General features: G+C 40.0%; 1 protein-coding gene across 1 annotated transcript; it reads left to right on the top strand.

Moving 5' to 3' along the window:
* Positions 1–21,094: 21,094 nt before the first annotated feature.
* On the top strand, positions 21,095–63,696 carry PKP2 (plakophilin 2). The gene is made up of 13 exons (XM_027711594.2): positions 21,095–21,348; positions 28,393–28,505; positions 30,914–31,608; positions 37,355–37,493; positions 40,416–40,623; positions 45,741–45,918; positions 53,173–53,290; positions 54,787–54,948; positions 55,799–55,972; positions 56,540–56,693; positions 58,443–58,632; positions 59,567–59,654; positions 61,146–63,696. The coding sequence occupies exons 1-13, from the start codon at positions 21,135–21,137 to the stop codon at positions 61,212–61,214; spliced, it is 2,502 nt and encodes an 833-aa protein (XP_027567395.2). The 5' UTR covers positions 21,095–21,134; the 3' UTR covers positions 61,215–63,696.
* Positions 63,697–72,089: the final 8,393 nt, after the last annotated feature.

Genomic DNA, 72,089 nt, shown 5'->3' with positions numbered 1-72,089 from the left:
CCAGTAGATGATCATCCTCACATTATTCTTTCACTGGATACCACTGAGATTCCACTGAGTGATAAAAGTGGCAGCATCGGCTTTGTATCAGTGATTCTTGGCACAGGCCCTGTGAAAACCAAATGGATTTGTGATGGCATCATTTCCTTACTTATCCAGAGGGGTGGGGAGGATTTCACTGCATTTTGGCCTGGAGAGGAGGTGGTGGTTCTTTGCTAGTGTTTTGGTTTCCAGACCCTCAGCAGTCCCCAGAACCCGGTGGGTCCCACACAGGCATTTTCAACTCGAGGCTGTCCTTGAGAAAGGACACCAAAGTGAAGTCCCTCCCAGCTGTATACGGCAAACTTCACTGTGCAAAGCTGTTCTGGCCCCCTTGCCTCTTTCCTGGTACAAAAGGTTATGGCCTGGGTGCAACCTCAGTCTGTTATTTTAGTAGAAATTATGTTTTGGCAAAGCGTGCAACACCCACGTGGCTTTGCCGCATTGCTGCCCCACCTGAGCTCTGGCATCACTGCCAAGTCTCCTCAGCACTGGGCATACACTGAAGTATTCCCTGCACATACACACACCCATGCAAGCTGTATTGCTCTGTGAGCACCTTCCAATCCTAAAATGTACTCACCTGGGGGATTCTCCTTCTGTCAAGGACTGAAGCAGGTATTTCTGCTGCCTCATGGACATCCCAAAACAGCACTTCCAAGTGTGCAGTGTGAGGATGCCCCATTCTCAATACTCCCAGCTGGAAGAGTGTTGTGTGAGGATGACCAGTCCAGGGATTCTTTTTCCCTTTACTTCATATTAGCCTGCATCTTGCTGGTGGAGCAGAGGGTTACTTGTGCTCCAATAGGAGATCACTCTCGGAAAATAAAACCCATAGTGAAATGAAGGACAGGAGTCGTTCAGTAATATGACGAAAGATCATATTCAGACTGTCTTGGTACAAACCTCAGGAAGGCTTGATAAAATGAAAGGAAAATGTCTGACCACACTGTATTCATTTACTTACAAATGAGTGCTAGGCCAATCTGGAAGTTGCACTTTTGAGCCAGGGAGATTTGTTCAGCTCTGCTCTTCTTACTGAGGTGAGGATAAGTGCATTTGAGAAAATTTACCAATCTTGGTATTAGCTAACACTCTGAGGCAATGTGAAGCTGGATTCATTTTATCATTGAAATTTTATATTTTTATTTTTTCTAATTACTCATGATAGTGACATAATTAGGTGCTTTTAAGATCAGGACCCCTGTTATCACAGAAATGGTGTGGTAGATGGAACTGAAGTACAAGATAGTCCAACATCACAATTTTATTATCTGTCTTAACCAGGGTTTAGAGGATTTTGGCTCCAAAGAGAGAAGTGTAAATAAAACTGTGATGGTCCATTGCATTTTTAGTATCTGCTGAGGCTGAAAATAAAGGTCACTTCTAATGATTTGTGAAAATTACACTGGTCAATTAAATATTGGCCTTGTGGCCTCGTCTTATCTCACACAAACAGCCTAATACAACAGAGTAATAAATTCCAGTCCCTGAGAGTCCACTTGGACTTTAACTGATGTTATAAATTCCTCAAATTGTTGGCCCTAGACAGTTTCGATTTCCCCCTTCTCTTGCCTCATGAAAGTCACCACAGCTTGGAGGACACAAAGATCTCCAACTCTTGGCTGAGCATCTATAACAACGAAAGTGAAGGTCCTTTCCTCAGCCTTGGCCATCTCCTGGCTTTACCTCAGATATAGGATGGAACTTCTGCTGTATCCTTTTCGGAATGTCTATGATAGAAGAGCTGTGACTGACTTTTGAACCTCAGCAATATCTATATCACCTTTCTTAACTCTGTTTTATCTTTTTTTACCATACCCTTGGATAGCAAATGACAATATTTGATATTAAGCCTTTCAGAGAAAAAGAGAAGATTAAAAAGAGTTGTACAGAGGGATGATGACCCATGATCATATACCACTTCTTCTGGAGTACTTTTTGTGTCATGTTTGCTATACAGACCAGTACTCACTTGAAAAGCTGTTTTCCTTTGCTTTGGAGTTCATTGGGTTTTCTTCTATATGACACATGTTGAATTATACTTTTGACATAAGCATTTGCAACTCTAGTGACATCAGTTATCCACCTGGCAGTCTTAACACAGGATCATAGAATGGCTTGGGTTGGAAGGGATCTTAAAGCTTATCTAGGTCCAAGTGCCCTGTCAGGGACACCCTCCTACTAGACCAGATTGCTTAGAGCCCCATCCAACCTGACTTTCCAGGTTGGGATGTCCACAGCTTCTCTGGGCAACCTGTTACAGTGCCTCACCACCAGTAAAGAATTTCTTACTAATATCTAATTTAAACCCATGCTCTTTCAGTTTAAAGCCATCACCCCTTGTCCTATCACTCTCTGACCTTGTAAAAAGACCCTCTCCAGCTCTCTTGTAGCACCTTTAGGTACAGAAAGATGCTCAGAGGTCTCCCCAGAGCCTTCTCTTCTCCAGGCAGAACAATCCCAGCTCTCTCTGCCTGTCATCATAGGAGAGGTGCTCTAGTCCTCTGATCAACTTGGTGGCTCACAGGACTCATTCAAACAGGTCCATGTTTTCCTCCCTCTCCCCACAAGTTCATCCAGAATCCTCCTTTGAACTCCTTCTAATTTTAATCTTTTATTTTTTAACTACAGTTTTGTTGACAACCACAGCACTACACATATGAGTTAAACTCTGTAACAGCTAATTGAGATTTTCGAATTGCACGTTTTTGGATTGTATGCTTCAGTTCTTTTTTACTTGACAATTATGAAGTTAATTAAATAATTCTGAACATAATTAAAATTATAACTAGGCAACATATGAATTGATATTAGCTTGTACATCCCATATAATACTTGTAAAATGCCTTTTTATTTGTCAGTTGTAGGGCAGTTAGTGTATTTTCATTATCAGATGATAGCTTAATAATCTTTAAGCATGAGATGGAATTGGTGTTTAAATCAGTCTTATGTTTTGGGTTGTTTTTTAATACAGTACAATTTTGCTTTCTCAACAAAAAATTTCCTGTGTAGGTTTGAAATACTTAAACCAAATAAAAACCAAAAAACGATACAAAGATGGCTTCAGAAAGACCTAATTTAACCTAGGAAATGAGATTTAGAGTTAATTCCACACACACACCAAAAAAATAAAAAGGCGCATGGTAGGAAAAACCTAATGTTATGAATGGTTAATGTTTGAAATGGTTTCTTTAGAATTTTACACATGTGAGAATACAGAATTGTAGCTCCATTTTATATTTCACTCTCAAAATAATGTTGCAAGATTACAAAGAAATACTATGGGCCAGTTTTTATCCATAAGAATATTTTTGTGATTTATACTTTCTAGTTGATGGCCAAGGGAGATACTGAGAAAATCCCCTTGGCACTCGGTTACCTTCAGCTGTCATGGAAAATACACACAGAATGTTCATACTCAGCATTTTTTGGCAAAGCCATTTAATTCTTCAGTTCCAATTTCTTCATATTGTAGTTTCTTTTCCTTCTTTCCAATTTTATTAGGAGAATAAAAATGTACTTGCAAGATTAATGTCACGGCATTAAAGTCTTATTTCCAAAAGAAGCTGGAGTTTATTGCGGAGATTGTCCAATCCTTCATTTAAGTCGGTTTGAAAATTCAGTTTAATGCAGTCAGGTTCACATAAAGTTCCTTCAGTGTATTTGCTGATCATAATCTGAAGTTCTTATCATATCAATAGGCATTTAAACAACAGTATTTTGGTATAATCCTTCACTGCCCTATGATGTTTCTGTTTCCATTGTTTGCTTTCTTGCCTCTTACAGCTGAAGAGTATCTCTGCCCTTATTTGTTTACTCTGCCTCTTTCCACTGCAAATTTTCCTGTAAGTTATTTATTACCAGATTTGTGTTGGTCAGTCGAGAACTGCGTGTCTTATATTCTATATGTGTCTTAATTCTGACATTTTCTTAACTCAAAATCCTTGAATTTATACCCTTGGTGTTCTTTTCCAGTAGTCCTCTTAATTAAAGCTGAAAGCTTTAATCTATATTGTCTGTCAATGATTTGAGAACTTTTATGCTAGGTACTATTCCCAAGGAAGGAACCTTTCAGTGATGTTAACTGGCTCATGTGATTAGATATAGCAATTTCAGGTCCCCTCTCCCCTGATAGATTCACAGCAATGTCTCTAAAGAGAGGAGAAGCAAAATCCAGTCAGCACTGTCTCCAGTCCTAATACTGTGTGCACTCTTGCCTTATTCAGCAGTTAGCCCTCAACAAACAAAAAAACAGACACTAGAAGATGACAAGTATTTTTATGTTCACAGAGCTGGGTTGCCTCCTCCTCCTCTCCCTCTGCACTTTCTCCTTGATTGTCTCTTTGTCTTTTGGCTGGCCCATCTAAGCCAGTCACAGCACTGCTCTCACATCTTTTCCGCCCAGCGTGACTAGTCTCCTGTTGCTCCTTTCCTTCAGCAGATGGCATATGCATGGCTAATAAACACTAACACGTGTGCCTAACCAGCCATTCCTCACAGTTCTTGTTGCTCTGCTGCTCCCTTTGATGCTTCTCTTCCTGCTGGTCTTCCTCCTACACAATAAAGCCACTAAAATCACTGCATCCTGGCCTTGTGGATTAAGCAGACCTCCAAAGATGGAAGAGTCACATGAAAACCATGCAATATTCTTGTGAACTGCATTGTACACAGAAAGAAGAAAATAATTAAACACTCAATAACCTGCAAGAACTTGCTTTGCTACGTTGCTTTTCTGGGAAGTTCAGGGGAATGTCATCCTGCTGTAGACTTTGTACAGACTAGAGAGGGGTAAAATCTGATAAAAGCCAGCTAGTCAGTAACTCCCAGGGAAGAAATCTCGTGTTTCATAAAGATCTAAGAGAGTGGGGAAAATCGCTCCGGCACCGAGCAGCAGCACAGGAAGAACAAAGAACAACAGACCAGACAGTCATAGGGAAGATCTGTGTATATAACACTTACCAGCACAGATTTGAAATCTCTGTGCAATGGTTTAGCCTCATTCTTCTTACATGTGCTTGACAATAATGCAGTATTTCCTCTGTTTTCCAGGGCTTCAGTGACTCCTAACCTGAACTGATTTGAAGAAAGAATGACCCCATACCTTGATATCATTTTAACCTGCTGCCAGCACTATAACACAAGCAGATACTTGGTAAGGATAATATTGGTAATCTCTATATATTCTTATATATCTTTATGATCTAGTGTTTACATCAAATAGATGCCTACTTGAGGAGCAGCCCTGCCAGAAAGGACTTGGAGGTCTGGTGGATGAGAGGCTGGACATGACCCAGCAAGCCAATTGTATCCTGTGCTGCATCCAAAGCAGTGTGGCCAGCAGGTCAAGGAAGGTGATTCTCCCCCTCTACTCCACTCTTGTGAGACCCCACCTGGAATACCACACCCAGCTCGGGGGCCTCCAGCATAAGAAGGATGTGAGCCTGTTGGAGCAAGTCCACAGGAAGGCCACAAAGATGGTCAGAGGGATGGAGCACCTCTCCTCTGAAGACAGGCTGAGAGAGTTGGGATTGTTTAGCCTGGAGAAGAAAGGCTTCATGGAGGCTTCATTGTGGTCTTTCAGTTCTTAACAGGAGCTTGTATAAAAGATTGGAGACAGATGTTTTAGCAGGCTCTGTGGCAATAGGACAAGGGGTAATGGTTTTAAATTAAAAGGGGGTCAATTTAGATTAGATATAAGGGAGAAGATTTTTACAGTGAGTGTGGCAAAACACTGGCACAGGTTGCCCAGAGAGAAAGGTGATGGATTCCTGGAAACATTCAAGATCAGGTTGGAGAGCAACCTGATGTAGTTGAAGATGTTCCCGGATCATTGCAGGGGGGTTGAATTAGATGGCCTTTAAATGTCATTCACAACACAAGTTATTCTATTATTCTATTATTATTTTTAGAGATTTATTCAATTATTTGAATTGGGGTTTTCTATATTTCCCATTAATATTTCATGAAAATCTTTCAGTCTTGAAAAGTACCACTGACTTAGCTCAATTTAGCTTCCCTCTGGCACAATACAGGTTATTTGTGTGAACTGATGCATCTTTAACAGATGCATGCCCAAAGTAGCCCTCCTGTTTTTCTCTGTAGAAGTCATCTACTTTTGTGAGAGATTTTTAAACCATTAATGATTAGGATATCTTGTATGCATCTCGTGGAGTCTAAATTTAAAGCTAAAAGCCCTCCCTGATAGTCATAGTTAAAGCTCACACCTTTCAATCCATTATTTTGTTTGACATGCAAGAATTGTGTTTCAGCTGTGACTTATCACTGCTACATCAGTGTAAATTAAAAAAAAAAAATAAATAAAGAAAAAGAAAAGATGGCATTGCTGCTCAAAATAAATCATGCAGCAATCCTTCCACCTTCAGTGGCCTCTGGATCACACTACCCTGTCATTACTTAATAGCCATCATATTTTATCCTTGTTTCTACCAAAGTGCTGTACTTCTGAAAAAATTCTTTCTAGAGCTCTAAGGTCCTGGATAGCTTGTAATATCTCTGAGTGTAATTATCTTTTTTTATTTCCATGTCATATCAAAAGGATACCACATTCTCTGTGTTCTTAGGCCTAACTCACAGCATATATCAACAGGTAAACCTGCAATTCCTTATAGAAATTGTGTCTGTGTTCATTTGGTTTTAGCAGGAGAGAAGATCCCACAACATAGCCTTCAGTTTCTGAAGAATGTAATAAGATGGATATGAAACATGCAGATTCATTAGCACTTTATGAATCTCCATTTTGGTTTATAGTGTGATAGCTTTAACCCACCCTTCATTCTTTCTTAAAACTTTTACTGCCCTGTGTGACCAAACAGAGATTGTCATTTTGCTTTATTATTTGTCTCATTAAAAAGTTTAGAAGTAGAAATTTGAAAATAAAGTATCCAAATTTTTAATGAGACATTTTATGATATCCCAACCCATGCTGTTTTCAAAACCTTATTTTACACTTTCAGATTTATGTTTATTACAACAGTTTAGTATATTTATGGTCTCATTACTATGCTTATTGTAACATGTAACTTGCCCAAGTTTCCAATCTTTTATTATTTTCCATTAAAAGGACATTAAAAATACAGAGAAGCAATTCAAAGTTCATTAAAGTTTGGATTTGATTGACTCAACACCAAGTTCAAATATTTTCTTGCTGTTACGAATCCATTCATAAATGCCCTATTTTCAGTGTGAATAAATGTTAACACCATTTCCTATCTCTATTTATTATTCTTTCTTCATGCTTTCCTAGATTCTTTCCTCTTAATGAGAACAGAAAATGTCCCTCTCTCCCCATCTCTATGCTGGAAGCAGATTTCACCTTGCTCAAGGTAAGCCATAGCTCCTCCTCTCATTACCTCTCTATCTTTGCTCTTGCCTAACAAACACTATCTGTTTGAAATTAAGAAGCTGACATGAGTCTCAGCTAAAAAGAGGACATCAAAGTAAAACTCTGCCCTTCCAGAATATATGGAACCCCAAAATCCCTTGGTAGTGCCAATGATGTTTATCATTTTTTCTTTTTCCTTTCTGAGGACTACCTCAACAGCTCATGTCTTTAGTTCTCAGTGGGCATCTACTGGGATATCCGTAAATATAGAGAACATTTTTTTGCTTCAATCAGCTTTTTTGATGTGAATTCCACACGGTAATTTGAAAGTTATCCCTTGCTCTTACCTTGGCTCTTACTTTTACTCTGGTAGCCCTGTATCACCTCCTGCACTTTCTTCAGCTGAAGCTTCAGATGTCATGAAACAACAAAGCAATAAATTCCTATTGACTAATCCTTTGGTGATGACTTTTAACCCTCAGCTGCGCTCTACTCAATCTGGTTCACTTCCAACTCATCAAGAGCATGACAGCTGTTGTTGGTATAAAGAATATCCAGTGCTGTCTATGTGTCAGTCCTTCCTTCTGCCATGACTGCCATGTCTGATGATTGCTTATGCTGGTGTCTGTCCCTGCAGCAGAATTCTACTTCAGCAGTAGCAAAAATTTCACCTAGTATTCAATCTACACTTGCATTTTGTTGCTCTTCTGTTTGACTACAGTATTACAGCAGTGCAGCTCCAAATGCCTGAGTGGAATTATATGTAAGTGGGGAAAGAGAGTAAGGTCTTTAATCTGCATATAAAGAAAAACAAAAACCAAAGAGCACAGTGAGTCTCAGAGAACTTAATTGCAATCTTTTCATGTGATTTTGAAGTCAAGTATTATATAAGCACATCTTCCTAGAACTCCATCAAAATTGTCGTGTACCATACTCCAAATAACCTTTTACTAAGTTTGAAAAAGGAAAATAAACAAAACTTTGAGCAATTGTAACTTTAATTGGAGATTCAAGTCAAGGACTAAATCTCAGTGCTTTCTAATTTACTTCTCAGTAGGCTACAAGATTATATAATTTCTGAAAAAGAATAACACTGTGTAGGAAAAGTGGCTGACAAGTGCAGTCACACTTTTCCTCGTGTACAATAACCACTAAGAAGTAATAGTAGCAATTAAAAACCAGCTTTTGAAAAGAACAAAGGCAAGACCTTCTGTTTGACAATTGTTGTTATGTTTGAACAAAATAGTCAGTGTTTGATGCAAAGATTCTTTCTTTTTCTTATCACATTTATTTCACACTGAAGCACATAATAATATATATAGCTATATTTTATAAAAGAGAAAATACTACTTGTCTTCTTGAGAACTTCTCGTTCTGGAAGAGACAAAAATAGGGATAGACTACTCAACTACCTGAACAGCATTATAGCCATTTGATGATTAATACAAGAAAAATGACTCAAAGAATCAAAGAAACTCATAGTTAGAACAAACAAATTGCCAGCAGAAGGGTTAAAGTCCTGAACTGGAGCTCAGGATTCAAGATCTGTATGACTTCAGGTAAAGCGAAGTAGGAGATCTGGAGTTTTCTATTCTCTCCATTTTCTAACTGGCAAGCTCAGATTTGTCATATTTTTCTGCCCTATCTGTTAGACTGAATTATTGTGATTATTTTTAAACTGATGGACTTCAGAGTGTTTCTGAGGTGGACACAGACTGTGACCCGCCCAAATCCCAGCTTGTACAAGGACGTAAGGCACAGTAGCCCCACCTTTTCACTCCCCCTTCTCACACCTTGGCTTTCAGAGGAAAGAAGTGTGGCCACACAAAGATAAACATTATATGGTACAATAATCTTATTTTGTGGCCAAATTCCATATCAAATGATCAGGACACCAGGCAGAAGCCCAAGACTTTTTTGTCCCCCATTCCCTCTGCAAACAGCAATCCACGAAAAGATACAACAATGAGCTCTGTGCTGCTACAGTTTAGGGAATATGTTAACAAAAAGGGGTCAAACTTCTATTCTGGTTTGGATAAAACATGCATTTCCTGGTCCCACATACAACCAATGAATGCACAAATGCTCTTCACCTCATAAATAATTTGTACTTTGTGTTTTTGTCCATGTGGAATTGCAACTGATTAAAACTTCAACGTCCCTAGAAAACTATTTGCAGTCCTATTCCATAGCTATGAGTAGACAAGAAATCCAGAGTTTCTGCCTCTCCAGTGAACTCCCCTGGATATAACAGCATTAGTCTGTGCTTGTCTGTGCATTCCTCTGTGTGTGCTCATACACAAAAAATGAAGAGTCACATCACCCATTACTAATACAGTGTCATACCTCATAGCAGAACACAGCCCAGCACTGAATAGAAGTTCAAAAAGCTCAGAGCAGCTTTCACAGTGAGGTAGGAGAGGAAGCTGAGGGAAAAAAAAGCAATCCTAGAAAGCTGATACAACACAAGAGATCTGTATTAATAGCACTCAACTTTCTTGATCTGAAATATTGCCAGGATCTTGTTTCAGATCTGTGGAATACAGCATAAAAGACAGCCTTTTTTCAACTGTGTTCCTATGATGGAGAAAAGAGGAGCTAAATTACTCAGTCCATGAGGGAATAAACACTGATAGATCCCAGTAGTGAGAGGAAAGCTAATGGAAAGTAACTCATGCATGTTTTCCAACTGACTGCAGTTTCTATACACACAAATTTTCATCTACTTTTTCATATAAAATGCATAAAATTGGATGTATGCATTTTACATGTATGTTTGGCTATATATATTTTTATGAAACTACTTAATTTCCTTCCCATACTGTGCATTCTTTTATATTTGGTATCCCACGAGAAGAGGGCAAGGTCTGTCTCATCTGAGCTACTGGTCTTTGAGTTGTACTGAACTCTTTGGAGAGAGAGAGAAAGACAGGGAAAAAAGGCATGAAGCAGTAACAGGGACTGAGAGACCCTCAAGAAAATAATGGTCAGCCTACAAGAGAGAACAGATCCATAGCTATTTAAGTTACCTGCCTGCTACTGCCAAAAGATTTGATGCTGCTCCTTCATCTGCCAATCTCACAGAAAAGCAACCCAACAAAAAAAGAGATTTCTAATTTTTCAGCAGCACCAAGGCAAGCCTTCTTACCCTGTGGCCAAACTACTGCTTACACCCAACACAAAGGAAAGAGCAGAAGGATTTAATTGGAAGAGCAAAGGAAGAAGTGTGAACAGTCATTTCATCAGCAACCTATATGAAAGGTGACATGAAGTGGTATCCCTGACAGGCACTTCCTTAGCAATCCAGAAGAGGCCACAGGAGTTTGTTCAATGACAGTTGATGGACAAGACCTGCAAGGATCAAAGTGGTCAGGAAGGAGATTTATTATATTTCATCCATTTTAACTATAGAAATGTCTTAAATAACTGTGATGCCCTAATTCATGACTTTATATTCTAAATGAAACATTGGTTTAGCAACTGGAAGCCTTTAGTGTCCTCTCCATGCCAAAAAAACAGAGTTTGGGGGAGAAATTCCAATCCTTCTTACCACGTGATTCCAGGTCTAGTGAAGAAAACTTTCAGCAGGGCTTTTAGAGAGGCTGGAAGGAAGCCTGTCAGTAACAGATGTCCACAGTGATCTTTCCAGTTAAATCTGGCCAGTAGGCCACTGCATGTTGTCCCTTCTTCCAGATAAGATCTAGACACACACAAAAAAAAGGGTCCTTGTCTGTTTAGATTGCTTTTCAGTTGAATATTCCAGTTTAAATTGCCTATTGAGATATGAGCTTTTTGCAGCTCCAGGAAATAAATTATCATCCAGAGTATGTCTGGGGATCAATTAATTTTCATCAATGCCAAAAAAAAGTGCAACTTGAATAAGAACAGCCAGACTGGATTCAGATTATGGAGAGGCTGACTGATTCATTAAAAAAAAGTCATAAGTGTGTGCCAAACCCAAATGAAACAGATTCAGTGGATGCCAAGGCAATATTCATTCTTTCTGTATCTGCATTACTGCCAGTGGCTTCACATCAGGGAAATATTTGGAAGGATTACTTCAGATTTTCAGGAAGTGCTTTATCCCATTATCCCATTCGGAATTACTGTCTGGAGTTGAAGAAGAGGAGTGAAATCCGGTGTCTGCTGGCACAATATATCACAGTAATCTAAACTATGCGAGGGAAAGAAATTCCTAGCTACAACTTTCATTAAACTAAAAATGAAACGGGATACTACGGAGACCACGAAGGGACTGCATATATTTCTATAATTTATCTAAAAGATTCCACAAACTGGTAAAAGAAGCAACAACATCCAAATTTCCTGTTCATACTAAAATGATGGTTAACTTCAGAGACATAGCACATATCAAGGAACAGTTGACTGGCACAGAGAACTTCCACTTTAGATCCAGCATCTGGATTAACAGACAACAGATGCTGCAGTATGGATAAATATACATGAATTTACTGTACAACAAAGGAGCAAAGGGTAGGGAGGACATGAAAGTGTCTGAGAATATTGATCAAGCCACAGCCATAGAAAGTCTGTAGGAAAACCCCCAGGTTTCATTTCATTTCATTTTGCAGATGGCTGCAGGGAACTAGTTGCCAAATATTCTGTTTTGGTGATGTTGTGGAGTTTGGTTCATGAGTGTAAAATGTAAAACATTTTGCAGTCTTTGGAACAAAGCATGTAATTTAAATTTTGATTTCTTCCATCGCTTACTCCCTACAGGAAAGAAATGTGTTTCTAATGAATATTATGTTTTACTTCTCTTTGGACCTATGGCTCTTTTCCACAAACTTAAACTATGTGTTTGTGTGTGTGTTTACACACTTGACCTTCATCATTAAAGCTGATGTGTATTCCATAGCCCCATGGACACCTTGAAAGACCACTAAAACTACAGCAGTAGTTCAATGTCCAGTTGCAAATCTCGAATCTCATACAGATGTGTCAGGCAAAGTATTTTAAAACAACTCTTAAGTCAAAGTATAGACATTGCCACCAATCAGGTCAAGATCAGGACAGTTAACCACAGCAACAAACTAGGGAATTCAGATTCAGAGAGTCTGCCAGGACTGGAAATTCCATAATAACAGGAGAATTTAATTACTCACGTAGACTCAAATGTCACACTGTGGTATTTTTAGACATTGTACAGGAATGTTTCATGGATAAGCTAGCCAGGCAGCTCAAGAGGGAGTGTCTGGGTCTGACTCTCTTCCCAGAAGTATTTTTGGCTTGTGTCACAATGTCACTATCAAGGACTAACTCTGTAATAGCCACTAAAATGTGTTTATATTCAACATCTTTTCAGAAAGCATGAAGGCCAAACAAAGAATCCTCTGCAGTAGTGTTTGACTTCAAAATGTCAGCTTAGAAGCAGTCAAAAAGGCTAACATAAAGGAATTATTAGGTACAGAATAAGAAAGAAAAAAAGAAAATAATGAATATATCACTGTCTCGGCACCTTAAATACTGTGTGCAGTTCTGGCATCTCATCTTAAAAATTGTAGAGCTGAGCCAGAAAAATGAAGGCTGATAAAGATGACCTACAGTCTGAAACAATTTGCATGCAAAGAGAGATTAAAAGGTTAGGACTTTTCAGCCTGGGAAACCAATTTTGGAGGAACATAATAGTGAACGGTATAATCAGCAGCACAGAGAAGATGAATAAGAAACTCTTATTCCTGTTTTTTTTCATAATACCAGAAATAGATTACATCAAGTGAAATTGTCATCTAGGATTTTCTAACAACACAAAAGGAAATATATCTTCTCATATCCTATAATTAAGCTGTATAACCTATTAAAGAAGGGCAATAGTGATGCAAAAATACATCATTCAAGTTATTGGGGGAAAATCATTAAAGATGATTAAACACAAGGGTACTACCTCTGGCTGAAGAGACCACTGAGCTGCAAATTGCTGTAGGCTGCAGAAGGATACTAAGGGAGTACTATTCCACCTCTGTGCTGATTTTACACTAGGCATCCACTGTTGGCCACCATATCAGCATGGTAGGCTACCACAGATCTGATCCGGGGCAAACTTGTTTCTGTTCTTATGCACTCCGTAAACTGTGCTGGAAATGCCTAGAATATTAACTTTTTCATTGTATTATACCCACCACTGTCTATGCTAACAACAAAACCTGAAAAAGAGTTATAAAAATTAAAAAGTGTAGGAAATAAGGCAGCTTTTTATACTGCAAACCTGGTTGCACGTATTTTGAGCCAGGATCACACTGGACCGAATTTACAAAAAATGTGCCCATAAAAAGTTAATTAGTCTGACTTACCTAAAGAAAACCCAAAAAACCCCCAACCTGTTGGGAAATCATTGTGTTCATACAGCATCTCTCAACAGCAATTCTTGCTGGCCAACTGGACCTGCTGCTCTTACCCACAGATTGTTTATAAACTATTCTGGCAACTGGAGTCTACCCTAGATTTTCCTTTCCCAAGGGAACAGGGCAGCCAGCTTTGTGACTGCTTTGTGTAGTTAAGAATCCAACCCAAAATGAATATGCATGTACTCTTCAGTTTTCTTCCAGCTCAACCTCCCGTGTGTTTTAGTGCATTCTGTCATTTTCTTACAGTGACTGGTTTGGATGCATTAATCTGGCATTATGCAGATGAGTGTCTAATATAACAGACTGTTCATGTGTGCATTCTCAGGTTGTGGAAAAACAGTATGATACAGAAATAGCTGCCCATCATGCATTATTAAATTATATATTAAAAGCAGATTAGGAAGATATCTGTGTTATTTTAAATTCAGTTAATCCTACTTTATAGAAGAAAATTAGTAGATTTTCTCCTCAAGTCCCTTTGGTAGTGTTTTCTACAACTTCACTGAAGAAAAGAAATTAGGATATTTTAGTGAAACAAATAATTTTAATTTGCCTGGAGGAGGGGTGTTGACAGCTCTTATTTGAAAAAAATATTTTAGTTTTACTTCAAATACTACTTTGATGGGGTAAATATGACCAATAAAAATGCTTCTACTAACACTAGGGGAAAAAAAGAATGTTTTAAAATGTTGCTCTAATACTGTCCTCAATAGCCAGGTCTCATACATTTCAAAATTAGAAGCCAACAAATAAAAAATGGTTTTCAGTTTCTGGGATACCACATTTCTTCAGGAATAACATTTAATTCCTCCACCCCTGACTTGTATATAGAGATGAGATATCAGTCATTTGGATATATCATTTACTTGTACCATAAGGTGAAGTCAAAACTCCCTCACACATGCAGCCCCTAATGAAAGAGGGTCCCAACAAAATTCAGAGCCTCTAGATGATACTACATGCAATAACAGCTCAAATAAACACTGATATTCTAATCCTCTGTCCTCACTTTAAAAATATTTATACTTCCACCTACATATACATCATGTCCTTTTACTACAGTGACCAAAATTCTAAAGCATGGAAAAGCATCCACACCTGAGACAACTGAAAAAGTGTGTTACTCAAAGCAGTGATCACAGATTACTGAAATTAGCTCCACTTCATTCCTTTCGTTCCAAATCTAGCAAACAAGTCACATTAAATTGTTCTTTATAGCAAAGCATCTGATAAGACCATTTGAATATGCCTTCCTAGATCTTTCTTGGCTGTCTTCCCAGTGCCCAGATGACTCAAGAACTGACAGAAGCAGAGCATAACCTTTGTTCCAATAACTGGTTGACTGCATTTCTGAGGTTGAAAAAAGAAGAAAGAAAAAAAAAAAACACACTTTTAAAGTATTACACTTGATTACTAAAGTGAGAGACTAGAAATGGTAGGATAAAACTGAGCACAGGGACTTGGAAAGAAAAGAAACGAGGACAAGAGAACGAGCCTTAGATGCAGGGAATTGCCTGTGTCAGCAGATAATCAGGCAGCAAACAGTCCAACACACAGACAGGGCCATGCTGTTATTTTATCGATGCTTAAATGCAGCATTACCAGCTTTGGCCATGTTTCCCTACTGCTCAGTTTTGTCTGCTTTGCTAGCAAGCCTTGAGCCCGCTGTGATAAACTGGATAAGAAGAGAGCAGTCAAGGGAATGTTATCCGCAAGATATTGACTGGCTAGGACAGAATGGGCTTTACTACCTTCCCCCAGAACTTGCTGACCACCTCACCTCCAGTTCACAGTGTGCAGCTGGTCCTGTCACACACAAAGGATCTGTAGGGACACAGAAAATTTAGACTAATTCTGTCTCCTCCATTCTTAGTCACTGGAAATATCTTCCCGGTGGGGCTGTGCATCCAGACTGTCCCCTACCCATAGTGTGAAGAGGAGCCCACTAACAAGTAAAACGTCCCCATGATCCAGCTGGGGAATCTCCACAGAGATGATTCATAGTCAGCCGTGTTAAAAACTTTATCTCAGTTCCCTCTGTTCCTGCTGTCTCATCCACTTGCGCCAAAATCTTTTTACAGCATCACAGATGTCGTCGTACACAAGGGCAGCCACGCCAACACCTCCTCCTTTCTCCTGGAGACTGCTCTATTGTATCAGAGGACAACCTAACCCCACAACTTGTGCTGGGCATAGCATTCAAAAATATCCCTTGGTTGAATGCATCCCAGTGCAGATCTCTAGCAGGTTCATCCCCTTTGCATCAGATCAAGCGCTGTGTGGCAGTGACACCAAGCAAAACTGTTCAACAGACTGTGACTCCAGCAGAGATTTTACCTGAGGGCTACAGGATTGGTCAACGTGAGCTACCACCCTGCTATAGGTGGGCTGGATAACCAACACCTCCAGCTGCAGGAAGAAACAAATTGAGGCAAGACTGATGGAATGAACATGGCTTTATTAGCAAGGTCAGGATGCACGTTAATCCTGTCCTACCACACAACAAAAAAAAGCCATATGCCTGAGGGGATGCACGTTAATCCTGTCCTACCACACAACAAAAAAAAGCCATATGCCTGAGGAGCCACTGTTATCTACAGTCCTTGGTCTCTTGAGACATAAAGCAAAGCCCGTGGCCATAGGACAGTTTTGATATGGCATTTCTCAAGTCAGAACATTTAGTCAGCTCCAGGCTACGGCCTGGATTTTCAAACCCAACAGTTCCACACTCACCTCATCAAAACGAGTGAAGGTTTGTCATGTTTCAATGAGGGTCATTGTCATCATGTGTGTGTGTGTGTGTGTGTGTGTGTGTGTGTGTGTGTGTGTGTGTGTAACTGTGATTGTGTTTTTTCTTTCCTCAGGCAATCTGCTGCTCCCTTGAATTCTGTCTAGGTCACAGATCCTATTGCTGTTATTGCCACATCTCTTTCAGGCAGAGAACTGCTATCACACTCATTTCACCAATGGAAAAAATAGCCCTTTTTCTCCAGGTGTCTCTGAAAAAATCTTTAATTTATCCTACAGGACCAAACAGATGATCTTCTGTTTCTCTGTTTCCAAAAATTACTCTAGGGTGAAAGAAATTTATGTTACTGGAAGAAAATACAGGATACCAATGCCTGGTGCAAAAGACAGAAGGACTGAGCTTCAGTTCTGTCTCCTACGGCAAACAAAATTGCAATAGATACCGATCTCAGGTTTCAAAGCACAGAGTTAACTCTTTCCTGTGTACTCTCCAAGTCTGCTTTGCAAGTTTTCCTTTCCCAGGAGCAGGGAATGGAAGCGGGCTCGGCCGTGCCGTTCCAGGAAGGGAACACGCGGTGGCACTGTGGCCTCTCGCTCCTCGCAGGGGTTTTCCTGGCGGAGAGGAGTCGGTTCCCTTTCCCTCGGCGGGGTCAAATCGAACCAGAGGGAAGAGGACACGTGTAGAAACAATCCTGCTATTCTTGACTAACCTGCACTTACATATAACGCCCACAACCCTAGCATCCAAAATGAAAAAGGGGGGAAAAAACCAAACTCTGAGTAAATGGCACTTCATTTTCTGTGTGGTCCTAGAGATTCACACACGTTATTTCTGTGTGTATTTAAGATGCTGTTTCACTTTTAAACTGAACACCTCATTTCCTCTAAGGTTCCTGCAACTGAAAATAATCTGTTTCTAAGATACAAACTCAGCTGCTTACTTAAGTCCTAACATGGTAATGGGGCAAGGGGAGGAGGGGAAAACAAGCTAAAGGAACAACTACCATAACTTTAATATAAATATTATTTGTGGGAAATTTCTGATAGAGAGAGGTTGTATGGTTTAGGCCAAGCACATCTGGTAAGAATAGGAAATAAGTCTTATAAAGAAATATCTGTTTTTCTGATCTGTTTGACTCCATTAGACACTGAGCTGAAAGCAAATATTTTTGTATGTGGTTCCTCATCCCTTAATCACCATATGCATCATAATTAATTCTCTTTTTCAAAAATCTAATGAGCAAACATTCATCACAAGCTGCAATCTTTTCGAGGATAATCCCAAATATGTTGCTTTACATCTGCAAATGGCACTGCTAAAGTATTTCCCTCTCAAAAGACTTGTTTGTTTTTTTTTTTGTTTGTAATTCAGTCAAGAAGGGGTGTTAATCCAACATAAATCAACTTCAAGGAATTGCTATTGATGGGGCAATCAGTTACGTGGTATTTATTTATTTTCTTCAGTTAAGAAAAACTGAAGAAAAACTTAATTCATTTCTATTTCAGATGTTGGCTAAGCATTTTCTGAATTGCTGTGCAAGCAGAATTCTTTCTTTCTCCTCTCTCCCCCCCAACCCCAACTTTCCAGTCAGCATTCCTAGTTACAAGAAGAGAAACCCAACTAAAAAATCTAATTAAAGATTTTAAAGTCCAGAGAAAACTGTCATTTCTTTTGCCACAGATATCACAAGCACAAATAAATGTATATACTTGCAAAATTACGTTAAAAACCATTCAAGAGTTCTTCCAACAGAGGCAATGCTGATGTGCCAAGAGCTTGTAAACCTCTACGTGGTGTCAGTGGCATTAGGAGATACCCTCTACAAAAGTATTTTCTAAATCTTGAATCCATTTCAGGTGTATTTTTTGTGTGAAACCAAATTGGTCTTGACTATAAAAACTATCCAGAATTCATGTTTGTGCTAGAGTTTGGCAACAGAGAAGAGAGTAGGGAAAAGGAGGAGGGGAGGAAATGTTTCACATTTTTTAGACTATTTTCTAATCTCCTCACTCATACTGCCTGAGAATGTAGTATCTATTGTTTACTGGAAATGCTTTTGTGACCATCTGTATGTCAGCAAAAGGGTCTAACAGAGTTTCTGACATAGTTAACATTCCTTTCTAGCTGTGATGTGTCTTCCCCATTGTTTTTCCTGCCTTATCCTGTCCATGCTTTCATTTTTTTTATCCTTGCACTTTTCAGTTACAATTTTTTCCTGCCCATCATAGTTCTGCCAGCATTCATCAAGATTGTATGAACGACTGATGAAATGAACACAGCTTTATAACCCAGGTCAGGATGCAAGTTAGTCCTGTCCTAATACGTGACAAAAAAGCCACATGCCTGAGGAACCACTGCTATCTGCACTTCTGCCACATACCTCCAATTTCCTCTGCACAAATTGCTGCTCCTCTTTTCCAGCTGGTACCCCCACAGTTCATCTCCAACCTTTCTGCTCCAATATATAACCTTTCCCCATTTATAAGGGAAAAGGAGTGTGCCACTCAATTTCTCTTAACTATTCTCATGTATCACTAACATGACCTCTCCTGTGGAACACTACACTGGAACAAAAGGGAATGACATTAGTCAGTCCAAGTGATGAGAAGGGCCAGAGCTGCTTCTCCCTCTTAGACAAAAAATTGGAAGAGAGGCAACGATTAAAAATCAGAAGCAAAAGGATTCTGAACTCCTAAGTATAGAGCTGGTTCCTCATCCCCATCCCCATCCTGTGTTTTCTGAGAAGGTCCCCAGATTCTTATGTCACAGTGTAACCCAAGACAAGGATCACCCCAGTTTCTCCCCAGCCATCCTGTACCCTCACTGCTGTCTGAAGCTTGGTAAAAAACAAGCTTCAACAGCTCATTTTGAGTCCCAGCATGCCTCTGGAATAGTAACACGTGAAGTTAAAAGCCACATTAATTTTCATTTCCTTTTAAGAAATATCGGGGTTTCCATCAAAATATCTACAGTTAAGTTTGGTGGAGATTTGGGTGGGAGTTTTTTTGGAATCGTGCAACCCTGGATCGCCTACTTCTTTTTCTAAAGCCTGCACTTTCCTTTGCCCAAGACGCTGTATGTTCTCTTGTTCCTCCTCCTTTCAGCCCATCGCGAGTAGAGTGTTTGTTTAAACAGTGACTCCGAGCTGTGTCCTGTGATAGAGAACTTCAGTCTTCCCCCGGCTCGCACTCCCCCCGCTGTACTTCAGTGGGTAAGAAATCGCTCGTGACGGCAGGGGCAGCGCCAGTCGGGGGTTTTCCAACCTTTAATTGAGCAATTCCCTCATCACCTCTTTACAACGGAGAGAAGGTGGTTTCGACTCATCTCTCTGCAATCCCTCAAGGCAGCCTGAAAAAAAACCCACAGAGCAGGAAAACTTCCCAGACCAGCATCCCTATACCCACTCTCGCATCACAGTCCCGCCTGAAAGTTTGATCTGCACAGCACGGGCCGCTGCACTTGAAGCGTCTTCAATTTCCAGGTTGAAACTTACGTACACATGCACAAAATGCGTAAATGTGTAAAAACATAGAAGCATCTTAAATATATGACAAAACACAGGGCATCTGTGAGGGACGGTACATGAAGACAGCGCATATTTAATATGTTTAAAACGCCTGCATGTGTTTGTTCCCGACGGGGGGCGTGGGGAGGGGGGAAAGGTAGCCGGTCCCCCGGCGAGTGCGGGACGTGGCGCCAGAGCCACATACACACACACAGACTCACACACACGAACTCACACACACGAACTCACACACACGAACTCACACACACACACAGACTCACACACACACACAGACTCACACACACGAACTCACACACACGAACTCACACACACACACAGACTCACACACACAGATTCTCACACACACACAGATTCTCACACACACACAGATTCTCACACACACACACAGACACACACACACAGACACACACACACACACAGACACACACACACAGACTCCTCACACACACAGACCCTCACACACAAGACTCTCACACACACAACACACAACTCAAACACACACACACACACACACACACACAGACTCACACACACACACAGACTCACACACACACACACAGACTCTCACACACACACACAGACTCACACACACACAGACACACACACACACACACACAGACTCACACACACACACAGACTCACACACACACACACAGACTCACACTCACACACACACAGAACTCACACACACACACAGACGCACACACACACACACCAACACACACACACACACACACAACACACACACACACACACACACACACACACACAAACACACAGACTCGGCCGCTCCGGGATTCCCCCAAGGCGAGGACAAGGACAGGCAGCTCTTGCTAGAGGCGGCGGCCGCGCCCCGCTGGGCTGGGCTGGGCTGGGCGGCCACGCCGGACCCTTTCACCCCGGCGGGCAGGGCAGGGGAGGGGAATAGCGGAGAAGGGACGGGGAAAGGGAGGGAATGGGCGGAGCGGGGCGCGGGCCGTGCCTGGCACCTGTGCGGAGGGCGGGGCACCCCCGGGGCGGCGCTGGGCGCGGCGGGGCCCCGGCGCTGTGGGAGCGGCGGCCGTGCAACAGGTTATCGGAGAGGAGCGGGATCGGAGCCCATCGGTGCCCATGGCCGGCCGCGGCCCCGCCGCCGAGCAGGGCTACATCCGCACCGTGCTGGGCCAGCAGATCCTGGGGGAGCTGGACAGCTCCAGCCTGGCGCTGCCCTCCGAGGACCGGCTCAAGCTCTCGGGCGACCGCGCCGGGGAGGAGAAGGCGCTGCGGATCCACCGGCAGGTCCAGCAGACGCTGGCCAGGAAGAGCCGGGGCTCGCTGTACAATGGTGAGTGCCCGCCCCGGCCCCTCGGGGCTCTCCGGTGGGAGCGGCGGCGGGAGCACGGGAAGGGTTCCCGGGAGTCCGGGGTGGGACCCGGGCTGTCCGAGGGCGGCCGCAGCTGCTTCCCGGCCCCGGGAGGTGCGGACTGCTCGGGACAACCGGTGCCGGTCACAGGCCGTGACCGGGTATGCAGAAAAAAGCGAATCTGTCGCCTCTTCCCGTTCTCTTTTCCCACCCCAGTGAGTCAGAAGTTTCTCTCTCCCAAACTCTCGCCGTAACTCGGTGCGCGGTGGGGCCGCTCTCGGCTCTCCGCTGCCCAGGAGGGGGAGGAATTGAGGGGAAATTCTTCTAATCCAGCGACCGCTTAATGTGCTTATTTTAATGCTTTTATCTTTACCCACCGGTCCTGTTTGCTAAATAAAATGGGAAGAAATATAGGAAATGTTTTGCCTTGTTTAACTATGAAATTCAAACAAACAAACAAAACTAAAAGGGAGTTTGGAAAAGTAGCTCTGAGAAAGGCATGAATGGGAAACACAGAACAATAGTGCTATCAGACATTATTTACCCAGTTCTTTGACATGCATGATACAAATTGACGTCAATCACTCCGTGCTTCTAAGATCTTGTAGGCAGAAGGCCAGACTCGATCAATAAAGTCTGCAGTCACACCTTGTGCCCCAACTAGGGCCCGATCCCAGCATCAGGCACCTACAGGGTGACTGTCAGGTGCTGAGGGTTAAAGGCAAGCTGCCCAAGGGGCTTAGTCTTAACTATTAATGAAAACTTTTTATACTATGAAACTTTAATCTTATTTTTAAAATATGAAGATACGACTGACTTACAGGCTACATACCCTGTTGCTCAGTTATCCTCAAAGAAGCTGTCACCTTTCATTTGCTAAAAGCTGTGAGACGAAGGTCTTTATATTTCACTCATCTATTCCTGTCAGGCAGAGGAATGTTCTCTTGTTCTTTGTCTGGCCTCTATCTAAAAAACACCTCATGGCAAAAAAAGCACACGGTGCAGACATGGACATATTCTGCTCATAAAAATCAGGTATACAACTCACATAAACAGATACACACAGCTGTGCAATGTGCAGATACACGTCCAAGTCCCTAGCTTGGCTGCTGTCATTTAAATATGTTTTCTAAACGCTCTTAGAGTAACTTAATTTCTTTTCCTCTCAACAGAGAGCCTGCAAAAAGCTTTTTAAGCACTAGTTTATAGATGATACGGTGTCATGAACCTGAGCTCATGTCTCTAAACCATGCATAAAACTATGAAGACAGAGTTCCCATCCTCCCAAGTCATCTTGACTTCTCTGGAATACATTAACAGAACTGATGTATTTGGGGATAGTTATCCTGGTTTGCTCTGTTTTTCTAAAGGTCAAGTATTTGAACCCCTTGCATTTCTGAGACACCAAAACTTTCAAACTTCAGGATCAGGAATGGCAAATGCCACGTCTGCAACGTGTTTTGTTCATGCATAAAATGAACTTTTCATATTTCAAATGTATTCTTGTGCCCAACTCACTGTGCACTTTTTAGTCCTACTGCAAAACTCAGAAAAAGTAAATGAAACCAGAATGCATTCCATGAATGTATACATATATATATATAATATACGTACCTCTATGTATATTTTAAATATATATGTGAATCAAATGCCTATCTTGAATTTAATATGTTTACTTTCCTGAAAAATATACATATATGTGCATATGTGTTCCAATGTGCTTTCTGTATAGACTTGCTCAAAAATCGGCTATGCTTTGAGAAACATTTCAATTTTTATATGTAGGGTACTTTTAAATTTTTTTTTTAAAAAATATGACCTCTTTTACGTGCAAAAGCATCACTTTCTCTGAATTATAACCTTTCTCTGGATACATTCACCAAGGGCCCCATATTGTTTGCCATTTCAGGGAAGACTTACAAAGGGTTAGAGGGAGCAGGAGCAGGCCCCTGTGATATAACTGTCCTATCTGCAGGAGTATTTCAGACTCTGTTCAGCAAGGTACTTAATGCATACCTAACCACAGTATTCACATACATGCCTAAAATTAGACAAGCACATAACCACTGGGTATGAAAAATCAGTGGTAGAAAAGGTCTTGCCCAGTATCATCTGTGCACACCCATTTTCTACTGACTGTAGTGGAAACTTTGAAGCCACAAGAAGTAGTTTGCCAGGCAGCATAATTTCTCCTTAGAATTTGAACTTACAGTTGTCTTATTAGCCTTCAGCTTTACCTTTAAATGGAAAAAACATCTTTTTGCCTCCTACCCTCATATTGTTTACTGTTTCATGCCCTTTTCCCCCTTTTGGAGTGTGTATTTCTTTTTTATAATAGAAATTAAGTCATCCTTGGATTGGGGATTCCACCTGCTGCCAAATGATTGAAGTTACATATGACCTCAACTCTTTTCAAGACATTGTCAAACATTGTTAACAGCTTTTCAAGCAGTTTAACAACAGCTGCAACTTTTCTAATTCATCCATTCCCGAACCTTTATAAATTAAAGATTATGCTGCCCTTAGAAGTTTTGAATAACTAAAGCAGTCATATCAAATTTCTGGATGCTATTTAAGGATGGAAATGGACTGCTAGGTAGTTCTGCCTTATCAAAGAAAAATGGCATTCAGAATCATATACTTTAATGACTGGTGTTTTTCAGCTTGCCTATGATGCAGCACTTGATTATTTTATGTACATTTTAGGAATCTATTAGACTTTTTTCTGTTTATAAGTCCACTTGCCTCTGATCTTGTTCCATTTGGATTTTGGTAGGCTTTTTAAACCATCCTAATTAGTTCCTCACTCTAAAAAATCAGGGCAGAATTGAGTAATATATCATACAAAATCAAATGTCCTGATGAACTGCTGGCCGTGTTGTGATTCTTTCCCTTAACATAGTTTTATAAACACAGTGTGTTTGTAAAAAAAAAACCAAAACCCCAAACCAGAATTCAAACTTATGAGATTTCCCAATAAAAAACATCAGATACAAGACTGTTAAAATCAGACCCTTATTTATTCCTCACAATTCTTAATTTCTAAAATTCTGAGTAGTATTTTCTTGTTAGACCTGCTTTTAGGGGGCTGGGGCACTTTTTTGTCCTTAGGCTTCTATTTTGCAGAATGCTGACTGTGATGACTGCTTTGTAGCAATTTTCTGTTTATATCTTTGTGGGTTAAGGACGTAGAAGAAAATTCCTCATTGATGACTTTCAATTTTTGTTGGTTTTATTAAATTCCTCGCCTCTGCTTCCTGAGCCAGAAGAAATCTTTTTCTTAAATTTGAGCATTTGTGTAAATGTACTGACCAGCACAAAATATTAGAAAAACTCCTCTGGGACCAGTCATGTGCTGGCAGAGTGATGAAGGAGCACAATCAAAAAAGAGGGCTCTGTGATCTCTAGATGAAGTGATTCAATGAATTTTTTGATGTGCCATTCTTAAATGTCACCGTCTTTAGTCTATCATGAGTGCTGAAGTATGAAAAAGGATTACAAGGTGACAATCCAGAAGCACTGAGGAGTCTCTGCTGGGGATATGATCACCCACCTGCCCTGGGCAAGAGTGGACAGTGAACACACAGCAGGTGGGCCCTCGGGTGCATGAAAGTATCACAGTCCTTAATAGACTTGTGTGTCCAGGGTACAGCTACACTGGTGACTGCAGTGGGAGGTTTGAAGCCAAAATTTGACTTTGATGGTAACCGTTCGAACACAAAAGCGCTGAAAAAGACTCACAGCTGAGAGTTACCACTGTACATGATTTAAGGGGAATTTGATACACCGAGCTTCTTAATGGAGGATAATTCTCTTGTTCATATATCGTATATCTTAGAGATACCTCTTGTCATAGTTGTTTTTGAAAGCAGAGCAAACAGCAGGTTGATCTGTCAGCAGCCATAGGCAGTGATTGCTGGGGAGAAATTTCTAAGGCCTTTGGAGTTGTTGGGCTTGTCACATCCAGGGGGACATCCTCTGTGAAGACAGATGGGATTTTTACTCAGTCATCCGTACTGTCTCCGTCCTCATAGTGTAATTATTTTTTCCAATCTTAAAATTTTGTCATAACTGTTGCAATATCAGGTGATTTTTGTACAGCTTTCATTTTTGCCTTGGAGAAGAGCAAAGGGGTTTAGATTTCCTTCCCCACTGACCAAAGTGACATCCAAAGTGTTCCTGGGCTATTTCAGTTCATATTGACAGGGGAGAGGGGAGACTGTGACAAATGGTTCCACTCAGTTGCCCACACATGGGTGTCTGGTGTTGTCTGAGATGCCTGAGTTTTCTAAAATATCCTTATGGGTTGACAGACATGATGCAGGGCCTGTAGGAAACCAATTTTTTTCTTGACTGGCTGCTGGAAATCAAGTGTGGTATCCTATGGCCTCTCAAATAGTGTTTGTTCCCTATGGATGAGCATGGTGTGCATATTTTCTGAAGAGAGTTTTTGTGAGATTTTAAAACACTGAGTATCACAACTAGAAAATACTAATTGTTACAGTATATGAGACCATGATATGAATTTTTTTAAAAACAATCTTTCATGGCTTTTTTAGGAAAAAAAAAATAAAAACAGTACCCTGAGTATGTAAGGACAGCGTAATGATTTCTGAATATATGTAATACTGAGCAACTATGCAAGGTAGGAAATACATGTAGGTTTTTGTAGTGTGGTGAAAATAATCTGAAGGAATCCTTCCTGGCAGAGGCAAGTTTTGATCAGGTCACTTATTCTGCACCTCGTGGAAAGACACAGCATTTCTATTACCACTTTTAACACACTGACTTGTGGCACAAGTAAAGAGCTCACAGTAAAAAGACATGCATTTTATATCTGCCTAATAAATCTACAGGTAAAAGTCTGGCAAAATAATTTACCAGTGTGGTGAGAGCAAGCAACTGCAAATGTGAAGTGAAATTCCATAAGTTGACATATACTGTGTTTGTGAAAGAGAAAAATTTTTACTGATGGATAGTTTCACAGGGAGACTGAAGGTTAAAAAAGAGGGCTAGTTGAAGATAACTACATGTTACAATTTCTGTTTGACTGCATTTTGCTTTTGCAAAGAGGGAACTGTTAGATGTGTAGTTTATCCTAGCTAGTTCATGGATGGCCTTGTTATTTTTATCTTCTCCTCTTTTTTGTATTATTAGTAAAGACAAGTTTAGAGTTGCCTAAAATATACAAAAATTACTTGTTCAAAGGGTCATTGTGCCCTAACTAGATAAATAACTGGGAGTACTTTCTCACTAAGTGTAGTAAACAGGACAAAAAATACTAACTGTAAAGAAACAGTAATTTATATTATTTATTTCATGGAAGTACTTTATTATGCAGCAATGAAGAAAGTGAATCTTTAAAAAAGCAGGCACGGGGGATAGGCTAAGATAGACTCTTATTGGACACCTGAAATAGTACATTTTGTCTTGTATGACACAAATGAGAGATTTATAGAAATTTGTAGGCTTTGGATGTTGGCGTACATCAGCCAGAATTTTTTGCAGTATAAGAGAACAGTTTCCTCTTACTGATTTCTCATGTACTCGGGTAACCCTTGGGCTCTGGTAACCTTGTAATGTCACAAAGGAATTATTACAATCCAAATCATGAGTTTGACCAAGCTGCATCATTCCACTCTCATGACGCAAAGTTACTGTGAATGTGTCTTAACAAATCACTTAATACGTGTTTAAATCTGCCTCGTGTGGCCAAAATGAAAAAATTGGAAAGTATGATTAAATAAGCAAAATAACTGCAAAGTATGATTGAATTAGGCCTCAAATTATTGCAGTCTGCCATTATATTGTATTGTATTATACTATATTATAGGATACACAAATTTGGACTTGCCCAGGTAGCTACGTGCTAGGGAGAATAATTCATAAGTTATTATGGTTACCTGGGTTTATTTTCATCCTTGTTGAGTCCTTTACTAACTGCAGACACTAAGGATAAAATGTACAGATGTGCTGAGCTTTCTAGGGTTGTGCACCTAAAGAAGCCCAGAATCTAACTGCATGCATTGGAGGCCTTAGCTCTGGCACACACACACGAGGTGCTTTCAAACACCCCAACAGCCACTTGCTGGTATGTTTTTGGGACCTGAATTCCCATAGTCATAGGTCTCCTGCTATTTTTAGGAGCAGAGACTTCAGCTGTTTGGTCCAGTTAGTGATTCATTCCTTAGATTTCTTTTCTGCAGTATTTCAGGTAATACCTGCTATTTTGAAAATTGATGGCCAGTTAACTTCTTTATTGACCACTGCTATCTGTTCAGCCCAAACTTCTGCAGCACACACTGGCCCCATTTATGACTGATTTGAGGTATATCTTGCTTTCAACTTCGTTTTCACCTCTTTAAACCTGTGTTAATTATATTCCTGCATGCAGATTCTCACAGTAGCATGAAAATCTCATGGATAATTATATCAGCAGTATCTGTTGCTTTAAAAGTTTTCATTAATAGGAGCACTTGTTCTTTGAAAATGCATTGTATTAGTGAAAAAAGAAACAGCCTGAAGTTTTTGGTTGGTTTGTTTGCGGTTTTAATGAAAGAAATAATCCCCATGTGCTGCTCTATTTTCAAAGCTGGGTCATGGCAGAAAAGAATCAGAGCAGATACACTGTGGATCTTCTACATTATTTGGAGGCTTAGTGAACCTTTCAGTTGCAGATTTGAAGCATCAATGAACAACCCAACTTTACAGCATCATATGCCACGTGCCTCCATAAGCCATAGAATATGTTAGTGGACTCTTTGTCCTCTTTGGATGAAGCACTGAGAAGATTATATAAAATATATGGGGAACTGAAAAAAAGACTTGTATCCCCAGGAGGCTTTGCTTAGCCATGTTTTGAATGTGATACACCAAATGCAAACATCTTCCCGTTGTTTCCCTCTTCAATGTCCAGCTTATATATATTAATGGCAGTGCACACTACTGCATTTCCCTAGTATCTCCTGCTCTATAACTAGTACCATGTTTTGTTAAAATCTTACTAATATCAATCTTTGGTTACAGGCAGCTTGCACCGTGCATCCAGTGTTCCAGAGCGTGTCTATAACATGGGGATTACTGAAAATGATTTTGCACCAAGAACTCCCTATGGTTTCTCATATTACCAGTCAAGCCAGGTGAGTAAGATGATGAATGGAAAAAAATATAATATCATGTGCACTGTTTATTCATTTTGTTACCACAAATAGTAGCATTTAGATGGTGTTACAAGGTTTGGTTGCTTATTTGTTTTCTTTTTGAAACCTGATTTCTAGAAAATGAGGTTTTTACAACTGAAATCTCCTAATGCTTTACCCCACTTCCAGTGACTTTGGAGCCTAGTGGCCAGATTAAACTCAGTTGTACAGACAGGCTGTTTGCAACCCTGTTGGTTTTGTGAGAATGGGCATCAGGTTAGAAAACAAAAAATCATATTAACACTCCACTAAGGCAAAGGCTGTGACAAGTTTATCCATCCCACCAGGCAGCAGTTCAATCAGCACATCCGTACCTCAGAGCAGCTAGAGGCCATGCTGCCCTGTTGAACAGAATTAAGCATCCAAACCCAAAGGAAAACAGATTGCTTTAGTTTCACAAAGACAGGTATAGTGTTCCTTATAATTTAAAATACTATTGTTGTAACCTCTTTTAGCCTTACAAGAATTTCAGCAGTACAGTCCTTGCAATACAATGGTGTTTCTAAACCATCTAATCATAAGTTCTCATGTTGTTTTGACCAGCTTTTCTTGGGTTCATGGCCTGAATGAACAAATAATTGGTTTTCTGCAGGGTTTGTGACAAAGCTTATAACTGGTATGAACCTATTTGAGGGAGCAACCATGTGACTGGGAAATCAACACAGCTCAATAGCATCACTGCTGCATGATCAACATTAGTCAACTGAAAGAAATTCAGCTTGAGAACAGAAATATTTATTTAATAAATAATTGTCTATGGAGAGGGCAATTCTTTCTTAATTTTAGATTACTAAGAATAGCTTATTGTAGTCAAAAGAAATAGCCCAGCTTCTGAACAGCCAGTGAAGCAGCCCTGGCTCTGTATGGGGAGAGTTAGAACTATTTACTTAAACATATGTCTTTCTGTGTCCTCCTCTCTGCTGTTCTCACCTATTCTCCAGTCCATAATATTTTATGTGAATTCATTCCTTTTTAAAGACAGCAACAAGAGCAAAACTGGAGGTGACATAGGAATCAGAAGAAAATAATACAGTTTTCCTGGGGGGAAACAGGGGTTGGGGGGAAAGAGAGAGACTATTTGTGATGTGAAAGCTGGAAAAAGCCACAAGGTCTGGTATTTCACAAAAGCATTAATCTCCTTATCCCCAAACAAAAGATAAAGATATCCTTGCAAAACTTCTCTACAATAAACAGATATAGTCAACAATCCTTGCCTCAACCTATCAGTTCCTGTAACCTTTACTCCTTTTGTGGGTCAATTATCATCCTCAGGACCTCCTCAACAGTGAAATTAGGGGATTTCAGTCTGGCAGCTATCTGCTGAGCACTGTTCCTTCAATTCATAGTTTGTATAAACTCCTCAGTTTACCTTAAAAAATACCTTTAATATTACGAAACTTTATTATAACATGAAACTGGAATATATGAGGCTTTGATTTTTAGAAAAACATGATTCCTCTATTTGAAAGCCAGATAGTGTTCCAAGTTGATCTACTTGTGGAAGGTTTGAATTGAGTATGGTGTCCAATATAAACCACAAGAAAAAGGTAGAAAATTTGGAGATACTTCAAATGGCACCTAAACAGTAAAAATCTTGAAGATACATCCTACAAAGAAAGGTTGGAGGAAGTGGATTTGTTGACTTCAGAAAAGAGAAAATTATAAAGCAAGATGATGTTCCATTACAGTCTATACCCATTAGGCACAGGAAGAGAAAAATCATCTAAAATTGCAACTGTAGAATTGGGGAAATCATTGAAATGGTGAAATGGTCATTTTGGTTTTCTTGAAATGTTATACAATCTCCTCCATTTTTAAGAGGTTAAACAAACAGGGAAAGGACTATCTCTTTTTACTAGATACTACCACAAAGTGAACAGGAGTGCCAAATAACCTTATATTAATAAGGTTAATATCAATATGCAGACACTTTAGTATATTTTTAATATCTCACTGATTCATTTTCTTCTGTATGTTGGACAGCCTTGAATTTAGTTTTAGTAGCAGATGTTGGTATTAATCCCCAAGGAGTTTCAAACTGAAAAATGTCCATTAATAATCAAACTGTTCACTGCCAGAAATAATTGGCTTATGCAACTATTTTGAGTTCATAACTGAAGATTAGGTGCCTTATACTGTACTTCTCCCTGCCTTCATGAGGCAGGTAAAAGAAGTGTTGCAGAATCCCATTTAACACACAACTTTGGTGACGTTCACATTTTGTTCTCCAATTCTAAAAGCAGAGTGTAAAATTTTTATCTTTGCTTTTTTGGTTTGGCTTCTTTGCTATTAATCCTAAGTGCTGCGATCTTACTGTGACTCCTGTTCTTTTGTGCACCCTTGAGCAGGTTGCCTCACCGTCCTCTTATACAAATGGCTGGGGGACGAGGATTGCTTACAGGACAATGGAAGAGGGAGCTCAAAGGCAACCTCTGAAGAGACTGGAGGTTTCACCCCAACGAAATCCAGAAAGACTGGCATATGTGTCCAGTGATTTTCACTATGACGGAGGGATTTCACCTGGATTCTCTATGAGGCATGGAGATATCGGGAGATCAAGTGGGACTGTCCCCCCGAGATACGCTCGGTCTGAGATTGTTGGTTACACTCTTCGTGATTCGGTGAACAGGGGACGCTCTTTTAAGAGACACTCCCGCATGGGGGCTGTCAATGATTTTGCTCTGGATGGTGTCTACCCCAGCCCCACTGTACCTCTGTACCACCAAGCAGGCAACAGTCGCAGTATGACCAACCTTTTGGAGAAAGAAAACTACCTGACCTCGGGCAGCGCGATGGGACAAGTGAGATCACCAACTGCTGCCCGTCTGGGGTCTCAGAACAGGCAATCTGTAAGGTCCAGCTTCTACCAAACCACTTTCAGAAACGCACAGACCAGGAGGGAAGTTTCCCAGCCAGCTTCAATAGCCAGTGTCACTGCAGAAACAGATGGGAAGAGGATGCCATTGACAGCTGCTGTGGCTGCAGCTGGGAGGAATGGTTTCCTGCAGAGTGAACAAGTCACCATCAATGGATCTCAGCTAGGGTAAGCATGATGCAGGACCTGCTTTGGTTCTGGGGTGTCACAGCTGAAAGGAACATGTTTGTTTAAAAAGAGAAAGTAAACTGACAGCTTATGGTTCAGCAGCCAACACAGTGTACGAAATATCAGTGCAGGGGATGCAGAGAGATTTGCTTTTAAAAATCCTCTGCCAGTGCAACAGAGGAAAGGGAGAAAAAATGTATATGTATGTACATATTGCAGGATCCACACCTCCTGCCTAGGTTTGGGACCCCCTTTTGCCAAGAGTTAATCAATTTTATAACACTATAAGTAGTCACTGAGTAATTTACAACCTAAGTCACAGTACACAATATAGTATTGGCAAATTTTGTGCTCATAGAAGACCAGAGGATATCTTGATGCTCACAAGAATAGATCAGAAATTTACCAGTGAAGCAGCTTTTTGCAGATTTACAGTTTCTGGTTAAAAATCCTTCGTGGTTTCAAGGATACTTTTTCGTATTAACTTCAGTTAAAACATAAACAGAAATTTCTCTGAGCTCTGTAGCACCATCCATCCCTAGAACAATACCCCAGAGCTTCTCACTACCATGAGATCCTACATGCTCTGAGGGCACTATCTTGATTTAAAGCCCTGTTAGATCCATGCCAGAAAGTCAAAAGTCTGCCCCCAGACTTCAGGAAAATTGTTTGAAGTTCTGGAATTTTTTTTCTGCCAACATCACTCCCCCTGCCCCCACTGAAATTTCCTTCCAGAGAAGATTTCAGAATGTCTAAAATCAGTTTCATTTTCAAAAAAGAAAGTTTATCAGTTCTGAAATTCCACTCAGAGGTGACTATTTTTTTGTTTTAGAATAATTCTGAATGTTTCCAGAGCTGTTAAGGTTCAATAGACAGAACAAGCCACTTGGTATACAGGAGATGGTTACTTGCACTGTCTATTCTGGTTTCTATTGTTGTTTCATAATCCAAATGAGATCCTAAAATTTCTTATTTAAGTTAATCATAGTGTAATTTGCAACAGTGTTATTAAGAAATGGCTCTTTTCCCATAACTGCACAGTGGTTAAGCTCGTTTTTCTGAAGACTACCTTTCTTCTTTTTCTAAATTTGTTTCTGTGTGAGATGAGGCATCATCTGGTATCACTGAGGAGGCATTTTCTGTTGACAACTACGTGTTATGTGTTATGATAAGATTTACAAACATATATAGTATCGTGCCCACTTCTGCCATGGATTGAAATTCTCACTGCTGGGAAATGCAGGAGTTAAGAGATCTGATATTAATGATGTGACTTGTAGCTATTCAGTCTTTACAGCAAGTAAGTCCAGAAAAAAACATCTGAGAGCTCACAACAGCTAAAGATTTGAGAGTAGTAATGTTGAAAATAGGTACCTGGGAGGACTTCATTTCTCAGTAAGACAATTTACAGACAGGCATGAATCCCACTGATAATAATTTACTTAACTTCTTGAATACATTTCTGAGCAACAACCAGAAATTTTTGTCTTTAATTACATTTAGGAGCAATTTTGGTTTTTCTTTTGCAGGTGCAGACACTGGAGTCTGGTTGTCTGCCTGTACAAACATCAACCAAAGTATTTTTCATACCTGCAGATGTAAAAATCTCTCTTCAGTCATTGTGCAAGTGGCTTGATTGAGACCATGTTGAACTCAGCTGGGAGATTTGTAGCCTATTGGAAATCTTTTGACAGCACAATTTTTTAAGTGCCACTTTTTAGATTCAGCTTTTGCTGGAAATTACAGAGGAAAACAACTGGAAGTGCTCTGAAAGCTGCTAAAGTTCCCTTTGCAGCTGTTTACAGATTTTGTTTATCTCTGTACTTCCATTTCATTTACTTCTACATATCTTGCTTAGATTTTCAAATATCCTAGAATCTCCTTTAGTTTTACAGCTAGGTTTTTGGGGGAGTGAGGAGCTCTTTACCCAAAGTATTAAAAAGTCTCTGTAAAATGTAATAACTTAAATATTAGTAAAGAGGCTGGTGGAAAGCAGCATGTAAGTTAAAATTCTGCAGAAGTCTTGCACCACTTTCACCGTTTTTACACCATTCTTAAATTATAAGGAAGAAACTGTAGCCGTTTTAGCTGACTGAAGTCAGCATTTCTTACGTGTTTATGTAATAATGTGTATGATATCCACCTACATTATTACTGTTGTCAACACCTATATTACACATTTAATAAGTCCTCTTGTGAGTCTCACCACTGGAAGGACTGGATGCAGAAGTCCTGTTTTGTTTGTAGTACATTCTGGTTCAACCTCATCTAGCTAACACACAGTTTACTGTTTAAACCACACTAGACAACATTTTACTGTGCAGCATACACCACTGTCAAGTCAGAGGTATTTCACTTAAGTCCATCATCCCACCAGTAGTACAATAGTTTCTTCTGACAAGGTTTCTCAGGTAAAGAAGTTTGTAGACACTTTCAGAGTTCTTGTCATTTCCCATTCTCTCTGATTTTAAATCTGCATTGTCTGACATATTACCTGTCGCTCCCTTAGTAATGTAAAGGGGAAAAAAAGATAAACTTGGCTTTGGAGTAAATTAATTTTTCCTGAAATTTATACTTTTTTTATGCAAATCACGATTTTGGGCTTTCCAAGGTGAATTAAGAGAATGTAAAATAGTTGTGCAAGGTTAGAGAGAAGTAGTGGACTAGCTGTGTACAGCATTCGAAATTTATATAAAAGCATTTTCAAACTTTCTGTAAAAGAATTAGCTCATGCTATGAAAGAAAAGTAGAAAAAATCAGAGTATAGAGATGTTATCTGTGTATCTTCTGGTGAAGTGAATCAGTTAAAAGAATCCTCGTGATGAAGAGCTTAGGAAAGAGATAGATTCAGCGTGAAGCTGTCTGAGAAACAGCTGCTTACAGAATCTGACCTCTAAATGTGCTGAGAGCTGTCACAAAATTATTATGTATGTATATATCTCAAAAATGGTATATTTTGGCAATTAAGGTGAATTCAGAACTTGTCAAATCATTGTTCTGTTTAACAACCATTTCCTGACTGACTGTTTGCAGTGTCATGACACATGCCAATCAGCCAATTGCTATTAAGTTTGCCTGTAAATGTTTTGAGGGTGGGGTAGAATCATTCCATCAAATTCTATTTTCACGAGAGTTAGGGTGTTGTAACTTTATGAACACCATTGAGGGTCAAAGATTGTATTGCATCCTTTATTGCTGCCAGAGAAAACATTAGGGAATGTTATTTTTATCCAGTGAAGAACGAGCTTAGTATGGCAGTGCGCAACAGGAGAGAAATATTTTTGCCTGCTGCTTGAAGGAGTATCAGCCATGAAGGGATAACCAGTGAACAGTGAGCTGCTGTCAGTCTCAGTGCAGATCTACACCCCCAGCACTTCGAAATGCAGTCTGGCTGTCCCTGTGTTCATCTCAGCCTGGCAGGCACTGCTGATGGACCTTAACTACTCTGGGACACCCTTGGCATCCTGAGGTTGAGTTTCCACATAGATTCTCTGGTATCCCATGAGGGATGCATGCAGCAGTTTTGACCTTGAAAGGCACATGTTTATAGTCCTTTGGGCAAAGGGCTCCAAAATTATTGTGGTGACTGGCAGTCAGGTAGACATGCTCATATGTGCACATGTATAACAGGGTCTTTGTTGATTTAAGAAAAGTGACTAAAACCCAAGGTTGGAAAGCCTGCTTTTCTGTTCCACCACAGAGAGTAAGAAGGAGAACTATGATCTAGCTTTTTTTCATCACTCGTTGTTTGAGGTCTTTAAGTAGGTTTCTGATCAATTCACCTTACTTACAATTTAGAGTAACTTAGTAACTACTTTGTTTTAAATCTGGCCGGAAGTAAACCCTGAAAATCTGGAAGCTGTAAGCATTGCCAGGCACTAGAGATACTAACCAAAGTTCTGTCTAATTTCTCTTTGATTTAACCTCTCCATTGACATCCTCAACACGCTGTCCCCTTCATTTCATCTTTCTCTTGCACAAGCATCCTCAGCACCTATGCATACAGTGTATTTGCTCAAAACACTAACTCAGAGAAGAAGACAAGAAATAACATATTTATACCAAAAAAGAAATATAAAAGCAGGTAGAAACCTCAGGGTATGGGTGTATAATTTCATTTGCAACAGGTGCAATCAATCAAAATTCTCCATTTCTTTACTGTCCTTACAACCATACTAATTGGTTTTGCCTTGGCAAAACCGAGCAGCAGATGTCAATTTACAGTGTAGCTGCAAGAAAAATTCCAGCAAAATCTGTTTTTGTCTCAGAGCTCATGAGTACATCATAAATATTTTGGGGGAAACAGTTGGATTTCAGTGCATTTATAGCAAGATTCCCTGTGAGAAACCTGCCTGATTTCTGCCTGGTTTGTCTGCATTGCTCCCCTGGAGCCCATTCTGGGCAAGTCTGGAATTCCAAGCTCTTTCACTCCTGCAGGTCCATTATGGAGCCAGTCTCAGAGCTGAAGAACTGGGTGACACCTGGTGCAGTCCACAAACACATTCTTTAGGAATGTTTCTCTTCTCAATATCAAAACATTTGGTGTTTCACTTTCCTGAACATTGTTTATTATTTAATATTTCTACTTAGTTAATTGAAAAAAAAAATTAAAATTTCAATTTAAGCCAATTTATTTCCCTGGTTCCTATTTTAACATCAATGGTAATTGTGTTAATATTTCTAACTTTGGGTTCATTTACTGGGATGATTATCAAGTAAATCATTATCATTCTGGTAGGTCTGAAGTAGAGAGTTATTGCCAATGACTACTTGTTTCACTGGGGTTCACAGACTGCCTTCTCATCCCTGTCTGGGCAACAGAGGATCTGGTATTACAAAACTATCTGGTTTAAAAAAATAAAATGCTCATATTCTTGTCCACTTCCCCTCCTCCTCCCCTCCCCCCCCCTTTTTTTTTCTCTAGGTGGAACATACTTGAAACAAAAAGTAAATAAAAGTCTGGGGAGCATAACCACCTGCACCATGGCTAATGCACCTGAATGTGCCATGAATTGTTTTATGTTCCATTTAGTTGGGAAAAAATGTGTCTGGTGACCTCTCTTTCCATTTTTTTATATGATTGTCTAACACAATCATCATTTAAGCAAACATGCTGGAAGTTGAGAGGAAAATAGCCATGCTTATTTTTAATCCTCCCACAGTCGATGTACGTACTCAGTTTAATGAGTGCTATTTTTATTCTGAAAAAAAGGCTTTGCCCATCTATTTCAAACTAGAACAACTTCTATAGTTTGAAATATGCTGTCCTGCATATATGTATTCTCGGAACTAAGAAATGGATGGAAGGCATGAAAACAAATGTAAAAAAGCAATCATCACATTACTGAGGAAAACATCAGGGTGTCTTCATGATCTTCACTCTGCTTTGGTTATAGCCTTCTTTGGATCTTCATCCACTTCCTTCATCTTTCCTTCCACATCCTGTCCTTCATCCAGTGATGAAAGGATGGAAACTGATGGAAACACTGATAAAAACATCCACTAACGTTTCCATTTTGTTTTTATAATTTGAAGCATGACTTTCTCCAGAACTTCTCATTGTTGCCACACTTTCATTTATGATTTTCTCTTCCCCAGCTTTTTTAATACTTTCTGCTACTGGAAAGGAAAAAAAAGTTCTAAGACAATCTAAAGTTACTTGAAAATACAAAAATCCTTGTATTATGACAAAGATAATTTTTCTGCACTCTTGCTTCACCCTATTTCCTCTGTCTATACTTTTAAGGAGCCCAGAAGTGGAGATGACACTGGAGCGTGCAGTGAACATACTGAAGAGTGAAAATACACAGTCCACACCTAGGATTCTTGCTGCAGTGACTTTCATACAGCATGAGTGCTTCCAGAAAGCAGATGCCAGAAGAAAAGTAAGTAATTATTTTTATACCAGTTACAGTCAGATAGAGAAAATAGCTTTCTGTACTGTATGGCACTATGTCAGCATGAAGAGAAAAAAGGCACCCAAGAAACCTTATAGGATACTAATGTTAGATATTTTCCCTAAAATACACTGATGCTTTATGCTGCAGACCCTTTTAAATCCATGGAACAGGACTGGGTCTATGCTTGCAAAAATTTGGGCTTTAGCATTTTGTGGTAGGAGACATAGAAATGTAGGGTAAAAATTCACTCAAACCATGGGTAATTACAAATGTTTAGGACCAACCTCCAGATCAACCCATTGATTAGGATTCCACAAGCTGCTGTAAGCAGTCAAAGAGCTTTGCTACCTTTGCCAGTTATTCCTGATATAACTTTAAAAGCATAACTTAAATCTCCCTTTTTCAAACTGATTTGATTAGTTTCTATCCTGTCTGGATGGTTTTTCATAAATGTTGAGGCTGCAAAGTGAAAAAACCACTTAATTTGCTCCTTTTCAGGCCAAAAAAACATAGTTCTTTCAGCCTTTATAAATAGACTCTGAACTTTTTGTCATTATAATTGCTCTTGTCTCTCATTTTTGACTGGCACACTAACACCATTAGTACAAAAATATCCCAGAAAAGAAAAGTCTGGGAGTAGAGTACAAACTTATCCAATCTTTAGGATTTGCTAGGAGTGCACAAATGTGTTAATACAGTGCATGGATTAGCCAAAATGTTAAGGGCTCTCCGGGACTGCACAAATGCATTAATACATTGTTTAGCTTAACCAAATTTTTTAAATCCCTTAGAAGACACTTGTTAGGTCTCTTACGAGTTCTTTGAAAGCACATATTAAATATATTCTCTTCTTCCTTTTCTTTCCCTATTGGACACAAATATGTCTCTCTGTTCTGTACATGAATGTGTAAGGTGATAGTTTATTTCAACTATTGAAAGACAGTTTTACACCTGCTTTGGTTTGTAATATGCTTAGTATCATTCATATGTAACCTCAGCCTTAACTCCATGTATATTCAGTCCAGTTCAGTGACAGCCAAACATCATTCAGTCCTTTTAACTTGCTTTATGGTATATCAAAGACTGTTTTGGAAGAAAACACCAGTACAGGTAGCATCCTTAACTTCAGACTGAGGACAGAACTTCAGAATTTCATGTTTGAAGGTGGTTTATTATACAGACCTCTCTCAGGCAGCTTCCCAGGAAAACAAGTGCGTGAGTAAAAGTGTTCTAATTGGAGCAGTCAGCCTAAAGCCTTCTCCTATTTTCCTGTCTATGCCACATATCCTAGCTGAGCTTTTCTGTTTGGTGCCTGTCAGACTTGTTCACTTGTTCAATTGGCATTGTTTTGTGTCCCCTTTTTAGCCTTTCAGCCTTTGTCTTACAATGCTTTATTCCCTGATAGTTGATAGTTTGTGGGTTTAGTGGCTTTTCTTTTTTTTGTGAACTGGTGTTCTTACAGTATTTTGGTGAATTCTGTCTACCAGTGAAAATTTAGAATGACCAGTCAATAGGTTTTGTAAACTATCCTTTGCAAATTAGGTCAAAATAGCACCACTTCTTTTACAAGAGCTATAAATGCATTAAAATTACCAACAGAAAGTCTGCATAAATGTTTAAAAAACCCCAACCAACTACAGTGTCAGTGTCAAAAGGGCTGATCTACTGTAATAAAATAGGTTGATGTGCCTCTATGCTCCATTTCCCTCAAGATATATATTTCTGTGTTTCATTCTGTTAGCATTGAGATGATTATGGAATGATTGCAGAGGGAATCAGGTCAGCAGTGCAGTAGCAAGAAACTGTGCCTTTTGTACAGCTGAATCAGAGGAAAGGCTGGCAGGCTGAGTAGTTTGCTACATGAAGGGCAAAAGACTATGTTACATTCCATTTCTTTGTGTTGCCAACACCTGCCAGTTGCATTCAATTCTTTTTATCATTAAACTCTGGACTGCTCAAAACAGTTGTATCAGATTTCTTAGTCTTTCACATGCTGTTGATTATACACAAGGATGAGTTTGTCCACAAAACCATATGGCATTTTGAGATGCTGGAGGAAGCCTTTCTCAATTGTACATGAATGTAAGGTACTTTTCATAGTAAACTCGTTCTTAAATGAGCCAAGGCTTGCTTGTGGCACATCACTGGAATTCCTCATTTGCCACAACATGTAGAACTTGGAAACTTATTTTTCCATACAGCTGCAGTAAAATAAGATCTTCTAAAGTCTTCATTTATGATCAAAACCTCATTTTCTAAAGAATTAGACACTGAAAAGTAGTCTTTGTTAAATGAGGGTGGTTCAGTAGATAGCTGACTTACAATGTTTAGATTTTATTAGTTTAGTATTTTTTCTCAGTATGCCACAGATAAGAAGTACTAAGTATAATGTGTTCTTATTTGATACACTGTCACTTATTTGATAAGTGCACAGAAGTTAATAGAGAAAAAATACTGTCTTTTCATCAGGCTAGCTGCTAAGAGGAAAAACACCAAATTTGGCATCTCAGGAACATTTTACATATAGAAATCTCAAAACAGTTTATCAATGTTCAGAATGAAATCTCAAAGACCCATTTCACCAACATGGAAGCTAAAATACAGAGAGATTAAATGTCTTGTCAGAGAGTACAAATCTGCAGCAAGGCTGGAAAATATTTAGTTTCATTCTCTTACATTATCAAAATATGATGCCTGCCTTAGTTAATTTTAACTATTAGTCATATAAAAGACCAGAAGTTAGCAGTCATGTGCAAATGATTAATGATTTGTGCTTCAAGTCTTTCAAATAGTAGCAAATGAAAGAAGTCCCTATGACTATTTAAATATTTGCTGGGCTAGGGGGAGAGTGGAGTTTGTTTTTTACAGGATCTAACTATTCTCTGCTGTGTTTTGTTTCCTTCACAGGTTTTCTCACTTGGTGGTATCCCCAAACTTTTACAGCTTCTTGAGGTTCAGAATGAGGACATTCAGCGGGCAGCATGTGGTGCTCTGAGAAACTTGGTGTTTGAGGACAATGACAACAAACTGGAAGTGTCAGAGCAGAAAGGGATCCCACTCTTGCTCCGCCTACTCCGAAACACCAGGGATGTAGAGACTAAGAAACAAATCACAGGTAGTGTTTTCTGTGCAGTCAAACATGAAGTGCTTTAAGTAATGCACAAGCTTTCCGGGAGAGGCACATGATTGTTTACTTAGGCCCGTATTTAGTGACTAAATACAAGAACATTGTCACCTATTCTAAGCAATTTACTTAGGGTAAAATTCCAAGGTTCTTACTCAAGACCAGTCTCTCAGTCAATAAAAAGAGATGAGGAACTGCAACTTCCCCTCTTAAAGCTCCTTCAGAAATTATATGAGTCTGTTTGCAGGAAGCTTAAAGTCCTAGATATTCCAGAAAAGAAAGTGACTGGGACTGTAATTAATGCTGCTGCTATTTACACAGCAACTCAGCCTTTGTTGTTTGACTCTATGCTGACAGCACCTACTGGGAGTTCCTTGTTGAAGACAGTCACCCAGAACTGTCAGGTGCCATGGACAGAAAATGGTTGTTGTGTTCACCACAAACTCTACTGCCCCAAATTTCTGCTCTGAGCTCTCCCACTCCCAGCAGTTTGCACATGAGTCTTGTCTTCTTGGATTTGTGACTAGCAGAAAGCTCTACCACAGCAACAGCATGTTTCTTTTTTGTGTACAGGGGAGAGAATTCCTCCCAGGCAGCCATTTGACTGCAAAGATCACATAGCACCATCAGTGGAGTGACTGACATTCTGGATTCTGTTTTTGCAGGGCTGGTCTTCTCATGCTTTTACTTCCAATAACCTTGAGGAAGAACTGTTAATTAGTAGGGCCCATTGCAAATTTGAAGGAAAAACCCTTTGGATCAGACACCCCATATTACACCTCTTGTTGTACTTCAGTGTAGCAGAAGGGATGGTGGGAGGAAAAGTCCAGCATTACTCAAAAAGAAACCTATGGTTGTTGCCTTGTTGGCTTTGCAGCAGCCCTTTAAAAAGTGCCAGCCATCTCATCCCTGCAGTCCTGTGTAGCCATAATGTGTCTGTTGGAATTCATCTGCTCGTGACCCACATTCATTCTCGTTGGCATGCAAAGGAAGAGCAGGCTTATATTTTATAAATGGAAAACATTATGAATAAATGAATGGAGGTTTATTTCAAGTCAACTTTAAAGATACCAGGAACAAAAGCTATTAAGAGAACTGTGCTTGAAAAGATACAGAAGGTGTCAAGCAGCCCTGCCTTGAAGCAAGGACATGTCAAGACCTTCTGTAATTCTGCATTCTTTTAAGTATTTTAAATACTCTGCTCCCTAAGCTGGAGAACAAAGCTTTGTATTGTTGGTTCTTTTGGCTCAGTTCTACAGCTCTGCAACATTAAAATGTTTTAAAGGTTTTCACACTCATCAGTTGCACAACTGGGTCACTTAGTAACTTACTGTATAGTGTGTTATCTCTCTGTGCTGTTACAGATCAGTGAGGTAAGCAGTGAAAATGGTGATACAGTGGCCAGAAAGCCAATGCTCTTTCCTTGCTAACAATTCCATCATTTCTGACAAAACTGTTGACTGTGCAGGATAGCTCACATGGATACTGTGAATGGTACTGTCTTCCCCTTCAGTGTGGAATTGGATGAAGGCTCATCTTCATTCTGCAATTACCCCTGTCGTTGAACATGAATATTTACCTACAAAACAAAGAAGACACCAACAAAATATTTAAGCAATATCAAGCAAGATGAGATAGCTTGTGTAAAGCAAAATATTGTGATATGCTTTCGTGCCTCTGTCTTGCAAAGGATGGCTTTAAAAATATGCCAAGAGAGAAGTATTTCTTGCTTTGTTCAAGACCAAATGTGCAGTCAGGAGGAAGTACAGAGTACCTTTGTGAAAATGGCACCAGGGCATACTTTTTGCCATCACTTGAACAATTCTTCATCTCCTTAATAAGCTGCAAGGAGCCTACAGGGCAAAGGGCAGTCTGGATGAATGAATTTCTATGAGAATATTAGCTTTGCTTTTGGCCACCTTCTTTCCCAGACAGGCAAGGAGTGAGCTGCAGACAGGAGATAGAGAGTCACTGTTATAAGTATGCTAACTTGGGTCATTGCTTCCAGATGATCTTGGCATGTACGGTGATATCTAGGAGTCACTGGAATTACTGCCCTGTCAGATTTCCTGCATAGCCTGAGAAGGGCTGCAACACAAGGCTCTTCCAAGGATAATGCAAACCTTTGACTGCCTTTCTAACAAAATAGTTAAATTCTGCTGAACAACAGCTTCCCTGTCTGACTGATGGCTCACCTACAAGCTTTGTTTCTCCTCTTGCATTGCCTTTGGCTTCCTGCAGGACTAGTGGAATATCACAGCTATGCATGCAATCTCTCTGCAGTGTTGTAACACTTCCGGGAAAAGATTAGTGTGGAAAATTTGGCCTTCCACCCAGTCAGCACGAGAAGTCCATTTTTCTTTCCACATCATACGTATTACTTGCCTACTTTGACTGTAAATTAGGGACTTCCAAATGTGTGATTTGATATTTACCTGAATGTCTTTCCCCATAAAAGATGAGTAAAATCAGCTTGGTGCCTGATAATCCCTCATTGAGCTGAGGTGAAAGACTCCTGACCGAGGATTGAAAGATGCAATACTCTTTATTAAAGATGTCTAAGCTCAGCAGAGGGAAGCTTTTTGTTTCTGTTGCTGTGTAGCAAGCATGATACCAAAGCACTCCACCTGACAAAAGTATATGAAGATAAGGAAGTTGTTGGAGAGAAGGAAGTTAAAACTCAGAGACACAGAAGTTTTCTCATACTGTACTTCATTGCCTCTCAGAAAATTACATTACATAAGTAAACACCAGCCTTAAAAGCTTATTTTTAAGATCGCTGGCTTATTAGTACTGGCAGTGTTAATACAGACAAGCACTTGCCTAACATTAAGCCATATTACATCATATGTTCTCAAAGAATACTTTAATGGCCTGTATTTTCTTCAAGACCTGAGGAATACAGACTGAGCACAGTCATGCAGTGTGCCTTGAATTGTCCTATGAAAAGACTGAAAGCAATCAAAGTGTATGGAGATAAATGCTGATTACAGCAAGTGCTGTGTGCTGCCTCATGCTCTGTGCGTCCCAGGAGAACAAACAAAAAGCACCAAACCACAACCCCCACCACAGTGGCTTTGTGCCTATGAAAGTGGTTTGAAAGCTGCTATGGACCAGTTTAACTAAGGCCCCTGTGCAGAAAATAGCTACCTGGTTTCTCTGCAATTTCTGTGCTTATATGGCCTCTTCATAGGGTGAATGAGTCCTACTCAAGAGCACACTGACTGAATTGACTTCATGAAATCATTGATACAAGTGAAGTAAAGGGAACATAGGCTTTGTCCTTTTTTTGGCTTTTTGACTTTTTGACAAGCTACTTAGAAGTCTCTTAGGAAAGGAATGAGGTTACTCGTAAGTAGTAGGAGAGGATGTCACTTGGTGACAACACAAGAGCCAAGACAGGAATTGAATTTTATAGTATTTGGAGAACATACTGAGGAACAGAAAGTAAAATGGCTGTGGCATGGAAAAAAAAAAAAAATATTAGCTTTTGAAGGTAAGCCAGATGAGCCTTCAGGGAGTAGCTAACCTCTTGATCTTGTTATCATGAAGCATAAATACAAGAAATGAAAGGAAATTTTTCCTGCAGGGAAGATTACAGCACAAGCAGAACTGTCATTAAAAGAAATATAAATTTAAAAGCAGATCCCACCCATTTTTCCAAATAACCGTCTAAGGGAAAACTATGCTCCTATGAGTACATTAAGCATAGGTGCAAGGAAAGAGCCCACTCCTAAAGACATTTTCTAATGTGAACAAATTCATCCACACCCAAAATGCCACTGAGAGAATCCTTCTCAGCCCAGTGATACAGTGCCTGTGGGTAAAGGTAGGATTTTTGTTGGAAAATATACAGTGTAAGCAACATCTCAAATTCTGTTCTGACAATTCTATTCTAGGTATCCATCGGCAATTAAAAATGATTTTGTTCTTTTTGAAATTATATTCTGTCCTTGTGCCGTTCCTTGCATTTTTGCCATTCTATCTTAACCTGCTTCCCTTACAATGCTCTTTGGATTGCTTGTCTGATTTGCCGTATGGCTTATTTTCCTTCAGGAAAATAGATTCTTCCTTTTATCCTTTAATTCAGAGGTTGAAGAGCTGATCCCAAAAGAAGGAATGGGCTGCTTTTGGCTGGCTTTTGTTTTGGTTTTATTATTTCTCACAATACCTGAAATTAAATTCAAAGTGTAAGGAGATATAAAAGAAGCATTTTCTGTTGTGAATTGATGAAAGGAACATTCACTAATACTCTGCCAGTGTGTGGAGAAGGAGGTCTGTAAACTTAGAGCAGCAGGCTGAGGAAACAATGAATGTCTTTGTAGTGAAAAGCAGAAATACGTGTCGTTTTCCAGGGGAAGAGTACTTTAAAAAGAATTGTCACCTGTTGGAATAGAACATAAGCAAATCTAGTAAGTTATGCAATATTATATTTAAGATTTGTTTGGGAGATTGTGAATAGACAAGGTTTGTAGCATTACTTAATGATTTGCTTAGTGATTAATGTCTGGACAGTAACGACAAACTGGTGAGAAATTTTGCTATCAAGTGTTAGAAAAACTTGGTAATGGGCATTTCCTGTCTTCCAGCAGATTTCCAGCAACCTGTGAACTCAATCTCTGTACTTCCCATCACAATCCCTTTTGCATACGAGTTTATTCTCCCACTCATTGGTCTTTACTTGGTACTTGGAAGTGCAACTAGTTCTACCAGGCATCCAGAATGGACAAATTCCTCCCTGGAACTGTGGAGGATGATCACTGATGGTGGTGTTGTTATCTCTGTTTAGCTTGTACTGCTTTGGTAATAGAGAAGATGATTGCTGCAGGTGAGCAATGCGGAGCCATGGGAAACTGCACTTCACGGTTGGGCATCAGACTGACTGTGCAGAGATTTTTCCTTCAATCACATGGATAACTGTGCCCCCTTTTTTGCCCCATTTCCCTGTCCTCAGATCAGGGCTGGTGAATACTTACCAACCCATTCTGCTCCTCGTCAGAATGTCAAGTGTCAGTCAGGCTTCTTTACCTTTTAACTTCAAGGACTTTAAGTCTTTCAAACTGCAGCGGAGTCTTTTTGCCTCTATGATTTTATTTTGGATATTACAGGTTTGTTGTGGAATTTGTCCTCTAATGACCAGCTGAAGCACCTGTTGATTAGAGAAGCCCTGCAGACGTTGACTGAAGCTGTCCTCATCCCTTACTCAGGCTGGCCAGATCGAGATTACCCGAAGTCAAGTGTTTTACCTGACCCTGATATCTTCTACAATGCCACAGGATGCTTGAGGTGAGCACTCAATCTACAACTACCCAAAGCAATAGTGATGATAAAACAGGCCTGCACACTTATTTTTTTCCTTGTTTTTAATTTTGATGCACTTTACTGTTGTATAGCCCTATAAGTGCCATTTGGACTACCAAAAGACTAACATATTTGAATTATTAGTTCTGGTATCATAGATCTTTGGTGGGACAGTTGAAGTGCCTGTGTATCTGAAATTTTCTTTCGAGAGACTGAGAAAGTTATCCTCATCTACAGCATTATTGGTTATTAATGGGACCATTATTTTGTGACAGTTCTGCTGAGTATGTTTTGCTCACCTGCTGCAATACCTGCTAAATGCTACCAGGCATGGGAGCACTCCTTTGACTAGTGAGCAGAACATGCTCAGCAGTGGCCAAGTCAGTCTTTTTTTCTACTCTGCATATAAACCTTGACTAATAGTTACATTCATTAGCATCTCCAAGGACCCTTTGGATAAATGCACAGAGTTCCTCTCAAGTCGCAATCCCTTCTCATCTAAACAGATGACTTGGAAAAGAGACTTGGTACCTAGAAGCACATAAAAGTCTTCAGTTTTCAGCTGCTGCCAAAGATGCTTACTTTGACATATCATAATCTATACTTAAACTGACTAGAAAGTTATTTAAATTAAGGAAAAGCCATTTGTTAAACCATGGTAAGCCCTGTCCAACCTTTTGCACAAGTTCAAGCAAGTTGCAGCCATGGAGTGAATGAATAGATTTGCAGCTGTGTATTTACTACTACAATCAGCTAATAGGCTCATGAACACAGTAGCATTTACTACAGAGAAATACCAAAGGCCTCAGTGAACACACCCCTAAATGGCTGATGGATAAAAATCACATCTTCAATAAAAACACCATTAAAAATAACAGCCTATAGAACTGGGGCTCTTTGTGTTTGTGAGTTTAAAGTCATTGCATGTTGAGTACACTCATGAGCATCAGAGATGCATGCCTTTTGTTTACACATTTCAAAAATGTATGAAAGGGCAGTTTGAGCTGCTTAGAGGAGTAAAGTACAAGTGCAAGGGCATGGCCTGAGTTTTACACACCTTCTAGTATAGTACAAGGAATAAAGTTTGAAATTTAGAGGCTTGGGAAGCTGCCCAGTTTTGCCTCACACATTCCTGCTATGCTAACGTGTCCTATAGCATATTAGTTGTATATATATGGCATTAATTTTTACTGTGTAAACAGCTCTGTGCCTGACTCATGTGGTTTCAGAAGACAGATGAATTGTTAGCTATACAAAATACTCAACAATAAGGCACCTTTTCCTGTAGGAACTCCTGTCAGCCCACTAGCTACTAATTAAGTTCATCTCTAAGTAATAATTAACTTTTATTTACTATGATGGCTCAAAAGCAAATAAAAAGAAACATTAACCACCCATAATAAAATCTCTCTAGCTAATGCTGGTGGTGTTTAGGAAATGTCTTTTTTCATATTGCTTAGCCCAGGATGCATTTATCCAGAAACAGTCTGGCTGCTCCTGTCCTGCATTTGGACTCTGGAACTGTCTCTTCCCTATGAGCCAGCCGATGTGGACAAAGGATCATTCTCAGGTTTAGCCCTGTATTGCTTTGTCTGAGATTGTTTCAGCAGCTTGATACAAGTTGTTATGTGACAAATAAGGCATAACAGTAGCTGAGTTCTTTCAAATTAGATTCTGGGCTTACCTTACTGTGTACAGAAAAGTCAGTGCTTGAGGCTGCTCCAGAGCTGCAGTGAGCTCTGCAGGTTTAATGAAAACTCTGTTAAACTGCCCTTATCTAGGTGCTCAAAGATGAATTACCATCTTATAAATATGATGTCCATATTCTAGTCCTCATTTTTAAGAGCTTCAACAAAATTATGATTAGAACAAGAAGGGCTCAAAAATTCCCAGGTAATGGAGATCTGCAGGATTGCAGCACGGAATTAGTTTCTGGCACAGAAGAGTTTTTAACGAGGCTTATCATATTTGTACAGGCCAAATAGCTGAGATTTTTAAGATTAATCAGTTTGCATCTCTTTATTGGAAATGGACGCCCCTCCCAGATTAGGTCACTAGAAGTATTCCTTCCTTATGTATTAATTAAAAATTAATCTCTGCATGAATAAATGCTGAAAACTAAAAAAAGAGCATACACAAAGTAATAAAACTGTGCACTGAGGGAGTGATGTTGCTAATGAAGATGTTTGAAGAGTATATTTATTTGCCAAAATATAAATCTGTAATTAGTCTTCCCTTTTGTAATACTAACATGTTTGTTGTGCATGCTGATAAAGTCTATAGCCTGCAGCTTCTATTACAGGGTAAAAATAGTACTTTGAAGTGCAATACATTATGCATAGTACAGTACTTAGCTATAGGAGAATGCCAAAACTTATTTTCAAAAATTTACATACACCTATGGACTGAAGGGGACACCCACAGTCCAAATCTAACACTGGCATATGGTGTGGGTGTATGCACTGTGCCACACAGTTACCAACTCATAAATCACAGCTCTCTTCATCCTCCTTGACAAAAGTTCAGAAGTGAATCCACTCTAGCAGATAATATTGCAGATACTTTCAAACACTGGAATGAGTGAATGAGCAGACCAATCCCTGTCCTGCTAACCAGTTATTGCCAGAAGTATTGTGGAGTCCTGAATCTTGGCTGCCTGTGTCAGTGTTTGCAGTCACTGATAAGGAAGTCTGACGTTAGAAGGATTTGTTAATCCCTTTCTCCAGGTCTGTGTTTTGTCTTAAAACCGTGTCAGAAGCAAAGCTTCACAGAAATTGCAGGTCACAAAACTTAACATAGTAAAAAGACGCTGGGTACGCCACAGAATTCCACACTAGCAGTTAGAATAAGAAATAGTATTGTTCAGTTGTGAAATATGATAAAAAGCACTGTGCCCTGAACAGGCAGAGTAAACCAAATGAACAGACTTCACTGGTTGGCTGACAATAAACTGAACAAGTAAAGAAAACAACAAAAAAAACCCTATCTACAGGACTATTACAGACATGATCTTGTTCCATTTTTATCTTGAAATACCTGTTCCCAAAAGTTCTGCAATGCTGAACTTCCCCAAATTTATGTTTAGTCATCACATTTCCTCCTGCAAAACATTTCATTTAAGTGTTGGAGCTCGGAGTCACAACTGCTGTACTTCATTGCAGAGCCCTCTTGTTTAATTGCTCTGGAACTGAAGCATCTGGTGCCCCTTTGTATTCTAATTCTTCAAATCTTTCTAGACAACTGTCTCCAGAAAAGTCAGCTATCCTCTCTGTTACTGGTTCCCCAACCAGTTAAATAAAAGTAATGCTTCCTTTTTCATTATTATTTTTGACACTTTGTCTATCCCAGCTCTTGTTTCAGCTTCTGTTTTGAATTACACAGTGACCCACAAGGACAGTGTAAAGCTGTATTTGGAGGAAGTAGTATCATTATACTTTAGACCAAGAGGCTGCATAAACATCTTCTTCCATTTGCTCCTGAGAGAAGGGAAGCCAAAGCTCTCACCATGTGTTGAAAAGTGTGATGGCAGCTCAAACCTGTAATGGAAGCTTCTAAGAGAGAACGTAAAACAAATGACTGATGATAACAAGTCTTTGAACCAAGGCCTCTTGCATAGCATTGCTACTCCTTGAAGTTTATTTCCATCCATTCTTATCTTCTCTTGCCTCCTCTTCAGTTTATCTGCTCCCCCAATTCCTAAAAGGAATTTTGTTATTTCCAGCAAGCATCTTGCAGCTTGGCGCCTCTGGTGACTGAGTAGATCCTAGATACCTTTCCCTCCTTGATGGATTTTTGAACTGTGTAAGGCATGCAGAGAATAGAATTTCCCAAACTACTCCAGGAAATCGTTGTCTGGTAATTGAATGAGTCCCAGGAGCAAAATCCCTCTTCTTATCAGTTATGTGGATCATTCACAGCAGTTCAAAAACCTTTTCCAACAGTCGGTGTATGACTCAGTGTTGGCTTAAAGGGAGTATCCCTTTCATTTGGTGCCATTTGCAAGCTAATTGAACATATATTACCATCATTCTGTTTCTTTCAAAGTCATGCTTGATTTTACTATGTCACATTTCTTTGTATTCACCTCACATCTCTGGATCAAAATTGTATTTCCCAGTAGGGAATTAGCTGATCCTCCCCAAATGCTACAAGAACATGGGCAAACAGCTATTTTGATTACAGATATAGTTGCACCATGTGTGAGCAAGAGAGAACAGAAGCAGCAAATGTAAGATGAGATAAATAAGGCACATAGATAGACAAAATGCATCCACATTAGCATGTGGTATAGTTTGAGCATGTCACCAGGATTACCACATTTGAGCATGCCAAAAGTCAGAGGTTTTTGATAGTTAGGTGATGCCAAAGTGTAAGTTCTGAGTCATTTAAAGAGACCATCCCTGCAAGCACCAATCTCCCTAAGGCTGTATTCTCCTCATGCTACACTGTCCCAGCCCTTGAATACCAATGCAGGGTTGAAATATCACAAACTGGGTAGCAGAAGAGCTTTTCTATGAGAAGACTCTTGATTTTTACTCCAGCTGTTCCTTGCTTCATGGATCTGTTTATATCAGAGCACTTTTGATAAAATGCAAATAAAACAAATTTGCATAGCAGACTTGAAGGTTTCCGACCTTCCAGCCCAACCATGACAATTGCCCAAGTACTGAGTATTTCAGGGCCTCCAGCAATTCCACTATAATAAAGTCCAGCTCCTGAGCTCAGAAGGAGCTGTTCCAGTTGTCAGGAACCTCAAATCTTGGGAAGCCAAGTCAGTTTTGAAATTTTCTAAGCAAAATGTCGCCATTGTTTAAAAAATAATTTTTTTTTCGTTTACATTTCTGTGACACTTCTCAGAAACATTTTTTTTCCTTCCCAATCTAATAGCATTTTTATTTCCTGGAATTTCTCAAGCTTCAATTAGCAAACAAACTGAAGCTATCAACTGAGGTTTTGGCTGAAATGCTCTTCTCTGACCCTATTTAGAGTAAGGTGGTTACAGCTGTGTTTGGGTGAGTGGGAGAGCAGGAGCTCTTCCCTTCCTGGCCCATGCTGTGGTGATAAGAAAACAGGGAAAGGTGGAGAATGGAGTGGCCATGTGTGTACAGACATGCACACAGACATGCACTGATATCTATTGCTGGATGAACAGTTGAGCATCAACTTCTTAATGAAACAGAATCTGGTAATTAATTTCCTTTGCAGAACAGGACAGTGCCCTCAGTTCAGGTTCTTCTCCGCCTCCTGAGCTATAAAAGCTGTTTCCCTCACTATATTCATACTAAAACAGCAAGTCCAGGGCACAGCCACTCCTTGCACAAGCATTCAGCACGATCAGTTGTAAAAAGTTCAGGGGGTTTTAGAATGATGTACTGGGACAAAGCTAAATACTGCATCAGCTGAAGTGTCTTTGGTGAGGGAAATTCCACACTTATCTTTAACAGTATTTTTAGTCTCTGTGCCTCAGGAACTATTTTTGCTATGTGCTAGAAGGGCTATAACATGTACATTTCTGTCAGCATAACCATAAACATATGAATGGGTGACATGCCTCAAATGTGACATATATAGGTAAAATTAAATTTCAAAGTGATGTCTATAGTAGGCCATATTGAGGAATCTGAATATTGATTATGTGATACATAATTTCCTGAGAGAATAAATGAACTCATAGGTAGAGACATTGTTAACATTATGACCTAAAGTAAAATTCTAATTACAGTGCATTAGTATTTAATCTGAGCATGTACTTTCCAGGGGGGAAGAAAACAGTAGAAGTGAAATGACAATGTATAAAATGCTACATTCATTTTACAGTCATAATCCACAGGAAAGTTTAAAGCTGTACCTTACTGGCTTTGTCATTACTAAAATAATAAACACTGTGATTTCTGATGGGTAAAGTAAGCATGCAAAATAAGCAACCTGAAACTATCTAAAGAAACATGTCCCTCTCCAGTTTTGATGGATGCTAAGGTTGGGTTATATTTAATGCTATTTCAAACTAAGAAGCTGTAATGTGCAGTCTTTTGGCCAGCAGAGCTGCAGGAGTCCAAAATAATGAGGCCTAGGTTTATAATTCCAGCATTCCATAATTCAGACCTTGTTGAGTTGTAAAAGTAATTACACAACAGAATGTGTTGTTACTTCCCTGGAAATCAGTATCTTATTTAGAGCCAAGCTTCAAGCAGCAAGCGTGTGTTTGGGTTTTCAAGAGTTTTTAAATCACTTTTGTAATTCGTTTTCAAGGTGCACTTGGGTTACTACAAAGCACAGAGACTGTTACTTGAAAGCCAGGCAAACTGCCTTCTTTTGGGTGTGTAGGAGGCAGAAAACCTGCAGAGCAGTGTCTGAGCCACTGTGATAGAACAGCATGAGGCATCTGCAGAAGGAATCTTGCATTTCCCTCTCGGACTGAGAAGCTTCTACTGGCTTCAGCTTTTACCTGCTTAGATGCCAGCAGCTTCTCTGGGAAGCTGGGAATCAGCTGAGCACAGTACAGTTTTCTCCTCTTCCCTGTCTCCCACTGCTGCTCTGGCAGCCGCCTCACCATTCATCCGCAGCCTCTTGCCCAGCAGTGGGGCCAGGCTGCTGCTCCAGCCTGCCAGTCTGGCTGCATTCAAATCCCCTCCTACCCAATAGCATTTCCCCCTGGAGAATTTCCACGCGCACCTGAACTGCCATGTGAATGTAGCCCTGTAAGTGACATCGGTTTTCTTCTCATGTTAATGCAGAGATGTTGCTAAAACTCTCAGAACAAGTGCCTGTTGATGAGTTATCTTGGATCAAGAACCGGTTTGGTGTAGGTAAATTGCTAAAGGACATTTGTGTGCATGGAAATTTTTACAGCTATTGTTCCTCTGTTATTTTGACATAGGCACCATCCTAAATATTAAAAATATAACTTAAAATGGAATAATGAAAAAAAGTCCAGGTTTTTTTGTTCAGGTTTGTTTATAAAGATTTAACTCAACTTTGAGATGAAAATTGGAGTCAGATCTTACCTTATCTATCCAAACACATGGTTTGTTTTCCTGGAGTGTTTGCTTTTGTCTGGGAGTATGCTGAAGTGAAAGTTTTATTTAGAAGAGGCTCAGATTGTCTTACAGCCCTGAAGAAAGGAAGCAGTCAACCTAAATTTCAGTGATTTTAAGATTTAGCTGGAAAAGTTTGTCAGAGTAGCACAAAAAAACATCTTTGACTAAATCTCTTCTCACCAACATATTCCTTCCTGCACAGAAACATGAGCTCTGCCGGCCCAGAAGGAAGGAAAAAGATGAGAGAATGTAATGGCTTGATTGATTCTCTTGTGTATTATATCCAAGGAGCTATTGCAGACCATGAGCCTAATGACAAGGTACTCTTCGAGATGAAAAGTGTTTTCCTGGGGGAAATTGCTAAGTGATTATTTGTTGTTGTTGTTGTTGTTGTTGTTGTTTAGAAACCAGTGTTCAGAAACTGTTGTGATATAACTGCCAAACTTGTTTCCAGGGCTTTTAAAATTGCCACCAAAGGTGAAAGTCCAGTAAGAAGCTTTTTGAAGTATTTTTATCCTGCTATCTAAAAGAATAGTACCTTAGCACTGGGAAAGCATTTTTGGAATCATCAGAGAGAAAGGTAGAAAATTCTGTCTTTTTTTAAAAAGTGAGATAAAGTCACAGCTGTCAGAGATACTAAGGCACAAAAGAGTCAGATGTTACCTTTTCAGTTGCCTCAGGGAGCTAGCTCGCTAGAAGCTTAAAAAATTAATCTGGTTACTCACCTGTATATTTAATGCTAAATACCCCTTAGGAAACGAAGAACCTAAATCCCTTTCGGTGGTAGTGTAATTAAGGAGCTTGCATCATTTAGAATGGAATTAATTTTCCTAAGTGTTTTTTAGAAGTTATACTTGCCACCTAAGCCAGTAACTACAAGGACACGGGCACCTCTAGACGCCAGTTTATCTCATTCTCTTCCTCCCACCGCTGACTGCAGATGAATCCTGAACACAGCCTAGACTAGATGCTTGTCTTTTAGCTGGGTGAAGCTGGGTGAGAAGACCAACCTTCACTTATGACAAAGTTATCTGAAGCCTGCGAGGCACTTCTAGTGTGCCTGCTGTAACTTGTGCCATGTAGTGGTAATTACTGCACATTTACAGCTCTATTCTAGGATTAGTTGCTTGAGCATCTCCTTGTATTTAGTGCCATTAGCTTCAGGGAGAATCCAGCACATTACACTTGTGCCAATAGCTCCTTGTTGCATTCTGTCTTAAAACCGCTTATTCCTTTTTTACTTTCAAAAAAGGAGGAGCTGGTAATAAAGCCATTTGCCATAGACTCATCACTCAGAAATTGTATACCTGACCTTAGCTGTGTTCAGAAAGGAACATCTTATTTAAAAAGGCATTCTACCACAGAAAAAAAAACTTCCTCCTTGGGAAAGATACAAAGCTTTCCTTTTGCTGATGCTACAGCAGGGTTTGTACATGATCATCTTTACTCTTAAGCTCTTAAACATTTCTTGGCACACTTCTGGTCTGTGTCAAATAGCACTCGCCCAAACACTTCCCAGGCACAATTCAGGAATTATAATGTCCCAGGACCATTTCCAGCAGGCATGCACCCCACTCTGAATGCAAGCCCTGTGTGCCAGCTGGCCTCAGTGCTCGGGAACATCCCAGGGCATGTTTAATTTATCAGCGTAAATGCAGTCTTGTGGATCACTGGCATGAAGCCCAGCTCTTCCATAAGGCATTAGAAGCTCTGCAGTTAGTTGTTGAAGATCCAAAACCGAAAGCTCTTCCCATGTCTATACATGTCCCTTCAATGCATGCCAAATCTTTCAATTTCTGTTCTTTTGTTATTTTAGGCCACAGAAAACTGTGTGTGCATTCTTCACAATCTTTCCTACCAGCTAGAGATAGAGCTCCCTGAGAGCTATGCCCAGAGCATATATATGCAAAGAAGAAATATTTCTAACAATGATAAAACACCAGGCTGTTTTGGAACACGGAGCAGAAAAGTAAAAGAGGTAAAGTGCATGTTTAGTTACATCTCATTTGGTTAATCAGTTGTAGTAACCTCTGGAGAATAACACTGTAATCTACCTAACAGTCTGTTATTGATGTGTCCAATAGCATGACACTTACTTGCCCCAGAAATGCAAATTTATTGATAGTCCTACTTGACACCAATTATCTCTTCCGGCTGCTACTGGTGACACTGACATATAAAAAACACTGTTCCATTAGCTGAGGAACACTGCCACTCGGTTTCATCCCCTCTGATGGATCTAAGTCATATCTGTGCCATGTACAGCAATTGTGCAAGTGCCCTCCCAGTGAGTGGGTGTTGTGATGGTTTTTTCACCAGTGAAACCAGCACAGAATGACTTGCCACTTCCATGACTTGCTGGGGTTTGGGCTATCTCAGGACCTCTTCTTTTCAATGCCATGTGGTACAGATCACTAATATTCTGACAACTGGGAATAGTTGGAGGGAAAACAGTACTAAGGGATGGCAAATGCAACATAAAAAAGATTGATAACCCTTCCCCATCCCTTGGTTTTGCTGGAACGTGTTGTGCCTTCTCCTGCTCCACCCACAGTACAACAAGCTGTCCGTTTCTGTTTCTCCTTGGTCTCAGCCCCTAACATCAGTTGCTGAGAGAGTTGCTTCCCCCATACCTATCTCCTTTTATTTTGATTGAGTGGCCAGTATCATTAAATACTGAAATTTTACACATTATTATATGAGCTCACAACTTGACAGTCTGCAAATAACCTGGTCATAGAGAGTTACAAAATGGCTAGTTTAGCTTGTGATGCATTAAGTCATGTAAGGTCGCTGTTTTTAAAGGCTTGATCTGTTTACATGTTTAGAAGCACCAGGACACCCCTCTACCTGAGGAAAAGAGCAATCCCAAAGGTGTTGAATCTCTCTGGCATTCTACACTGATTAGGATATATCTCTCCTTAATAGCGAAGAGCACCAGAAACTACACCCAGGAAGCATCCCTGGGAGCTCTTCAGAACCTCACAGCTGGCACCGGACCCGTAAGTCAGCATTATATTTTTCTGATCATTTAGTTCTTAATGTGAACGAATAGAGTTCAGGGCTGCAGTGCAACATGCCCACTGCCCTGAGCTCAAATAACGCTGTCTCACTGACATCTTCAAGGAAATTGAAGAACATTGAAGGGAAAGTCACAACCAGCTTTGTAGTGTTTTCTTGCTTGGCAAACACGGGCCCTGCTTCTTCTCACTCTGTGCACATCTCCATGTGTGGAATTTGCTAATTCATTACACAATGGGAGGGATGAGCAGATGTTAAAAGCACCGAAAAAGTCATGTTGTGGAACGTACTCCCGTGGGGAGCGGAAGGCTCTGACACAACAGCAGATCACTTTTGTGAAGAAGATAATGACTCTGAGGAACTGGCCAAAGAGCACATGGGAGAAAGAGGGCTCAAAACTTTCCTTTTCCATTGCAGCTGATATGTAGCTCTGAATTTAAACTATTTTAAACGTGCTTAACGTGATGTAGAGAACCCTCTGCGTGTGAGTTTTTATGAGGCCATACATTCACGGTAATGACACAGTACTGCCACGTGCCCTTTAACAGATGCCGTTTGCGGTGGCCCGGACTGTTGTTCAAAAGGCAAATGGCCTTCCAAGCATCCGAACTATGCTGCATGTAAGTCACCCTGCAGTAAAGAAGACAGCAGTGTCACTGCTCAGGAACTTGTCTCGCAACACCTCTCTGCAAAACGATATAGGTGAGCAAAGACTGGCATTGTCTCTTGGGCGCTCTCTGCTCTCTTTGCCTTCAAGTTTCCTTCCTTAAAAAAAAAAAAAAAAAGAAATGCCCCAAAAAAACCCTGATCCGTGTGAGTTGAGTAGATCTTTACGCCAGATACTTGCAGCCATTTTACGGGGTTTAAAATAAAGAGTTCTGCCTAAGGAGGACTTTAACCTCAAGTTTTCTCTATATTGTGTATTCCTCGTCAGGTACTTCCATTGGTGCTATTTTTAAAAATACATAATGGAAGTAGAATCTGTGCAGATTTGGAGAGGGAGTTTTTCTTCTGCTTAAAATAGGGTAAAGGAAGGTGAGTGCCAGCTTCTGTGCTGCCACAGCTATGTAATGCTTTGCTAGAAATCACAGTGCATGTCTAATTCTTCTAGCAAAGGTCATATTTCCTTCTATTTAGACACAAAACATTGGAAGCTTGCAGCTCACACGGTTTTCCCGCAAAATGTTTATTAGAATGGAAGCTAGAAGATGCTATAGAAAAAATAATTCAGTCTTTTTAAAGGATCTTATTTCTAAATAGAAACCATTTCTATTCTGAGTATTCTCATTTCAATTTAATGCGTATTTGAAATTTTTTCCTACTGATAGGACAAAATGAATTCACATAATTGTTGTCCTCTTCTGTGTTCCCACCAAAGGAAAAGGGGAAATTACAGGCATACAGATGGTTCATGGGGCAGATTACCTCCAGAATTCTGCAGAACAGTCTCCTGGGCACTGTTTAATCCTTAGAGAACATTCCCTATTAATGAAAATATTATAACATGTTGTTGAGCTGATTTCGAAGGGATAATCCATATGGTGTTAAAAATTACAAGTAGTGAATCTCCCAGACAGAATAGAAATTAAACTGATGAGAAGCTGAGATTTCATCAGAAAAAATAATTTATGAAAGAGTGTGGGAAAGATAGAATAGCACAAAGCTTTGGAGACAGATGCTTCATCTTGCACAGTCACAGTCATTTTCTTACTTCACCTATAGCAGAGACAACTGGGGGAATTTCAGGCGAACCTTTTCTCCATGAAAATGTATTCTTTGTGATTGACTGAAAACATATGTGAATTCAGGTCAAATTCCTAAAAGAACTTTGTTCAAAGCACATTTGGAAAGCCATACTGTTTTCTAGATATGTGTCTAAATTGATCAAGCTTTCTAAAAATTGCCTTTCTTGATTTACTAATGGAGAAAAATATGGACTATCATCTCTGACATAATTGCTTTGCCTGATACATGAACCTTGTCACCCATCTGAAGGAATGAACAGTCTGGTCAAAGTGATGAGGTGTTTCTTTAGTAGGGATGGACTTCAGAATATGATGTCATTCTTAAATAAACAGCTTACACACTGGTTCAGAAAGTTGTGCTGCAGTCACCCTTTCTCAGTTTGCTGTGCATCACTATACCCCTGATTACCTCTGGGACACAGAGGGTTCCCTGGGAAGGGGCAGCCTGCTGCTGGCACATGCCTGGTGACCTCACTACAGCACACGAGGCGTTAATATATTGTGTATGAGGCAACTTGCATAGTGTCTGAGTTAGTGTGGATGCAGCCTAACCCAAGTTGTGGGGATGTAATGCAGGTACAAAACCATGACTGTTGAGAGAGCACACAGCACCCTGCTAGGTGAGAATGGCAGGAAAAAGGTAGGACCCCTACGTAAACCTGCACCTGTTGGTAATGGAATTGCTTGTCTCTCTTCCAACCTGTAGCTAGAGAAGTTTTGCCTGATTTGGTTGCAGTACTTTCCGAGTCTGTCCCAGGGTCTGACATTGCCTGTGAAACCACAGCGTCCATCTGCTACACCTTGTACAATCTGACGCAGAGCAGCTCGCACAATGCACGGCTTCTCCTGAGTGCTGATGGGCTGCCAAAGATTATTGCCATCAGCATGAATGACAGGTAAGGTGGTCGAGAAGTCTTACCCTCTTCCTTCTTTTCCTGGGCAAGAAAGAAGCTGCAACCTCTCTGCCTCTTGGGGAGAAAAAACACTTCATCTCAAGGTACAGGACAGCTTAAACAAGCAATGTGAATAGAATTGCACATGTTGGGAAATAAAGAAACATCTCTTGCAACTGTTCCATCCTCAGCTAAGTTGACCATGTTCCAGAATTTTAAGTAACTCCTCAGAAGATAACTGCACAACATTATTTGTGTTCTGGTACATATAGTGACTGACCATCAGATCTTATCTGTACCCAAAAAGTTTCTGTCTTTCCCGTAGATTGTAACACAGTCCTGATAAACTTTAGAATGAAGTGCAGAGATACATTTTATGAAACTTATAGACCTGTACTTAAAAATAATTTATAAGGTAGCATTTTAGAGAATAGATTCAAAATTTAATCATTCTTTAATAAGTAATCATATGCAATCAATATTTACTCAAAAGATAATTAATGCTTTAAGAATATGAATAATGATGCTGTTTGCCTTCCTCTCTCTTTACAAAATGAAAGAGGAAATTAATCTCAATAAAGGAGGCTTCATGAGGCCTCAGGTAGTTTAAATCCTGTTTAACTAACCAGAGATTTTACCTACTGGAAAGATTCTTTCAAATGCTTGTTATGCTTAGTGTATTTTCCTCAACTGAAAATTAATAGTGTGATGGCTGCTCTAAAATGTAGCCTACAAAGTACTTTCATTTGTTTCAGTGATCAGGATGGCATGAAACATGCTATTATACCTAAAGACTAGGAAAGCAGCATTTAGGAGCAAAGAGAGACAGGACAAATGCTACAAGGTTACATTTGTTGAAGTCTGTACATGCACTGTGATTATGACATGGAAATTGAAATATGAAATATGTTTTATCATTCTTTTTGCAAAATTGCAGTAACATGTTCAGCAAAGCTAGTAGGGCTGCTTCAGTCCTCCTCTACTCCCTGTGGTCACATACTGATCTCCACAACGCTTACAAAAAGGTAAGATCCAGGTTAGAACAACAACACATAATCTGTCCTTTTGGACCTAGAACTCTCTCATTTGTCCTCTGGGGCCCTTAGCAATTCCACACATTTAAGAATCAATAGGATTTCAAGTGGTCTCTGAATTTGGTTTTCCTATTACTTATGCTGCCTGAGTAATGCATGGCCTTAATTTTTGCTCATCTGCATTCATGTTCCCTCCCTGTGTGGTTTTAAATCCACTGCCAAAGTTTATGAAAACTGTTGCTGCTGCCTGTCAGAAGTGTCAGATGGTGAGAAGTGATGCATAGTAGGTCACCATCCACCACTGACTGAACCAACCTGGCACAGAGGGTGTAAAGTGCCAGCAAAAGCAAAGGCAGGGCGAGGCAGCTTCCTGCTTTGAAACCAGAGCAGTTTTATTCTTCTTATTTGTGTGATCTGGTAGCCCACGTGTAGGCAGAAAACTAGGGCCTGGGAAAGGTGTTGGCAAATATTTACTGCCATAGTAAAAATCAAACAAGAAATGACCAGCATGAGTCAGACAACAAACCAGTTTCCTTTTTTTCTTTCCCCTGAAGCTCTGTGACCGCTTTTTCAGTACACAGCTGATTGAATTCAACCTACCTACCTTCACCCTGCATTTCAAACTGTTTTCAATCCTTGTTTGTTTGCTGTTCATAGCTGTCACCTAAAATTCCCTGTAACCTAAAACTATTCCATGTTCTCAAGGTAGCATTCAGCATTTATTAGTTGGCTGTTTCTTTTTGTAGATTTTATGTTGAAATTTGCTCTAAGAAAGTTACTTAGCATAATATGCTTTAACGGTGTTGTATCACACTCAGCAGTTTACTTCCCCACAAGCCAGAAATCTGTGCTCAAGAATGAGGGTACTGTACCCATATAAATTCTTAACTACATTTTGTTGTCCCTGGTTTTTTACAACTACATTCCTGACTTTACTGTACAGCAATATGGTATGAATTTTCTGAAGTCACTGGTAGTTTAGGTATGCCTATAAGACATATTTGTCAGACCTGAGTTTCAAAACTCAGATTACTTGTTGTTCCTGTGCAAATCAGGTCCCCTAGAGACACCAGAAAACTGCAGACCACCTAATGCCTAGATATTTTTGACAAGTCAGGCTAATAAGCAACAGAAATTACTTGATCCAATGGGATGGATAAAGTCCTGAGTAATTTTGGCGTTGCCCTGTACTGTTTGTTCTGATAACGTTAATCTCAGCTGTCATTAGTCACCTGAGAGCTCACAGTCTGTAGAGCTGAGCTAGAAGAACAGGCTTCTGGTACAGTCAGTGGAGAGAATTAAGCAACTCCAATTATTCATCTCACTTGTCTAGACTAAATGGAGATGTGACTGTGACTGTAGAGGACTCTGCCTAGACCCCTACCATGGCTCCATATCTAGCTTTTAGACAGCTGAACCCACCCTTTCCTTGCAGAATCAGCCCTGAAGATAATGGATTATTCTGTTTCTTTCATTCCAAAGGCTGACTTTAAGAAGGCGGATTTCATCAACACCCGGACCACAAAAGCCTATAACTCGCTGAGAGATTGAATCAGAACATACCAGTGAAGACAAACGAGATCATACATCAGTTAACATAACTATCTTCACATGGTTGGTGTTGCCATTGTGAACCAGGAAGTATCTCAGAAAAAAAGATATTGTGATTTTATATAAAGGCTTGAGTGACCGGAGAGTAGCTTTTTGGAGTTTTTAGTCCTAATCACCTTGTTGTCACTGTATATACCAATATAAGAATAACCAAAGATGGATTCTTCAGATGTCTGAGGTGAAGTTTCATCCAGGTTTACCACTACTCAGAGCTCCAGATGACTGCCTTTGATCTATGCAGAGAAGTTTGAAATGCTGATCGGCAGCAAATTCTTTTCAGACTGTTTTATACAAATAGTTTTCTACAGTGGATAAGCATCAAGTGCACTGCTCAGGACTTAGTAGTCTTTCACCCTCTTATTTTTCCCACAAGCTACATAAGAATCTCCAGACTCCATGAGTATGCACAAGAAGCTCTTTCGCTGCCTGCATTATAAGAGCACCAATGAAGTTAAAATTATTATTTTTGTATTGCTTGTATTCATGGGTTCACTGGTTCTTAAGCCAGTGAAATCTCATTTGAGATTTCATCAGCAACAAAACTGATTTTACATAGATATTATCATCTCTTTCTCCTCTCATCCTCCCTCACGTGGCTCTTGCAATTTTGTCCAGAAGGGGTTTTGACTAGAACCACTAGGTTTAAGACACTGCATTTCAGAAACTTTAGGCTTAATTTGGGCCCATCATTCTTTACTAGTTGGTGGGGAAGTTATTTGCGGGTGATTCAGTGATTATTTTAAAAAAATTGCAATATCAAAATAATTCTTTTGATTATATATAGTAAAGGGAGTGGAATCTTGCCTTTGTTTTTGAAGTAATAGACACACACACAAGAGGTAAGGCTCTGTGCTGCTTAAGGAATGCTGATCCTGCTCCATATTCTCTTACATGAAATAATCATCCTCCCTACAGCACTTACATGCAATGTGATAACTAGGACTATGTCTGCACATGTGGGAATAGGCAACAGGAGGAAAAAAAAAAACCTAAGCACCTAAAAACTCTTACCATGATATGATGCTCAGAGAGGGTAAAGAAGCACTAAAAAAAACCTCATTTGCGATTTCAATAAGTCAGATTTTTCTCAAAAAAAACCCAGTAGTTCAATTGTCCATTAAACCAACAGGAGATTAATATATAAATATATAATAGGATGAGGATTGGGTTGTCAGCTGACATTATCTGGCATTCCTCTTCTGAAATCAGGGGAGGTGAACTACCTTTATGGCAATGGAGATTTTCTCATACGTATTTTTAAGCCTTGCCGCTTGAACAGAGCCCGTCCTGTGCCCTCATTCCGAACTGCTGGCATAGGAGCTATTACAGCTGTTCTTGTCCAGAAGGAGATGTGCAATCCTTTGATGCAGAGGAGGCCATCAGGCCTCTTCATTTCAACACTCCTGGCTAAAGGTCTAGCTCCTACCAGAAACTAAGACAATAGACTGTGACGTTGCGTTGTGTCCAAACATATTTATGGATATCAGGGACCTAAATTCTGCTGGTAGATGCACACTGTTCTCAGAGGATTCCCAGAAAGTCCCACACGTGCACCCAGAACTGAATGTGCCCTGGGGAGGTAAGCAAACAACCCTGTTTTCCCATCACAGATCATTTTCATAGGTCTGTTAGTCCTCCACATTTGCTTTGAATAACTCAAATCAAATGCATTCCAGAAGGAGGTTTTAAAAATACTATTTTTTTTTAAGAGGTCATATTCAAAATACTACAGGTCCAAAAACAACACAGGGGAAGGGAACTTAGAGCACCTCATGTTGAGGAAATTGTTTTTATAACTTTTTAAAATATGATAGAAAACAGGCAATTAAAATCTAAGTTTTTCTTCTAACTTGTTAACCCAAGTAACATTGCATGTGCCACAACTGAATAAACACCAGGAAACCTGGACAAGTCTACTTTTACTGCCCAGAAAGAAGTGGTAGGCAAAATTAATATACAAAGAGTAAACCTGAATACAGAGTAGCATGGGAATGAAGAACTGCAGTCTAAAGATCAGGAAAGCTGTTTTTAGAAATACTCAAGCACTGGTTTAGTTCTGTGAAACTCACAAGGTATTTAAAAGAAACAAAACAAACAATGCCGGGTACTTTTAAATACCCTGTTTAGTATGACTATCTCCCAGTAAGATGTCCTTATGAAAGGAATGCAAACTTTTGGGGTTGTTTCTATCGATTCAGTAATTTTAAAGGTCTTTTTCAACCTAAATGATTCTCTCATTCTATGATAGTGTCCCTTTAAAATCAAAGCAAGTTCCAAAGTTACAAAGTATCTCAGACCAGGCAACAACATGAGAAACAGAGACACGCCTTATTACAACTGATCTCCTACTTGTATGCAATCAAAAACATTTCAGCAGGTCTCCAAAGAAAACAAAGCATGTTAGTCGGAGAAATAATAAAGTGCTCTCTCTAATGCAAAAAATCTGTCTTTGGTTTTTTTGTTATTAGTGAACCTACTTGCTGGGATGCAGCAAATGTATTTTCAAGCCTTAGCCCTTCCTTTAAAAGGGCAAATTCATTTTTAAATTAAATCTGTGTTTGGAGACTTGGACTTTTCTACAGCGGGACAGTGTTACTGAAGACAAGCTGTGTAATGCTCCCGTTGGCATCAGAGTGCTCCTGCAAATAATTTGTTTTTACTTTCAAGATATGTTATGGGTCTCTTTGTCCGGTGTTGCTGATCTGTCAAACCACCCAGCATCTTCTGTTTTCACCTCTCTTTAATTGGTATTTGTCAGTAAACTTCATCATGGGCCACTGAAGATCTCAAAAATAGTTAGAATCATTCTCACCATAGTCTCGGACTTGAGAAATAGAACATTCCCACTTTCTCTTTTCCTGAGAAACCTTGAATTTAAACATACTGAGCAGTGCCCAAAGTGTCTTTGGCTTAATAAGGAATTGACCCCAGGTCCTCTTGTCTTGTGTCTTAACCACAACCCAGTACAACCATCTTTCACTGAATTGTTTTAGTAGAAATCCTTAAACAGGATGGATAATTTGGTAGTAGATACTAGAGAATATAGACATTAATTCATTGCCAGAGAATTAGTTATTCATTTCCTCATTTCATCCTCCTACCTTTTTTCCTACTGTCATTGCATCTAAATATTACTGCTTTTTCTTCTCCCTCCCTTCCTAAATAGAATTAAACTATGTAAAATATTGCATTATATTATACATGAACAGAGGTTTTAGGTTACTTGGCTCTTTTTGTGAGGTTTTCCTTTTGAGTAGGAACATGCTATCTTGTAAGAAAGGTTCAATCTTCCCTTCTGGGCCCACAGAAAACTGCAGGTGAGATGAAGTGGCATCATCATAAGCCACGATACAAGAACCCAAACTCTTTCACTGGCCACTGCTTAGCCTGGAAGCTCATCCTCAGAAGGCAATCCGTCAAAGCTGATAGTAGGCAGGCTGCCTGTTTGCTTTTTACCAGGCTTAGGTTCCAGAAGCATTGCCAGAAGCATTAACCTTTTCCCACCTTTAGGTATCAGGAACAAAAAGCCCGACAGAATCACTTCACAGCTCTCCTAGGGGAGGGTTCATGAGACAGCCTGATGAGCACAGTCACACAGTGAATCATGCACAAGCCATGCAAAGTGTTGATACTGATGTTTCCTAAGTTATTTCAACTACAGCAGCTGCTCTTCCATTCTTTTGCTTTAATTGCTTCTGATTAACATCTCAGTTTACATTCCTGACTCATACTCCAGACCCATCCCATAGGGAAGATAACATGACCTTAAGGCATCATCTGATATGATACAAAGGTCTGGAAACAGCGGCAGAAATCAACTGAAGGAAATGCATGTTTGAGCTCAACTTCACAGTGCACCCCGGAGAAGTCCTGAAGAATCAGGTCTTGTACAACCATGTGAGTTACACCTGGCATATTGTTTTAGATGTTGCACAGAATCTGCCCGCTGAAAACGCAGCAGGGAGATTTGCTCAAATATACCAAAGACAGAAAGGGCTTTAGTGCAGGCAGTATACACAGATCAGGGTTTTGCCATTCTCTACAGTCATCCTTTGGATATTTTAATAGGTTTGCATATGAAGGAGAAAAAACTAATTTTATCTTATTTCACATGTTCAGAGCTAAAAGCACTGTAATATACACATTAAAGTATTGTAAGCTCAGGATCAGAAATTAGAGTTTGCTTTTATCCTTTCTTCAGCTGCACCCGATGTGACTGTAAATAATTCAAGTTTAGGAACTTAATCCTTGTTCAACAATTTTTCAGTTATTATGACTAATCTCCCATTCCCTTATTTCTATCTTATTTTTCTTAGTCATCAGTCCAGCCTAAATATCCACAGATATAAAGAGGGAGCAGGCATGTCCTCAGCAGCTACAATTTAGAGCCAATACTGCAAACATCCCCAAGGCATTGGGGGCTTCTGAACGTGCCCATGCCCTTGGTCACAGAGCAGGCAGCACCATGGCCACGAAGGGGAACAGGGACAACACCAGTTCCAAATACAGTGCTCATCTCCATGCTCTTTTTTCCATGCTCACCACATATTGCCTCTGAAATTGCACAAGGCCCTCTCTTACCTACGCCTGCCTTCTGCAGTCTCTAAGTTGTAATTACCCAGAGGACTGTGAGTCAAACTGCCACCACTCACACCTTGAAAGGTGATGGCCTCAAAAGTCTCCAGTCTACTCTTGATGTCTGGGGTTCAGAAGGACACCACTACTGCCTTGATTATACTTAGACATCTTGGACCTCCTGTTACTTAAGTAAGAGATTAGAGGTCTTGCCCAGTTCTGGAGAAATTTAATTGTTTGACCCTCAAAAATATGTCTTATTGTGCTTTCACCAAAAATTGAGATAGCCAAGTCTGGGCAAACACAGAAAAAATAATAAAGAGTGAAAGGGGCTTTTTTAGCTGCTGCCAAGGAGGGTAAAATCTTTCAGAAAGTTCAGAAACTTTCTGAAGCCCCTGAAGGTCATAAGACAATGGGCCCCAGCCAGAATAGCTGTGTTTGGCTTGGAATAACAACTAAATAAATCAGTAATGTAGTATCACTGTTGAACTCTGCCTGGAACGCACACTGTGCCTCAAGATACATGAGCACACTTGAATTTTAACTCAAAATTCTGGACATCGGGCATGTGTACGAGCTGAAAGCCCGCACAACCTTCTTAAGGCTGAAGAACCTTGGATTCGGAATGCAAGATGAATGATCTGTGACCGAGATTGAAGCAGATTTTATAGGGGGAAAAAAAGAAGCTGTTAAACTGAAGAAATAGTATAAAGAGGAAACAGGCTTTTTCTTCATCAAACTTCCCCTTTGTAATAAAGATGTTGCCTGGCAGCATAGTTGCTGTGTTGTGTGTTTGTGCCCGTGGTTACCTTTGCGTTGCTTTGCATTGCAGTTGCAGTTACAACACGTGGGATGCTGCAGTGAGAACAATGGAGCCTTTCAAAGGCAACTCTTATCCTTGAGGAGGGACTGGGTGGCCATGTGGGCTGTCTGCTCTCTGTCTGCACACTGGATTAGGTGTGTCATCCGGTTCCTGCTTCACGCTTGAAATGAAAGCTGGGATTACAAGAATTTTATCATATCCTTTTGAAAATTAAAATAGAGATTCTTAAGAAGTTTCTTCTTTTCTGATGCTTGGAAAAAAAGCTGCTCTAAACTATGATACGTATAGCCTTGAAATACTGTTTTATTAATAGGATGATATTTCTTATTTTAAAAGCATATGGACAAAGATTAGAGTTTTTAAAATAAAGGGAGGCTAAGATGAGAAAGTCAGGTCTAATGATATACACGTTGCTGACAAGGATAATGTACAAACCAATATTTTCAAGCAGCATTGTTGTAGGGGGGATTTTGTTTGTTTAGTTTTGTTTCATTTTGTTTTAATGGTGCTACTACTCAACCTGAAATTACTTGAAACCTGGAAGTCAAAAACTGGTGCTCTGGACAGCAGGAGTGTTCTTGTGAGTGTTATTGCAAAAGTTCTGGCACAGTTTAAATGACACAAAGCAATGGAGGAAAAATTGTCCTCTGGTGTGAAAGACTTGGAGCAGAGGCGTTTGAAAGAAGTTTAAATGCCAGAGTGATTCACTGAGGAGTGGTCAGGAAAGCTGGAGCATGGGGAGGAGGGAAAATAGCTGGCTTCTCACCGGTAAGAGATGTTACTGGACGGGATCAGGCAGCAAATGCTGCCTTGGCAAAAAAAAATTATAAGTAGGTAAACTGTTAAAGTGAGAAAGACCAAGCAAGTGGTGTGGAAAAGAAAGGAGAAATATCAGGAGCTCTGAAATTCACTTGGCAGAAAGCAAGACCATCTGGATGCCAGGTCAGAGGCACTTCCAGTACCTCCAGCAAGGAGGACTCATCTCAGGAGACCTTCACTTCAAACCTTGACACAGTTGCACACAATTCTCTTTCCAACTACTACCTGCAGCAAACGAGAAGCTGGAGTGGAAATTGCCAAGGTGTAGGGACTGGGCATTGCTGAGGGCATTTGTTTTGCAGGTTTCTGAGGTCCTGCACACTGAGCAGAGGGAAGCCAGCCCCAGTCTGGCACTTGTCTCTTGTACAGCCACATCTGTGAGCCAGCAGCCTGACCAGTGCTGTGCCTTCTGAATACACAGCACGGATTACCCATCCACCAAGGACACGTTACCTGATTACATCAGTTATTTTCTACTGTTATGAAGAGAGGTGGACAAATTCATCATTACCTTAGGGTTGTAATTAAATTATTGGAGGGATAATTATGGATAATAAATAGGCCACAATGAATTCTATAATCTATAATATGCTCACCTATAAAAAAAGAGCTATTTAGTGCAACTGAAAGGTGTTTTATGGGCAACATAAAACCTGTGTTTTATGGGCAACCTTGTGTTCTTCACATCTACTGCAGTGGCTACAGATGTATATTTGTTAAACAGGCATTAAAATTAAAAAGGGGGAGAAAGAGCATTACAATTTGAGATAGCCCGATCCAAGGTATTTATATGTAGACTTAAAGTTTTAGCCCCCCTTTGTGTATTTTTGCAATGGAGAAGTGCCTTCAAGCCCTACCATCCTGATTCAGAATGACAAAAAAACAGCCCAGCATCCCCAGCCTGATCCAACACAGCACAGCACTGGAGCAGCTTTGGAGGAATATTTACTCTTTCATAGGCAAGTTTCACTGTTTGATTTCAGTGACAAAATGGCAGGCACGTGGTGGATGCTCTGTCACCGTGTACACCCACTTTTCCCATAAGGCCGGGGAGCTTCCTGACTCATGGCAACCACCTCTGCCCCATCCCAGAGCCATATGAATCTCTACCTGTCTGCATTTGGAGCAGTGGGACAGATGCCTTGGCAAGGATCATTTGAATAAATTCAGGGTGAGCACAATACAGCAACCTGGTGGGCTCTGAACAGCACCAGGGCAAACAGCTGCTTTATATCTGCCCTGTGAGCACTCACCCTATGGAAAAAAATGCACTTAGCAGCATCAGTCAAACACCATGTCCACTGTGGTTGGCAAAATTCTTGGAAGGTGCATGTCTGCTCTCAGGCTCTCCATTACAGTTGGCAAACAGCAGTCAGCTGATTACCAGCCAGGAAAGAAAACAAAGGTAAGTAAGTGTAGCCCTGGACAGTGGTCCCCAATGTACCATGTGTTTATACCAACCACCTGCAGTAGTTGTATATTTTGCTCTGTAACTGTTTCCACGCCTGCAGTCTGGTAGGAGGACCCTGGCTAGAATTTTTTTCTTGGTAGACATAAAACAAAAATAAAATTAAAAATCAGTGTAGCATCCCAAGCCAGAGAAATGTTTTACCACAATTCTTGTTAAACATTAATTTCTTGTTAAATGCTTATGACCCCATGGTTTGGGCAAGAAGACACCCTCCTGACTGCTAGCAGCATCACTGGCAAGGCTTCTTTCCTTCACCCTAGGCAGTCCCCAGGATGTTTAGCTCTGGCTGCAAGCAAAGCCCAGCACAACCTGCTGTCCACAAAAAGGACAGCAAATAGCCCATAGGTTACAGTGACTTGTGTTGTTATCCTTTAAGCAAAGACATCTTTATTGGAGGACAGTTTAATTTTTACGTGCGTGTCATTTAATAGTAGCTTTTTCAGGGTAAGAAGAGGAAGGCAAGGAAGAAAAGAAAAGGAGGGTTTCTATGAAGATCTTGCCAACATTTTTTCTCTTTCAGGGCCATAACAATAACTCTCCTCCTAAATGAAGCAATCTATGATTCCCCCCTCACTGTCTTCCAAGATAAATCCCTTAATGTTTTTTTGGGAAGGCCTGGGTACAACAGGCAGGATGAAAACTGCACACATGCCATAAAGTACAAACCATTCTTGCTCTGGCTTAGGAGACAATCTCTGAAGGTGACATCTCTCCGACAAAGATGAGATCAGAAATTATCCAGCAGTCCCATCTCTGCTGCCACATCAAAGTCAGTTCCATCTCCCTTAAATTCAGCAGTGAATCAGGGTAACAAACTGCTTAACTCCATAAAACCCAAAGCCTGTCCCCAGACACAGAAAAGTCAGCAAAGGGTTGAGGGAAGGGAAGATCTCAAAACAAAGGATGTTTCAAGTGTGGCTTGAGTATTTTCTTGCCAAAACAAAATGAGATACATCTGTTTGGGTCCTTCTTCATTACAGCAGTAGCTGTGTTGGTACAATGGTTGCTCACAGGTCTACAAACCCTGCACAGGTGGGGAGGGTTAAGGCTGTAGCAGTGCAAGGAAGCTCCATGTGCACACACACAGACACACACTGGTGTTTTGCACTGCCTGTATGTACAAAGAACTGAATCCTCAAAGTGGGGTGAGAGTGAATTTAAGAACGTGGACTCTGTAATGATTGGACACACCTAAAACAAGACACAGCTTGTTCTCGGTTGTAAGGGGTTTCAGAAGCTCTCAGGATTGCTCTCCACCTTGCCACTTCACTGGAAAGGGATACATCAGGAGATGCAGCCTTGCTCACTGAAACTTCGTTCACATGCAAGATAATTTCTGATGGGACAGGAGATTGATGGCAAATGTCTTACACTTATTTATTCTTTCCTAAAGAGCTTTGCTGGGAAGCATCTTCAGTAATATTGTTCTAGTTGTTGGAGTACTCTAATTGTCCAAACATACTTCTCAGAAACCATACCAGAATGGTTTGTGGAAACACCTCTGCTCCAACCTTTCTGAGTAAATGGTATTTAAAAGCCCTGCATCCTTGTTTTTCCTCATGACAACAGGTCACTTACCTGTCACTGGCTTTCATCCCTGGCTGAATTTAGCAGACCATCCCCATAACTGCATCATTTGCTATCTCCTTCTTCCTGCTATGACTTTTTCAAACCTGTGAACCCTTCTCTCTATATCTCTGACCCTTGTAATTTGCAGGTAAGGAGATACATCAGCTTTCTCACACCCGTGCTATGCAGTACATGGTTCTTTGCATTTGTCTGGTAACTGCATCCACCGAAGAGATAAGAGTCTGCTTGGAGAATTTTTTTAAAATCTGCTTATATGAGACAGCTGTCCCCATATACAGCTTCCTACCTGAAGGGCTTTTGATGGTGCAGGAGAGATAGTTCTATGAAAGCTGAGCTTTTAGTTTGGTGTAAACGATGCTGTAAAACCTCAGGTTGTAAAAAAAAAATATTAAATTACCATACCTTGGATTTTCAAGTTCTGTTAAGGGCTTTTTGTAACTGAAGCTATAACTTGATATTTTCCCCCAGCAGTAAAGAAGAATACGACTTAGACTGTTTAAAAATGCTTCATGTTCATTGACCTGTAGTTTTTAAATGCTTCTCAGGGATGTAAAACAACCTACAAATGCTTCAAACTAAACCCCAGGGATCGCAGAACCAAACTTGTTACAGTAATGACAGGTGATAAAGCAAGAGGCAACAAGGCAACAGCATCATGCTGAGATGTGGGAGATTTGTGTTGGGCATTAGGAAAAAAATTCTTACCAGGTCAGTGGTATCCTGCTAGAAATAGCTACCCAGAGAGGTCAGAGATGTTCCATCCTTACCATTTTTGAAGACTGGGCTAATAAAAACAGCCTGGTAACTCAGCATTTCCTGTTCTGTGCACAGTGCAAACGGTGACATCCCCAGTGCAACCGGGACAGTTGCTGACAGCAGACGACACTTCAGTGGTGTTGCTGTGCTTGCTACAGGATTTTAAAAGATTCTTATCATAAAGTGAAAGCATAACAAACCAGTTTAGGCTCATGGGGACAGAAAGAAAAAATCTTCAAGGTAACTTTAACTGGAGATTGGGAAATATTTTCCAGTTGAAGGCAAACTTATCCACTAGCTGAGAATTCACACTCTGTGTGGCCCTGCCTGGCTACAAGAAGCAGACAGAGAAACATTTGTTCCAACTAACATTAGCATTAACTGGGTTTGGCCAATGACACTAGAACAAGATGTTTATTTGATCTCTTTCTAATTCCCCAGCACAAAGCTTAGCTTCATAGCAAAGCAGATAGATTTTCACAAGTTTTGAATACTTCTGTACTTCTATATTGTTGTTCTAATTAAGCCAAGAGTTCTGCCTCCAAAAAATTTCATACAACCCTTACATGAAAGGAAAAATACACGTTAAGAAAAAAAAACCAACCACTTACAGGCTTTCCTGAAGTGGGTCTTAAAATCACCAGTAGAAAAGGGCTTCCCCATATCTATTTTCAGAATCTACTGTACTTTTGCTTGAGCTTTGATATTTCATAATGTTGACAGGTTCCTTTACCATGCTTTTATCCTTTTGTGCTGTCCTTTCAGTAGAGCTCTCACATTA

This window comes from Pipra filicauda, unplaced genomic scaffold, assembly GCF_003945595.2.
Source record: "Pipra filicauda isolate LSUMZ 115617 unplaced genomic scaffold, ASM394559v2 scaffold2_size9829703_pilon, whole genome shotgun sequence".
NCBI classification, from domain to species: Eukaryota; Metazoa; Chordata; class Aves; order Passeriformes; family Pipridae; genus Pipra; species Pipra filicauda.
Note: the sequence above shows the minus strand (reverse complement) of the source record. Positions and strands in the feature narration are given on the sequence as shown.

Excerpts from the sequence above, each read along its gene's own strand:
- PKP2 (XM_027711594.2), top strand. The coding sequence starts at position 21,135 with ATGGCCGGCCGCGGCCCCGCCGCCGAGCAGGGCTACATCCGCACCGTG. Across the intron at positions 37,494-40,415 it reads AAGCAGATGCCAGAAGAAAA|GTTTTCTCACTTGGTGGTAT; the intron begins GTAAGTAATTAT and ends TTTCCTTCACAG. Across the intron at positions 56,694-58,442 it reads CTCTCTGCAAAACGATATAG|CTAGAGAAGTTTTGCCTGAT; the intron begins GTGAGCAAAGAC and ends TCCAACCTGTAG.